The following is a 60,948-nucleotide window of genomic DNA, read 5'->3' on the forward strand; positions in this document are numbered from 1 at the left end:
GAACCCGTCCGTGCCCTCACGGGACCCCTTCACGGCACCCTTTCCGGACCCTGGCCCATCGGGGAAGGTACGTGGGCAGAGCCATGGTATTCAGGACTGGTCACGCGGCTCCTGACAGGCGACGGCACCACTCAGCTCACTTCTGTTCTTGTCTGGTTGTCTGTCTGAACTTCCCATTTTATCAAGGTAACACTTCCGCCTGATTTCAGTCTGCCAGACAGTTCTGAGTCCGACTTTTGGCATCAAAAAGAGTAGCTCCCCGCTTCGTGTTGTGTGCAGGCTGAATCAACATCGTCCACCTAGCAACCGATCGTTGAAACCAGCCAGAGAGGTCACGATGACCCCCATGAGAACATTCTTACAGGTCACTTCAAGGCACAGCTGAAAAAAATCAGTTAAAGAACTTACAAACTCCAAGAACCTCAACACTTCTGTGAAATGGTCTACTTCATTCTGAGGTTGCAGGACCAGCCATCATCTAATTCTTGGGAACCTAAAGGAGAAACCAAGAACAGCAAGTTGCATATGCCTTTGCAGAACCGCCTGATGCCTCCAGCTAGCGGCCAGGAGTGTGTCTTTAGAAATTTACCGAATACACCCAGGGCTCCACGGAACCCGGCCTCCGTGCATTACACCTGCCTGGCAGGGAGCTCTGGTGGGTCCCTCCCCGGGCACACCCAGCCGGTCACAGGGCTGACGGCAGTGACAGGGAGGATAGGTGCAGACCACACTACACACCACCGGGCAGAATTCCTTCCTCGGAAAGAAACCGGGGGCCGCTGGGAAGGGATGGACCTCAGCAGCCAAAAATCTGACACGTGCACGGGACAGCCACGCCGCTGACTTCCTTCAGAGAATGTCACACACACTAACATTCACTCCCCTACCTGCCGGTCCCGCTCTTCTAGAACACACAGGCTATAAGATCAGAGGCCTCGCAGGTCTATTCACCGCTGAGCTCATTACACGGCAGACACTTGGTAAATGTTTGCTGAAGGAATGAGTGAGTGACTGGGTCGCTGCTCATCTAAATGGCGATTATCAAGCTGATCAGTTTTAGTTCAGTTAAAAACGCTCTCACTTTCTCACTTTTGCAAACCTCCATGAAGCCGGTTTGGTACTTAGGTCACAGGTGTGTGCAATCGGGAGCTCTGTCCTTTCCCGTGATGCACAGGGATTCTTCGAGCCACTACTTAATATGAACGTCAGATACATGAAGCTTGTCTACCAACATTCAAAGGTTTTCCTTCACTGCTTTATCTAATCAGTCAAGTCTGTCCTCATAAATGAGAAATATTACATAAATGGCGGCTTTCACAAAGTCAAGAAGTGACTAGCAGAAATAACCCCTAACTTCTGTGAATAAGCTCGCCTTTAAGATCTAAAATAATAAACACCACTTATAGACCCAAGACCTCGTGTCGTCAGTTTACCCCAAAAAGTCCCCTGTTCAGTGTATCATTATCCCAGTGGGTCCTTGGCTCCACAAGGGCAAGCCAGCGGTCCAGGGCCTCCTGCTGCTGGCCAGGCAGGGATGTGCTCCCAGGGCTGGCTGAGCCCCAAGCTCGCACCTGCTTATTTTACTGTTACGTTCATACCAATGACTCCCCTCTGCCGTGAGCTTCTCTGAGCCCATCTCCTCGAACCTGAGACCCATCCATGCTGGCTGATGTCCGACTATATCATGACGCACGACACTGCCCATCACAGACACAGAACACCATCGACTGGAAGGTACAGCACCGTTTCAGAAACGTTCAAATGTGTGTCTCCACACACACGTGCACACACACGTACACATCTCCGACTCAATAAAATACAGTAATCCGCTAGCCTTGGAACAAATTATTCCTAGTAAATGTTATAAAATATGAGGGCCCACGTCCTCTACAAAATTAGTTTTACCATGAAGTACAGAAAAGACATAAATCCATAAATCTTAAGTATGAATCAACTTAGAGGAAACTACAAATATTTGCTAACACACACACCCTCTTTAAAAAGTGTTTCTTTTCATCTGTGGCATTAAATCATATTTTTTTTTACTTGTGTATATAATATTTATTTTTAAAAATGTAATTCCAGTATAGTTAACATACAGTATTTTATTAGTTTCAGATGTACAGTATAGTGATTCAGCAAGTCTGTACATTACTCAGTGCTCATCAAGATAAATATACACTTACTCCCCTTCACCTTTATCACCCATTCCCCACCCACCTCCCCTCTGGTAACCGTCTATAGTTAACAGTCTGTTTTTTGGTTGCTCTTTTTCTTGTCTTTATTTGTTTTGTCTCTTGAATTCCACATAGAAATTAAAATCATATTGTATTTGTCTTTCTCTGACTGATATATTTTGCTTAGCATTATACTCTCTAGATTCGTCCACATTGCTGCAAATGGCAAGATTTCATTTTTTTTTTTAATTTTATTTTTTATAAACATATATTTTTATCCCCAGGGGTACAGGTCTGTGAATCGCCAGGTTTACACACTTCACAGCACTCACCATAGCACATACCCTCCCCAATGTCCATAACCCCACCCCCCTCTCCCAACCCCCTCCCCCTATCAACCCTCAGTTTGTTTTGTGAGATTAAGAGTCACTTATGGTTTGTCTCTCTCCCAATCCCATCTTGTTTCATTTATTCTTCTCCTACCCCCTTAATCCCCCATGTTGCATCTCCTCTCTCTCATATCAGGGAGATCATATGATAGTTGTCTTTCTCCGATTGACTTATTTCGCTAAGCATGATACCCTCTAGTTCCATCCACGTCATCGCAAATGGCAAGATTTCATTTCTTTTGATGGCTGCATAGTATTCCATTGTGTATATATACCACATCTGCTTTATCCATTCGTCTGTAGATGGACATCTAGGTTCTTTCCATAGTTTGGCTATTGTAGACATTGCTGCTGTAAACATTCGGGTTCACGTGCCCCTTCGGATCACTTAAATCATATTTTTTATAATGGGAAGGGCTGTTCACACGTTCCTGCACATGAACGCGATAGTCACTCGTTCATGTTTTCATATGTCCGAGTGCCTGGAAGGGAAGGAGGCCACTTTTTTAAGTACAGCATGAAAACGGACTTTAAATCTACCTGCTGTTTTGACTTCTGTTTGTTTGGCAGAAGTTAAGGAAAGTAATAGTTTTTCATTTCATACTGAAGAAAAAATACACTCTTTGCTGAAGACACAGCTGGAAGTCTCTGTAAAATCAAAGACCACCAACACTCGGAAAATCGCGCTCAATAATGTCTACGTCTCCAGGATCGACTGGAAACGCACGGGTCTTCAGGGCCTCTTGCCTCTCACGGTGCTCACATCGTAGGCCCACACGGTGTCCACACCCTCCCCGGTGATGTGGTCTGGGGTCCAGCGAGGGAAAGGGAACCGGCAGGCAATGACTCTGGCGTCATCCTTAAGCTCCAGCGCAAGTTTCTCCTCCAGCTGCGGCATCTGGGCAGAATGACAGCTGTTACTTCAGTAAGCGGTGAAGCAGAGGGAAAGATTCCTAAAGGTTCTTTTGGATCTGAGTGCCTGGAAGTAGCTGTGCAAAAATTAGGAACTGTAGGGGCGCCTGGGTGCCTCAGTTGGTGAAGCATCTACCTTCGGCTCAGGTCATGACATCAGGGTCCTGGGATCCAGCCCTGTATCAGGCTCCTTGGTCAGCAGGGAGCCTGCTTCTCCCTCACCCTCTACCTCTGCCCCCCACTCGTGCTCTTTCAATCTCCCTCTCTCTCTCAAATAAAATCTTTAAAAAAAGATTATTAACTCCACATGAGATCCCTTCGGGGCATAAATACATTACCAAATGATCCATTAAAACACAGAAGTCATATTAACAACAGGGGCACAGGGGTGGCTCAGTCAGTGTCCAACTAGATTTCAGCTCAGGTCACAATCTCAGGGTCATGAGACTGAACCCCACCCTCAGCAGGGAGTCTGCTTGAGATTTTCTCTCTCCTTCTGCCCCATCTCCCCAGGAGATAAAATAAAATACCCTTATTTAAAAATAAATTAAAAAATAAAAAACAGCTTTAAATTATCGGCCCATCTAACATTTTAATCTACCCCATCTCAACTATTTAACACATTTTCCCACATGTTTTAACATCTTGGAAATCGGGATACCTCTTACAGCTGACATCGTCTTAGAATTACAACTGGCGGTATTTTTTTTTTCTTTTTCAATGGCAATGGTACATCCTAAAATTAACAGCCTCTAGACTCAGTGAAATATGGTTCTGCTAAATTAGACCATGAAACAATATGCTCATTCTACTAACTTGAAATACAATGAAGTATTTCATAATTCTTCAAAATTTATCTACAATGTAAAACTTCTTCATTGTCAACATAACATAAAAAGTATAGCATGGAAGACAAGGGGAGTTAGAGAGGAGAAGGGAGTTGAGGGAAATTGGAAGGGGAGGTGAACCATGAGAGACTATGGACTCTGAAAAACAATCTGAGGGGTTTGAAGGGGCAGGGGGTGGGAGGTTAGGGGAACCAGGTGGTGGGTATTGGAGACGGCACGGACTGCATGGAGCACTGGGTGTGGTGCAAAAACAATGAATACTGTTACGCTGAAAATAAATTTAAAAAAAAAAAGAATTAAAGCCTGAAAATTGTTAATATAAAAAAAAAAAGTAAAACCCCCTGATGTGCCACTTTTGTATCCTTTGATCACCAATCTACCTGCCACAAGTATTGACCCTGTAATTATATCAGCAAATTAATAACCGATTAAAAACTGATCTTCTGGGGCGCCTGGGTGGCTCAGTGGGTTAAGCCTCTGCCTTCGGCTCGGGTCATGATCTCAGGGTCCTGGGATCGAGCCCCGCATCGGGCTCTCTGCTCAGCGGGGAGCCTGCTTCCTCCTCTCTCTCTGCCTGCCGCTCTGCCTACTTGTGATCTCTGTCTGTCAAATAAATAAATAAAATCTTAACCAACTGAGCCACCCAGGTATCTAAATAAATAAAATCTTTAAAAAAAAACAAACTGATCTTCCAATCCTACCACCTTTACCTCCTAAGACTATTTTGTCACTTCTTCTGTGATTGTGAAAGAATTTCAAATGCACAGAAAAGTCGCAAGACTAGAACAAAGGATTCCCGTCTGTCTTGACCCGGGCTCACCGGTTTTAAACAGCTCATGAGATTCGCCCCCGTCCTCTGTGGATATTTTTCCTAAACCACTTGGGAAGAGGCTGCATACAACATGCCCCTCGACTCCTCAGAACATCCGTATTCCTAAGACGCCGCCCCGGCTCAGTTACCAAATTCGGAAAATTTAAGGTTGTATTCCAGTAATAATGGCGATAGCCTTCCTATTTTGCCAAACGTCCCGATAACGTCCTCTGTGACACTTTCCCCCCGAGGTCACGCTGCGTTTAGCTATCACGCGTCCTTAGTCTACTTTCACCTGGAACAATTCCCCTATCTTCCTTTGACTCTGATGACATCTTTAGGAAGACGGGCCAGTGAGTCACCGGTGGTCCTCACCTCGGTTCTCCTGTTGTCTCCTCACCTCCGGCTCATGACTGGGCACATGCATCTTGGGCAATGCCCCACAAGTGGGGCTGGGAGCTTCTCAGGGCCCTGTTGTCGGGTGCCCATGGGGACCTTCTGCTTTGAGAGTGATGGTCACCACCCAGTTAGGGTGATAAGTGCTATCTCCACAGTGGGGTTACCAATTTCCCCTTATAACGAATAATATTTCGTAAGTAGCTCGAGATGATGTAAATATCCTGCTTCTCACTGAACTGTCCCTCAATAGATGTAGCCCTCGTCATGATTCTGGCCCACGTTAATTTTCACTAGATGGTGGCAAAGTGGCAATTTGCTGATTCCGTCATTCCTTCTAGACTGACAGTCAGCATTCTACTACAAGGAAGAGCTCTCCCTCCTCTCTACCTGTGTGCCTACTGCCGTTACGTAGGAGCACCTCGATGACTGTTCTGTTTAATGGTTCTAATCTACCATCATTCTTGTTTCCTCCGATGCTCAGCCTGTCCCAGTCTGGCCCCGGGCAGCCACCTCAGGTTGGCCTCTCTCTTCCCTGGATGCGCCCCAACAAACACTCTGAACTCTTCCTCATATTGGGGCTCCACAAAATGCCCCAGGCTTCTGTATCAATCCCCCTCCTCAGCCCTCAGATCTGCCGCCTCTCAGACATCCCTGGCTCCTCTAAATGGGAAATGGTATCTTGAAACCAAGATCTGAGCAAAAATGAATCCCTTTAAAACTAACCAAATAAATCAAGACAAACAAATCAATAGTCCTTCTACAAAGACTTTATTCCTGACCCATATCTTTAAAAAGTGGCTTCGGGAAAGTCCTCCATGTGACCTCCGGCTAGAGTGAGCCAAAACTCCTGATTCTTCATGACAATTAATACCAAGATAACCAAGAATAAATTCCATTACGGACGGGATATTTCTACTCTTTTCACAGCCAATAAAAGATTTCTTAAAAAAAAAAAAAAAAAGTTTTGTTCCTCAAGGGAAAAATGAAATAAGCAAAGAATGAGACAATATGTGTTTTTCCAAAATATCAGAGGGGTTTCTTACAGTAATTTTGTTCATCAAAAGGATCATTGTAAACCTATTCATGTTATCGTTATTATTTTCTCTTTTACAGTTTCTTCTATTTCCCAGTGACTGTCATATGCTAAGTCAAGATAAACCTACAAGTGAAAGGAGCTATTTCAACAGTAAGAAATTAACTGAGTCAATCACACATAAATATGCAGTGAACCTGGGTTTTGATATCACCCACAAAGAGAGGCAGCAATGTATCATGTCTGTCTAATGGAATTCAAAATTATTCGTACAATTAGAGGCTTCAAAGCGACACGAACTCATCATATTCTAATTACAACTTCAAAACTTTAAATGTCAGTTGAAACCAGCTCAACGATGTAAGACCAAACAGCCATGCCCATGAGCAGCTCCCGAGCCAAGCGATAGCTCCCTCCTCCCTAAAACACTGGCTTGGCTTGGCCTCTAGGGTAACCCCCACCCCACCCCTGGGCCTTCCTCCTGCCCAACTCCTCCTCTGGAGTCTTTACGGAGCACCCCTCATGTGTCAGAGGCCGGAGCTCAGGCCTTGCCCGGGTCTGCCCTCTCCCCAGGGGAACCTCAGCCACTCCTGGCTTCAGCAATTTCTGGGAACTGAGGCCAGTCTCCAGCCCCTCCTTCCTGAGCCCCAGGCCCCCCTCTACCCACCACTGCCAGCCTCAGAGCTCCACACACATCTCAGGCTCCCCAGTCCTCCCTCTCCGGGATCTGCCTGCACCTTCCCTCGCTCAGCGACAACTGCCAACTTCCAGTTGCTCCGGCCCAAATCCTGGGCGAAGGGCTCCTCCAGCTCCCCCGCCCCACACTGGCCACGCCAATGCTTCCTCTTGGTTTCATCTTCCCAACGCACACAGAACCTGCCCGCCTGTATCAGCTTCTGCACACTGGCACGAGCCGACCACGCCAGCCACTGGGCTGCCCACAGGAGCTCCTAACCTGTCACCCGGCTCCCACCCACGTCCGTGTCCACACAGCAGCCTGGGACCCTTTGCCCCCAGGCAGGTCCTCCGCTCCTCCGCTCAAAGCCGCCAGGGCTCCTGCATCCCAACAGCACAGTGTCCTTCCCACCCCGGCCCCGAGCTCCTCTTTGACGCCACCTCTCCCTGCTCCTGCCACACCCACCGCCCTGCTGCTGCCGAAACCCAAGGGGCACCCAGTCCTGGGCGCCTCTGCGGGTGGCTCTGCCTGGCACGTTCCCCATACCTCCATGTGTCCCCTTTCCAGGGACACGATCTCTGTCCCTCCTTCTCCTGCTTTACTCCACCCACAGCACTTAGCCCTCCTCTTGGACACTTTTTTTTTTAAGTTGTTGTTGTTTTTTGGTTTTTTTTTTTAAATAAGCTCCATGCTCACTGCGGAGCTCAAACTTACAACCCTGAGACAAGAGTCGCGTGCTCTACTGACCGAGCCAGCCTGGCGCCCTCTACACAGGGACCTCATTTAATATCTGCTCTCCCCACGGGCATCTAGGCACCTCAGGGCAGGGATGTCCCTCTTGCTCACTCACTAAAGGATCCCAAGTCATCAGAGAACGGCTCTTTGTGGCACCGAATAAATACTTGTCGAATGAATGAACAAAGGACACATGATCCCGTCATGAATCATTTATCTTCATCAGAATACGATGATAACATTTATGCTCATCAGTTCACATCTTGATTCGTAACTAAAATTAGTCCTTGAGGTTATGAAATTCAATACCCCACCACCAAGTGTCCTTACTGGGTACGTTTACTCATGACAAGTATTTCCTGAGTCGCTGCTCTGTGCTGGTGAGGCCACGCTGGGGGTAAGCTCGCTCTTGAACTTACATTGCAGTGCCCGCGGCAAACCTGCCAAGGCTACCATGTAAAGAGATGTGTGATAACTCACCCCGGAGAAGGGAACAGGCAGCCAGTGGACAGAAAATGAGGGCACTGGGGTTTGTCTCACGAGGCAATCAGGGATGACTTCCTAGAGGAAAGGACAGCTGACATGTGAGCGGTCAGGAGGTGCTCACCAACTAGGGCCAGAGCTGGGGGGACTGAAGCCAGAGGGAAGAACACAACTCACACTGCAGATCCAGGGGCCAAGAGAAGGACAGAGCGCTGACGCGCAGAGAGCGGAGGGAGGCAGGGGAAGCCACTCCGCACCATGCCTCGGACTTGGTGGAGCCTCCATACCTTATCCTCGCTGCTTTTTTAAGCAGTTAAGACGTCCCAGGTGGGTTTCACCCAAGGACAAGACCTATTTCACATTTGAATAGAGGAGCAGGGCTAGAGTTACCTGTGGTCATCTACCACGCCCGGTGCATCTGCCAGGCCCAGATGAGAGTCCTCACCTCTGCCGGGTGGGAGCCACAAAAGCACAGAGCTGGTAGGAACCACTGGTGTGCTATCGGGAGCAGGGCAAGGACCGGTAACAGCAGGCTTCTACCCCTCCAGTTTCCTAAGCATCCTCTAGGCTCCCCCGTGGCCTACATGTGGCTTGGCTGCCACAGGGAACACAGGTGCCACACAGGATCCGCCGAGCCACGTCACCATGCTGACCAGCGCCCAGACAAGGGAAGTGCGCTTCCTTGAAGACGGCCCCATCAGGGCCCCCCAGACTCCGGAGAGCAGATCTGGCCCCCTGACCCCCCAGCTGGCACTTTCCCTCTTCCCCTCCACTGCGTCCACATAGGCAAGGCTCCGTGAGGGTTAAAAGCAGGGCCCTGCACCCATGAAAGAGTCCCCACGGGTCCTGTGAACACGCCCCCTGGTGGGAAACTGGCTGAGTCCCTCTCATCCCACAGTATGTGGCTGTCCCGTATTTTCCACTGCTCCCCTTTTTCTTAGGAACAGGGAGATGCCACAAGGTGTTTATTTAAGGTTTCCTCTGTGTACAGGAAAATGGACAGTAACTGCAAAAGCATTCATCAAAAACAGAGGCCTCTTATTTCCTGAGTGAACAGCTCCAAAAACTTACAACGCTCAAACATGGTAAAACGCACACGGAGCTGGAGCCTACATGCCACGTGGCGATGACGTGCCCACACCCCCAGGCCACTGCTGTCCACCCCACACCCCACCGCCCTGGGGCATAGCTGCTGTGGCCTCGTAAGCCCACACCTCAGGCCACCACCGGCTGGCCTCGCAGGATGGCATGAAGTCATGGTAAACATCACCTCTCCCTTTAAATAAAGCGTGCAACTCAAATTAAATCTGTTTGACCCAAAATGCTGCCCAAACACCATCAGGAGCAGGTAACCATCAAAGGCCAGGGCAATGCTAAGGTCCCAAACAGTTCCTTTAAAATGACAACGAATCACGCCCCTTTGCACTTCTGTAACAAGAGGGTGAACACCCACGTTTTGTCTTAATTTGAGGCTTACTGAGAATTCCAAACATTTAGAATCCTGCTACTTTCAAGCACATGTAACAACAGAACTTCCAAATTGACTTTAAAAAAAAACACAGAAGTGGCATTGTCCTGAAGTTCCTGATCGTTAGGATAACTCTCCCAAGCACAGCCATCTTCTACAAAAAGCTGTGACTAAGGAAAAAAAAAAAAAAACACAAAAAAGCTAAATTCCCCTTTTTTTTATATTACAAACTATACATAGCAGTCATATTGTGGCATTTCAGCAAACACCCAATTTTGCCACGATTATTATGGCGACAATTACAGAAAAATCAAATGGGATTTCTCTCTGTGGTCTGTGAACCAACAATTACAATAAGAGTGTCCTATCCTAGTCATCTTTCCAAAAGCTAAGTTTGGAGCCATTTACAACACGATGCCATGGCATCTCCACTTTGTAAAAGGTAATCTAAGTTCGCTACAAATCAGTCAGCTGAGGCCAACCGAAACGAGCTGCCGCTTGCTGGCTCTGGAAACAGCCTCCCTACAAAATCAGAGTAAGGATCAGCTCGAAGGAACATGCCATTAACTCTCCCAAGTGACTTCGGCTGGCTGTTAGGTGAGCAACCACGGAAATCAGCAACCACATTAGACACCGGGAGCTCATAAAGTAGTTTCCAGATTGGAGTTTTTAGGGCTTAGGGAGATCATTGAGAATTTCATCCGAGGCCAAAGTTTTAACAACATGACTGACTCTTCTACAATTAAACTTTTTAAGGCCCCGAGGTACTTCGTCAAGCCCGTCAAGTGAAATCCAACGTCCCCCACCCCGAAAGTCTGGGGTGCCGCCGTCGGGCCCCCCGGGGTGGGCCGGCAGCCACACGGAAGTGTCCTGTCAGCGCTGGCCAGTCTGCTCAAGACCTAAAGCCAACCAACCAGGGGCAGGGGCCACACACTCACCATCTGAGGTACTCCGAAAATAATGACGTTCGAGTACTGTGAGAAAGTAACCTAGAGGAGAGGGGGAGCGAAGCGCAGGTTAGTTTTAAAAGGCCAACATCAAGCTGAACGTTTGTTTCTAAAGGACCAATTCCCCATTTCGTCCAACGGCAGGTTTCCACAGAGTGGCTCCATGTGAGATCTCACGAGGAGAAGCCACGTTCATGCTCCTGTTAATCTGACCCACTGCCGCTGTCCAAACACCTCCCTAAGTCACTGCTGTCACCCTCGAGGATGCTCCTGGCAGGGCCTACCAGGGGTCATCCATCCGAAACGCCAGTGACTCATCCAGTGACCAGCTGGTGGCCGTGCGGTTGGCCTCGGCCACCTGGGCCCTGATGTACACTTCTTACCCTGCTCCACCATATGCCAAACGGGCTCAGCAGGAACGTGTGATGCTAGACACACACCTGTCTGTGACGCTGAGCCATCTTAAGATTCTAGGCCCCCTCCTCTTCTCTAAAAGACTAAGTAAAAAATGGTATAAAATGATCTTTAGTTGAAAAACTGAGAGAAAAGTGCTTTGCCAGTCAAAATTCTTATTACCCAATAAAAGTCTTATCTACTCTATAGAGGGATCGTTTATGCATAGATAGTCTAAAAAACAATGCAAGCAAAACTCAAGTGAATTTTTATAAGCTACTGATGACAATATTACAATGGGAAATTCTTATTTAAGAAAAAGCATTTCATGGAGCAATTCTAAAGCAAAATTACAGGACATTCTTTTTTAGAGTACAAATAAACTTGAAGTATCTTATACATTATGAAGACCAGAAAGAACCATGACAATGTAATCAGGGGATTCTTTTTGGGTGGGGACGGGATTCTCTCTTTTGCACTCATCTCTCTCTGTAGACACACATGTACACACACAGCCACACACAAAAACACACCTCTGTGTACGCGCACACTTGCACACATGCACACAGGGTCTACCATCTACCAAGAAGGCCATTAACAAGTTAATTCCTGGATGATAATTTATAAGATTTCCAAATGAAATAAGTATCTCATCATTTTGTAACGAACAGAAAGGAAAACTTTTTAATTGAGCAAATTCTTAGAATTCACATGACCTATTGGGTCTAAGACCTTAAGCTTCTACTCTAAAAGTGTTAACGTATAAATCTATCAATTTAAAAAGTGTTCACATTTCATGATGCTGAGATATACACTTGTATCTTAACTGTTTTTCTTTTAATCATACTAATTGTTTTTAATCATACTAATTGCGAATTACAAAGTTTTGGTCGGCATTTCCTAGGAGCGTCTTCTGCCTTACATACCTTCCACAAGTCTGAAATATAAAACTTGGCGGAGTCCTGCACCCCTTCTCGCCAAGCACGGTATCTGGAGTACCAAACCAGCCATGGGTTTAATTCATAGCCAACGGCTCTGAATCCTGCTTTTGCAGCTGCTATCACCTGCAAAAAGAGGCCAGTGTTTATTCAAGGTAAGAAGAAAAACATCAACCTACGGAATGGAAGATCTCTGCAAATGACATCCAATAAGGGGTTAGTATCCACAATATGTAAAGAACTTAGACAACTCAACACCAAAAACAACAAATAATCCAATTAAAAAGGGGCAGAAGACGTGAAGAGACATTTCTCCAAAGAAACGTGCAGAGTGGCCAACAGACACATGAAAGGATGTTCAGCATCACTCACCGTCACGGAAATGCAAATCCTGACGACAATGAGATACCACCTCACACTCGCGAGAGTGGATCCAGTCAAATACATAAGAAACAAGTGTCGGTGACAACGTGGAGAAGAACCCTCACGTACTATGCATGGGAATGTGAATTTGGTGCAGCCTCTGTGGAACAGTATGGAGGGTCCCCCAAAAATTAAAAACAGAAATACCATATGATCCAGTAGTTCCACTGCTGGGTATCTACCCAAAGACCATGAAAACACTAATTTGAAAAAATACATGTACATCTATGTTTACCGCAGCATTATTTACAATTGCCAAATTATGGAAGCAGCCCCAGTGTCCAGTGATAGATGAAGGGATAAAGACGATGTGGTGTATGTACATATACACAATGGAATATTACTCAGCCATAAAAAAAGAATGAAATCTTGCCATTTGCAACAAATGGATGGATCTAGAATGGTATGATACTAAGTGAAATTAGTCAGAGAAAGACAAATACCCTATGATTTTACTCATATGTGGAATTTAAGAAACAAAACAAATGAACAAATATAGAAACAAAGAAAAAAACCAGACACTTAAATACAGAGAATAAACTACTGGTCCCCAGAGGAGAGACAGGCAGGGGGGTGGGTGAACTAGGTGACAGGGATTAATGGTGCACTATCATGATGAGCACGGAGTCATGCGAACAATTGCTGAATCACTGTATTGTACACCTAAGACTAATGTAACACTGTATATTAACTATACTGCAATTTAAAAAATAAACTTAAAAGAGTTTTTTAATTAATTTAATTAAAAAAAAAAAAAGAAAAACAGCAACTTAACGTGCCCCACTGATAGGACTACTTCCTATTTATGGTCTATAATCACAAAATGTCCAATCAAAAGGCACTTCTTTTGTTAAAAAAGCCATTTAAAGATAGAACTCTGAAACTATGTAGCTTTGCAGACAAGACAATGCTGACTTAAACTCAGTTTTCATGTTTTTGTTGAAGATTTCACCTGGAGCACCACCACTGTCAGGTTTGCTCTGGACAGAACATTTTTGGATTGGCCAACCCCTGGCTCCGCCCAACGAGCAGTCCCTGAAAGCCCAGCACCCCTCTCCATCAGTGACAGCAGAGCAGCGGACAAAACGAATCAGCTGGGAGAATGTTTTGTGAACTAGCTCTAATCTTCGATCAAAATGACCTGTCAGGGGCACCTGGGTGGCTCAGTGGTTAAAGCCTCTGCCTTCGGCTCAGGTCATAATCTCAGGGTCCTGAGATCGAGCCCCGCATTGGACTCTCTGCTCAGTGGGGAGCCTGCTTCCCCCTCTCTCTCTGCCTGCCTCTCTGCCTATTTGTGATCTCTTTCTGTCAAATAAATAAATAAAATCTTAAAAAGAAAAAAAAATGACCTGTCAATGAGAACCTGCAACTACTTACACACTTCCTTAGTACTTAAAGACTGTTCACCCCAAGTTGAAAACAGGTTAAAAGTAAAAGGGAAGGAGTCACAATACAGTCGACTGCAGAAGGCTACAGGCCTCTGTAAGCTGAGGACAGTGGGCTGGTCCTGCAGTCCCTGCTCATTCTGTCTTCCCATCACTCCTCAAGGGAGCATCCTGAAGGAGCAGTCCACCCACAGTAATTTCCCTCGTTAACTATAGTGTTACCCCCTTAAGGAGAAAAGGAAACCACAAAGATACTACTCAGATGGGTAAAGCATTCGTAACTGGGTTGGGTTTTTTTTTTAAGATTTAAGATGTGGGGCTCGATCCCAGACCCTGGGATCATGACCTGAGCTGAAGGCAGAGGCTTTAACCCACTAAGCCACCCAGGCGCCCCCATAATTGGGTTTTAAAACTTCCTCCTGGTTCACAGATATACCTCTTGATTTCCTAAAAACAAACAAGTTTTTTATGTTCTAAATATGCTTATGTTTTAACCTCATCCTGGCTATCTGGGTCATCAGGACAGCACGGCTCCAGCGGGTGGTAAAAGGAGTCAAGCCCCTGCTGGTCTCCACCCAAATGTTTCCAGAACAGGAGCCCTGCTACTGCTATCCTCACTTTCCGAGTCATCCCTGGATGGGGTCCTAAGGATGGTGCCACCATGCCCATGGAGGGACATGCTGGGGACACCCGCTGGCCAGTGGCCTTGAATCTTACTTCTAGGTTCTCCGCTGGAGTCAGGGAGCTGAGATCACTCAAAGTCTCATCTCTGGATAAGTGAGGGTTAATGCACTGGCTCTTTCCCATTTTAACTCTACATGACCCCACAGAAATCATTACAATGTATAAATAAAGACAAGTATAGAAGCAAATGTCTATGTTAAACTACAGGGTTCCATGTTTCCTCTAATTAACACCACTTCTCCTGGCCCGGGTTTTTTTATTGGAAAATTTCGTAATTACTAATTAATTGCTCCTTTTTACCTGGCAAATCTACAGAGCACTTCCACCTTTCAGAAAAATTAAATCTGAGAAAAATAAATTCCAGTTCATGCTGGAGGGTTTGAGAGTTCAGCCAAACACACAAAATAAATGACTTTACTAAACCGTCCGATTTAGCAGGTCTTGGCATAAACCTCATAAATGAGGTGAAGCTGGGATGGGCTAGATGGGTGATGGGGATTGTGGAGGGCACGTGTGATGAGTACTGGGTATGAATCGCTAAATTCTACCCCTGCAACCAATACTACAATCTATGTTAACTAACTAGAATTTAAATAAAAACTAGATACAAGAAAGAAAGAGAGAGAGAGAAACGAAGCAGGAATTTTAAAACCTCTAGTTCAAAACCTTCAAGCGTCTTAGCATAACTCACAATACGCCCGTCGCCACTGCCAATGTCGACCAGGGATCCTGTTCTGCAATGCAACATTTTCACAACATTTTCAATCTGCTTCGTAGTTGCAGGTACAAAAGGCAGACAAATTTTTCGGAGGGCTGGCGTTAGAAATGGTGTGGCCACGGCATACACGGCCACCAGCGTCCCGCCAACAATCCCGGTAAATAAGAACCCCCAACTGCTTTTCTTTGAACCATTGGCTCCGCGACTTTCAGGTGGGACGCATCCTGACTCGTTTTCTTCAAGGACTTCTGGGGGTGCACCTAGATGGAAAGCAAGCAGGAAACAGGTACATCACACCAATCTGAAATCCAAGGTAGTTTTTTTTTCTATAATTCTTCCTGACAAACTCATACTGTTTAAAGGATGATTTAGCTAAACACAACCTAATTACAGAGGTAGGATTCCATGAGTTCTAAATTCCATCAACTAAATTGAAGCGTTTCTGAGAAAACGATTCAGTTCTAATGGGAGACTAACTAAAATCTTTTCTTTCCAACTTACTAATTTTTTTTTTTGAGTCATTCTTTGAAAAAAAATGTATTCGGGCATCTGGGTGGCTCAGTCGTTTAAGCAGCTGTCTTTGGCTTAGGTCATGATCTCAGGGTCCTGGGTTCAAGTTCCGCATCAGGCTCCCTGCTCAGCCTCTCCCCCTCCCCCTAAAGTATGTATGCACACACACTTTCTCTCAAATAAATAAATAAAATCTAAAAGAAAAAAAGAAAACAATGTATTCATTCCTCTCTGGCATATTATGAATTTAATAAAAACACACATTAATACAGATGTGAACCATGAACTCCGTATTTTCATAGTTTAGAACAAAACTTCACAAGTATTAAAATGTCTAATTACCACCCTGTTTCCAATAAGATACACAGATTCCACATCCAACTTGGTTAGGTGTCTACAGTCCAGATGCACTAATACCAGTGTCAAATAATAGGAGACCAAAATCTGGTTTCACAAAAAAAAAAAAAAAGGTATGGTAATAAAAAGATTTTTGAAGAAGATCCAAAAAGAAGAAATGATAAAATCATTTCAATCCACCAGTGTGGAATAAAGCAAGCTCCATCCAGTCACTTGAACACAGAAATGAATGAAACCTGAAACATACTTCTCCTGAGTTTTACCCTTTAAAATACAGTCTTAAGAGGAACTCAAGTTCCCAGGACTGAAACTGATTTGAAAGTGATTTTGAAATTGATTACAGTGGCCCAGCATAGCAAGTAAGAGCATGACCCCCAGGTGAGGATCTGGGCTCTGCACCTGACTACTGGTATGACCCTTCATCTCTGGGAACTCTGCATTTCTCATCTGTAACATGGGGATTACAGGGTCACTGCAAATTAAGCGAATGGATGCAAGGGACACACTTAGAACATGGCTTGGCACATGCTGACCGTGTCCACCGCTGGCTATGTGCTGAACCCTACAAGGAACAAAGCCGCCCAGAAGCAGCTCCCAGTCTAGTAGAGAAGAGAGGGCCCAAAACACAGGAATCATAAGAAACAGAAGACAGTAAGGGGGGGGAGAACAAGAGATTCTTGTCATTTGAAGACGTTAACATCCATGGTTTCAGGAATTAGTAAGCGATTCTAAAGGCCCATTGGATTAGTTTCCCAAAGCTGCAGTGAGAAATCTTAAAGTAACCCGCACTTACTATCATACAGGTCAGGAGGTCGGACATCTGAAATGCATTGGCAGCACTAGGCTCCTTCTAGAGGCTCTAGGGTGGGATGGATTTGGTTGCCTTTTCCAGCATCTAAAAGCCACCCACACTCCCTAGCCAGTGGCCCCACATCACCCCAACCTCTGCATCTATAGGATACCTCTGACTCCCCCACCTACCTTTTCTTCATAGGGATCATTGTGAGGACACCAGGTCCACCCAGACAAGCCAGAATGAATCTCCCCATCTCAAGCCCTAACAACATCCCATTTATAAATTCTCTTGTGTACTATATTCACAGGTTCCAAAGATTAGGACATGGACCTGGGTGGGGCGGGGGGAGCCTCTGCCTACCATACCTGTGAAATATGGTGATCTGTTACAACTTGTGAGGTACAGGGGTGAACACATGACACACGAAAAGCTGGCCTGCTGCAGTGAGTCACTGCTCGAGGCCACTGACCAAGCACCGGCATCTCAAACAGAGAGGAGCTTTGCTCTTGACACCTGAGGTCCCCTGAAGTGAGTTTTAAAACTGGTTTCACAATGGAAACAAGAACAAGAGTCTCCTGCTGGTGCTGGAGATAAAATAAAATTAAGATAAGGAAGGTGACGGTGTTTACCAGAAAGCAAGAGTTTGAAGTACATTTGCAGTTAGACTTTTCAGTATCATAAGGAGGACTTTACATGCCATAGTAAATAGTCATGCATTTGACTGTTTCTTAAAAAAGTCAAAGTACCACCTGTCAGACCTCTGCAAAATTATACTGTCGGTATTCCGATTATACAGCACAGTGGTTAAAAGGGTTTGAGTCATAAAGTTCTGGAGTCACAGAACTTAACTAGTGTGTAATATTGGATAAGTTTTGGCCAAGGCTCGGGCTCTTCGCCTGTAAAATTCAGAAATAAGAGTGTCCTAATGGGATTATTGGAAATAGATAAATAATAATGCATATAAGACAATGCTCTAAGTAAGAGAGTAAGTGATGACTGTTAGCTACTGTTACTGTTAGTGTCAGTACTATGGGTGCAGGGGGAGCTCCGTAATTTTTAACAGCTTCATATACCATACAATGTGCCCATTTAACATACATACTCCAAAGGTTTTCAGTATATTCATAGATATGTGTAACCATCACCAAAGTCAATTCTAGGACATTCTCATCACCTCAAGAAGAAACCCCTTAAATTTTAACTATCACCATCCCCGCCCCCTTCACAACTTAGCCCTAAACAACCACTAATCTACTTTCTGACTCTACAGAGTTTCTGGAATTTCACGGGAGTGGAATCATATAGCATGTGCTCTTTTGTGACTGGCTACTTTCACTTAGCGTGTTTTCAGGATCCATGGATTAGTACAGCAGACCCTTGAAAAACACCGGTTTAAGCTGCACAGATCCTCATAAGCATGTATTTTTTTGGATACACTATTGTAAACATTTTCTCTTGTGACTTTAACAACATCTTTTCTCTAGGTTACTTTATTGTAGGCATACAGTATGTAATACCTATAACATACAAAATACGGAAACTGGCTTCCCATCAACGTATCAGCAAAGTTTTGGGGGAATCAAAAGTTGTACATGCATTTTCTGCACTTGGGGTCTGACTCTACAGGTTTAGACCGCACGGGTGCCCCTAACCAGCGCAACTGTTCAAGGGTCACTGTACTTTATCACTTTTTATGCCCGAACCTAACCCTATAAAGTACGAGGTCATGACCAGGACCCTGAAGCGGCAGAAGGGATTTCGAGGACAGAGTACTATCAAGACAGAATCAAGATTGGGAACTTAGCTCTGGGCTGTGCAAACTTGCTTCCTACCGGCTGTCTCACGTTGCCCGAGTTACTCTTTGTGCAAAAAGGGAATTTATTCAACAAACACTTAAACAGAACGTGCTAAGGGCCAGGCACTGTTCTCCCTGAACCCTTTCTGGAGCTGTGCCGGGCAGATGCTCTTGTCACTACTGCCTTTTTTGCAGGCAAGGGAACGGAGACACAAAGCGGTTGTCACCCCGAAGCCCCAGCTAGCAGTCAGCGGCCGCGCTGCAGGATTCGCACCCAGCGTGACTCCGGTGCACAACTCAGAACACCGTGGGGCACAGCCCGCGAGCGGCTCGTCCCAAGGCGCTCCGGACAGCTCCCGGCAGCGGCACGCGGGTACCAGCGAGCGCCCCGCGCCCCGTGCACCCCCGGCTCCCACTCCCGCCCGGCCCGCCCCGGCCCGCGGGGTGCTCTGCAGCCCGCCAGCCCCACGTGGGGCCCGCAGCCGCCACCCCTGCAGCCCGCCGCCCCAGCCGGCTCACCGCCTCCGCCCTCCATCGCGAGACTTCCTGCGTGTCCGGGAGGGGGGCGGAGACGGAGGCCGGGAGTAGGGGGAAGAGAATGGGAATCCGGGTGGGCTCTACCATCGTCCCGGAGCCGGGGTGGGACGGAGGGAGAAAGTAACGCTATAAGGAAAGGAGTCCTCGTTGGGGACCCACTACCCAGAAACTCTCCATTGTACAGCTCTGGCAAATGAGTTTCATCTACTCCCGGCTTGTGGGTTTTAATTTCCCGCCCGTGTCTTCGAACCCCCCCACGCTTCCTGGATGATTGAAGTTTCCTAAGGCCTCTGATTCCAGAAGGTACTGTCTGGCGTCAAAGTGGTCTCGGGTGAAAAAGAAGTCTCAGGCGGCCCGGATTGCGCATGCGCGCATCGTTAGCGCCCTCCCGCGAGCGGAAGGCGTGTGCTCAGTTCCGGAGCGGTCGCCGCCGGTTGGGGGAAGCTAACCACCTCTGCTGCACCATGGCGTCGGTCGGGACCCTCGCCTTCGATGAATATGGGCGCCCTTTCCTCATCATCAAGGATCAGGATCGCAAGTCTCGTCTTATGGGACTTGAGGCTCTCAAGGTAGCGGGACGGACGCGGGCGGTGTCTTAAGGGGAGGCGGCCTGAGCCGGTGGCTCTGCGCCAGCCCAGGAGCGGTTCCGCCATGTGCTCCCGGGGAGGGTTGGGGAACTCGGTCTCCGCTCCGGCCCTGCACCCCGCTCCTTGAGCTGGGGCGAGGCCAGCGTAGAAGCCTTTAATCCCAGTTTGGGGGTTGGGGCGGAGCCGCTGGCGCCCTTCTGCGTTGGGTGGGGCAGCTCGGTGCCTGGACTGAGCGCGCCTCGGTCGACTGTCCGGTCTGGACCTTCGCATCGCGTTTTCGTCGGGAAGGCGCAGGGAGGGTGTTCTCTGCTCACCTGGCCAGGGGAGAAGCAACAGCCCCCAAAGGATGGGGCTCCCTTTTTGTCACTTCTTAGAGGCGTCGTCGTCTACAAAGTATTTTATTTCTCAGCGCCTTTCTGCATGGCGTGATGCTGGATGTGGTGTCGTAAAAACGAAACGCGTGTGCCCTTAAGTAAGAAAATACCACGCCGGGTGGAAGATGCACCCCCGTGACCATCGTGCAAGGAATACGAGGCAGCGTGTGACTAGCATCACCCTTGTGGATGTGGATGAAAGGCGGAGGGTGGGTGGGCCACTGTTTTGAATGGGACAGAGGTAGCATTTGGGGGAGAGGGGACAGCAAAGGCAAAAGGCTGGACAGGAAAGCGCGACGCATTGTAGAGGGACAGAGCAGCGTGGTTTCGGTGGAGCCCAGTCTCGTGTAAGTTGACAGCATTTCCCCCAACGTGGAAGCCTGAATGCCTCACAGTTGAGATGTTAATCCTCGAAGGGAGGGGAGCCAGTAAGGGGGTTTTCCACAGAACCACAGTTCAGGTAGAACTGTACTGTAGGAAGTGGGGTCTGGTGGAGGAAAGGGAACAGGAAGGACCAGAGGAATTAAACCAAGGGCAGGAGTGCAGGTGAGAAAGTCGTCTGAACGCAGACGTTGACAAAAAATGCAGCGGAAGCTTTGAGAGGACGCAGACTTCTTTAGGGGTTATTAAAGTGAGATCGCGTCACCCGGTCTGAGGTGTCTCTGTTCACGTGGTGTCTTTGTATCTTAAACAAGTGAAGAAGCCGTACAGTTCTCACGGACTGGTGCACAATGTCTCGGAACCTCGTTTCTCAGTGGGGGTAGTACACCTCCCTCAGGTTGAGGATGAGGGTTACATGGGGTCACTTCAGAAGGGGCCATGGTTCAGGGAGGTGGTGCAGCTTAGCATTGAAGAATGGGGCTATGATTCAAGCTCACCTCTGGCTGACGCCAAAGCCAGTGGTCTAAAGCCAGAGTTGTCAGCATTGGCATTGTTAATATTTGGGCGGCCGGATCCTTCTTTCTTGAGCGGCACTCAGTCCATGCCAGTAGCAGCCCCCACCCCATTTGTTACGACTCAGGGTGTCTGCAGGCATTGCCAGATGTCTGCCCAGGGACAAAACCATCCCCGCTTACGAACTGCTTACCTGGGGTGCCTGGGTGGCTCAGTGTGTTAAGCCTCCGCCTTCGGCTCAGGTCGTGATCCCAAGGTACTGGGATCGAGCCTCTCATTGCTCTGCTCAGCGGGAAACTAGCTTCCCCCTGTCTCTGCCTACTTGTGATCTCTCTCTCTCTCTGCTCCATCCCAGGACTCTGAGACCATGACCTGAGCCAAAGGCAGAGGCTTAACCCCCTGAGCCACCCAAGTGCCCCTGTCAATGTGTATTTTAATGACGACCTGGATTTTCACAGATCTGTGAAGTTTGACTTTTCTTACCTGTCTGATGGAGTGAGCCAGGAGGGCTTCACAGAACGTGTGCGTTTGAACTTCTTTGAAAGTTGGTCAGAGTTTTGATGCGCAGAGTGCCTTCTATGCACTGTACAGTTTCAAGGGTCAGAGGGCATATGTGGGGAATAAGAGTGGACCATTGTCACCAGAAGAGGAACTAGCTCTCAGGTTGTGAAGGGCATTGGAGGAAACGGTGAAGCTTTCAGACTTCAGTGTTGAAGTACTAGGACGTCATTTAAGGTTTGCAGACTAGCAAATAACATGTTTGAGAAAGATGGATGGGTTGGCTGGATGTTGGATGACTAAAGGATCGGAAGTAAGATGAGAGACCCTGGACTTCTGTAGGGTCCTCTGGATCCAGAGGCGACAGCAAGACTGGGAGCAAAGGAAACATTATGTGTGCAAACAGGAAAGGGATAATCTTGGCGCATGACAAGGGTGGCTTTTCACATGGGCCATGTACTGGCTCAGCCGTGGAAGAGAATGGTACGGTTCTGCAGTACTCCGTAATGTGATAGTTCAAGGTGCTGCACAGGGACATCTGGACTCTCTGTGTGAGGTTAGCATGGCAGAATGGTCTCGCAAGGCCTGTCCGGTCGGACTGCCTAGGCTCTCGGCTGTGAAATGGGGCAGGTAGGAGAACCTGCCTCCTAGACGTGCTGAGTTAAAGCACTAGCTTCCAGTTCTTCTACGTAAGAATGGTCTACTCAAGCTGGTGTTGGTGAAGGTTACCACACTTACACCTGTGTGTTGACTTTTAAATGCAGAAGCTTCTAGAGAGTAGAAACTATGTATAATTAGATTTTATAATCATTAGTTGTATGCTTTTAACTTAAAATTGTAGTTAACTTGAACATTTGTTTTTTCTGTTTATTTCATTTTTTTAGTCTCATATCATGGCGGCAAAGGCTGTAGCAAATACCATGAGAACATCACTTGGACCAAATGGTAAGAGACTATCATTCCGTGTTTTTTGACAAATACTATCAATTACAGACAGTTGATAGAATCCTTTTATAAAGTTGGGACGTGGAGCAGGGGGCATCCTGGGTCCCCAACGCTAACACACTTGTTCTGTGTGCTCCGGGCTTTCAACGTATTTATAAACGTAGGTGCATATGGTTTCACATCAGGGTTTTTTTTCTCCCTTTTCACATCATTTCATTAGCATTTTCCAAATTGTAGTTGTCCCTTTTGATGATTAATGCTACACTTAGTGACGCTTCCTTATTTCCCCCATTTCTCTGGCTTTAGCCCTTTAGATTGCTTCCCGTGTCCTGCTTTGTGTTTGCTAACCTAAGACTGTCTGCATGTAGATACTCTTTCATGTATGTTAAATTTTTAGAATGAGTTCTGTAAATAGGGATTGAGTCAAGAAGCCTAACTTTATAATTTTCATACAGATTTTGTTTTTGTTCTTTTCCCTAATGCCATTATAAACATTGCCATCTTTCTAGGACTTGATAAAATGATGGTGGACAAGGATGGCGACGTGACGGTCACAAATGATGGCGCCACCATTCTGAGCATGATGGATGTCGATCACCAGATTGCCAAGCTGATGGTGGAGCTGTCCAAATCCCAGGATGATGAAATCGGAGATGGGACCACGGGGGTGGTTGGTAAGAAAGCACCATAGCCTTTCTAACACCCCATTTCAGACATATTAGTTAAAATCGCACATACCTGCCAAAAATACCTACTGTGAATCAGATGTGAGGAGACAGTTGTGCAAATCCAAGTTGAAGGACATGCTCAAATCCAAGGCCCAAGAGTCCTTTTCCTGGAAAAACAAGAAGGGGTTGGCGCAGCATTAAACAGCTGTTCTAAATCAAGGGAGCCAGAGAGAAATGGCACCCAGATGAATGCGTAACATGTGATTGGCTGTGGGTGCTTTGTTGTTCTCTTTGTTTTTGTTTTGTTTAACTGTGAGGGATGTTTGGGATTTATGTGGGGCTTGTGGAATGCACATTTAGAATAGTACCCCGTTAACTTTCCTGAGCGTGGCAGTTGCATTATAGTGCTGTGGGAGAATGCCCTTATACCCGGAGTCGATGCTCAAGTACTTAGGGGTGACACGTTGTGATGTTCCCAACTAACGGTCACAGAGTTGAACAGAATTACTTGTGTATATCCGTAGAGAGATGGGGCAGAATGGTGTTAGTGAGTAAACTATTCATTTTCCTATTCTTGCATTTTCTCCTGATGGTCTGAAATACTTAAAAAGTTGGGGAAGGTGAAGAGGGAAATAGCTGTAATGTTACCTTTTCTGCAGATGAGATTTGAATTCATTTATTCAACAAATATTTTTTGGGTACGAAGCACTATTATGGATGTACTTGGAGCGTTAATGTTGGAGTAGTAAAACAAACAGTGTTCTTCCTCTTTGTGACCATAAAACAAGGGGGAGGGAAGGTGGTGGGGAGGATAAAGCATAAATTTTTAGATCGTCTTATCACTAACAAATTCTACAGAATAGAAATCCCTGGCCTGGGAGGGGTGCTTGGCTGGCTCACTTGGTAGAGTGTTGATCTTGATCTCGGGGTTGTAAGTTAGCCGCCCGTGTTGGGTGCGAGGATTGCTTTAAAAATCCAGGGGCACCTGGGTGGCTCAGTCAGTTACGTGTCTGCCTTCGGCTCGGGTCATGATCCCAGGGTCCTGAGATTGAGCCCCGCATCGGGCTCCCTGCTCGGTGGGGAGTTCACTTCTCCTTCTACTCCTCCCCGCTACTCATGATTTCTTTCTCTCTCTCAAATAAAATCTTTAAATAAATAAATCCTAAAAAAAGAAATTCTTGACCCAGGAAATACAGGAGGTTTTTGTCCTTACAAAAATGTTTTTAGGTTGTGTTTCTCAGTTACATTCTGTCCATCACCGAGAGCTCAACGCCCATTTATAAGGGGAGAGCTGTAGATCTTTCCTAAAATCAAAACCAGAATCTCTCTTAAAATACCTCTGTCCCCAAGGTACTTTTACTTTAATTCCAGAGCCTTCCTACTTGTAGGGTTAGCAGCTAATCGGTATCGATCCTAGAAGCTTTGGCGTTTTCCTGACTGGTCGTGCACTGTCCCGTCCGCAGTCCTGGCCGGCGCCCTGCTGGAGGAGGCTGAGCAGCTGCTGGACCGCGGCATTCACCCGATCAGGATCGCCGACGGCTACGAGCAGGCCGCCCGCATTGCTATCGAGCACCTGGACAAGATCAGCGATAGTGTCCTCGTGGACATGAAGGATACTGAGCCCCTGATCCAGACCGCCAAGACCACGCTGGGCTCCAAAGTGTACGTTTACAGTAGAGCGCTGCCGTTGGCACTTGTAGCGGAAGCCAAACGTGTGGGCTTATTGCTAAAGACGTCCTTCTGAGGTCGCTGGTAGCCTCGTACTCGTTCCGTGTCCTGCGTTCTGTTTCTGTTACTTTGGTTTGCTTCGTTTGTGATACAGGTACAGTCACATGCGTCTGTTGTAGCTGGAAAGTGGAGTTCCAGGCTTGGGTGGTAAATCCTGTCTGCAGTATTTGTGAGCAATGCTCTTTAATTAAGCAGGATAGGTCCTCCTTGGGCGGTGTTAGTTTTCAAAATACTCACCATTTCTTTGCTTTTAAAATGGCTTTTAAAAAGCCCTTTAGGGGGAGGGGCTCCTCTTCTCATTTATTCAACAAGCAAGTTACTGGTTCAGAATCTTAATGTAGTAAGAAGGGACAGTCTCGAAATTGACTCACTTTGGGTGTTTTCATTGTTTGCCGAATGCTTGCTGTTTGCCAGGCCTGCTGCTGTGTCTTGGGGGCTCAGAGACACAATTCCTGCTCCCGGAGACTCAAAACAGCCTCAGCTAAGGAACACACTCATTTAATCAATAATAGGGATTTACTGGTTCTTTCCATGACGTAGCATAACAGTCTGGCCTGAGTTACTTTATTACATTGGTTATTTTGAATCAAGATCAGAGTGAGAAATGTTTTAATTACTAATTTGTGTATGTGGTAGTTTCAGCGAAAAGGAAGTTATAGTCTTGACTCAGATATCAGGGCGAGTGCAACAGAAAGTGTTGTTGCTCCTTCTACCCCCCAGGGAAAGGCTTCTACCATAGTGCTGTGCTAGGTGCCTCTGTCGCGCCTGTGCCTCGGCCCCAAGCCTAGCACGGTCTTCCTCCCGGAAGGCAGGTGTTACCCTTACCCAGAATGCACGGATCTCGTGTTTACGGCTTTATAAGCCGGCCTGCCTCTATCTGCAGGGCTTCATAAAGTCCAGCACACATCAGTCTTTAGTACCAGAGATGTTCAAAACAACCAATAATGGCCAAATATATGCAGTATAACGCAAAATACTGTAGATCCCCCTAGTTAGGATACTAAAAACGCTTAAACGACTTCATGGTTCTGTTTCTCTCAAAATGACTCAAGATTTCAGGCTTTGTGTTCAGGTACTAAATTTCCATGCGGTTTTTCCAGAACCAAAAGTAAATTTATTGAGCATTCTGTTCTGATATTTTAAAGGTTTCAAAAAAGATACTGCTACTGCCCCACCCCGAGTCCATAACTGATGTTGGCGGAAGTTCCCGCAGGGGTAGCAGCTGGTGGGTCAGGCTCTGGCTTCTTACCAAGCGCAGCACCTCATTCAGACAGGATGTCGTGGCTTTCCCTGTCCCTATTACAGGTTTCTCTGGGGTCTGTGGGGTCTAGGGGAGGAAGCCCTGCCCCAGACTTCCGAAAGCACAGGTTCTGGTGGCACTGCTGGCTACAGCCTCTGAAACGTCACTAGTTTAATGAACTGTGCCTGAGAGACCACGTTGTGTCACGTGTCCGGCTTAGGTTACAGTCATTGCTGGCGAATGTGGACAGTTTCTTGGGCTCCCCCCCAGGGTGAACAGCTGTCACCGGCAGATGGCCGAGATCGCCGTGAACGCCGTCCTCACCGTGGCCGACATGCAGCGCCGGGACGTGGACTTCGAGCTCATCAAAGTGGAAGGCAAAGTGGGCGGCAGGCTGGAGGACACGAAACTGATCAAGGGCGTGATCGTGGACAAAGATTTCAGTCACCCGCAGATGCCCAAAGTAAGTCCGCACCCCTCGGCCCCCCGCGGCATTGTCACTCCCGCGCCTGCACCCTCAGGGCTTCTCTGTCCCCGCAGCAAGTGGAGAACGCCAAGATCGCCATCCTCACATGTCCGTTCGAGCCGCCAAAGCCGAAGACCAAGCACAAGCTGGACGTGACGTCTGTGGAGGACTACAAAGCCCTCCAGAAGTACGAGAAGGAGAAGTTCGAGGAGATGATTCAGCAGGTGGGTCTGGCCGTGGCCGTCAGTAGCATTCAGGCCCCCGTGGGCCATGCTGGGCGAGCTGTGGGTGGTCCACGGTGGAGGCCACAGGGCGCTTGCCTACACAGCCTGGGTCCCTCGCCGTGTGGCCACAGCCTGCATGTTGGCAGCGGGAGCCCCCCCCTCCTTCGGTTCTGAATCAGAAAAGTAACGAACGTCCACCCTGAGAGGAAATCCGAGGGCACCGGGCACGGAAAGGCTCACGGAGGCGAGTGAACCGATCGTGTCTTAGCACTGTAGCGCGGGCAGTGCCTGGAAGAGCTGCCGGCCGGCTCGGAGCCGCATTCTTCATGTCCTCTGCCGGCCTTCCCGGACGCCTTTGCTGGTCCGTGCACGGTCCGGACGACTTCAGTACAGCTTAGCACGCGTCCAAGGCACCTGACCCTGACTGGGAGGGAGGAGAGTTACTGAGGAAAAGGAGTTACATTGGAGCGTAGTGAGTAACGATTCCTGCTCTTCGCTGACATGAGTCTGAGTACTATAAACACCTTAACCAGCCCTTCTGTGGCTGTTAGTGTCTTACGTGTGCATGACCCTGACACTGGCTCCTCTTCAGAATCCTGTCCTTGGGAGTGTACAGCATCCGCACCCCATGAACGTTACTTACCATGACAGACATCCTAGAAGCTATCATGATATCTTTCTTCATGGAAGTAGCTGGATTCATCTGCTCTTACGTGATCTTTGCCTACCATATGCCAGGCGCTGTTGTAGGTGCCTGAGATATATCAGGGAATAAAGCAGAGTTCTGGCTCTCGAGGCACAGAAGGGGAAGGTGAGTAGGGGCTCTACGAAGGACACTGGTCAGAGAAAGCCTCTCTCAGGAGGTGACATGTGGCCAGAGACCAAAGTGAGAGCGCTATATATCTGGGAGGAAAGCATTCCAGGCTGAGGTAAAGTGGGCGTGGGTAGCATGTGCAGAGGTCCTGAGGTAGGAACATGGTTGGCATGTACAGGGAACAGCAAGGCTGAGAGGTGGAAGAATGCTGTCAGGAGTTTGTAAATTAAGACCCATTATCTGGGCTACAGGACTGCCGTGGAAAGGCCAGCCAAGGTGCACTGGGCACAAAGGTGGCAGGAACTAGGACCAGGGGAGTTGGACGGATCATGTTGGTACATGTGCGGGTTTCCAGGAATGTGACAGGACTAGAGGTTAACGTTCTAAAGAGAGTTGGTCACAGAGGAATGTTGTCGTTAGTTGTGGGGACCAAGAACGACCCCCTTCTATTTTGAGCACATGGGAGGGAAAACCAGCCATTTGAGGAGCGATACTGAGGCCGATGGATCTCAGGGGACAGCCAGGGTTTGTTCGCAGCAGGAATATGGCAGAAGCAGTACAAGAACGAGGGGGCTATTAACAGACTGAGTTCTCGAGAGTCAGGGACTAGAAGCAGAGAGCTGGTGATGGAAGATTCAGGAGGCTTGGGTGCTGTGAGCGTGGCCTAGCCCTAACCACAGGTGACCACCAAGGGCAGGATACACAGACGGTTCTGGTCACTGCTGCCTTCCCAGGACAAATGGCTTAGCCATCTGCAGGGGTGGGAGGCAGGATCACCTCTGTGCGCCCCTGAAGTAGTATGTTAATCCGCAGAGGGTGGTGCACTCGAGTGAGAAAAGCACAGGGGGAGAAGGTGTCTCGAAGATGCTGTTTCTCTTACATACACAGCGAGTGAACTTGCCTTACGAAACTTGGCGAAAGACAGCTGTCACCCGGGTCGGGGGCAGTGCTCACAAACCTTGTTGACACGTCTTTGTTTTATTTCCCTGTAGCCATAGGTTTCAGCATGAATTCCTGATTCTTAAAGCATCGTTTACAAACTAAGGTGATTCCAGGGGCGCCTGGAGGGCTCAGTCAGTTGAGTACTCAACTCTTGATTTGGCCCAGGTCGTGATCTCAGGGTCGTGGGATCGAGCCCCGTGTCGGGCTCTGCACTCCGCTCAGAGTCCACTTGGGATCCTCCCCTCCCCCACACGTGCACTTGTACACTCTCCGTCTCTCGAATAAATCTTTAAAAAAAAAAAAAACTGCAGTGATTCCCATTGATAACCTGGTCATCATTTGGAATTTGGGCCTGACAGAAGGTAGATGCTTGGGTGTTCCTTCTCTTTTCTGTGCTTTGTTTTAGTGCACACCCCACTGTGTATCCCATCTTTTTTCAAGCACAGGGAACACTTCTACTGACATGACTGTGGCATTTTTTTCCCTCAGATTAAAGAAACGGGAGCTAACCTAGCTATTTGCCAGTGGGGCTTCGATGACGAAGCGAATCATCTACTTCTTCAGAATAACCTGCCTGCAGTTCGCTGGGTGGGAGGACCCGAAATAGAGGTAGGACATGCCATGTGCAGACTCCTATGGACGCAGGGACTGAGCTCATGGTCCCCAGTGTCTTGGGCTGCCCTTTTTTTTTTTTTTTTTTTTTTTAAGTAAACATATTATAATGTATTATTAGCCCCAGGGGTACAGGTCTGTGAATCGCCAGGTTTACACACTTCACAGCACTCACCATAGCACATACCCTCCCCAGTGTCCATAACCCAGCCACCCTCTCCCTACCCCACTACCCCCAGCAACCCTCAGTTTGTTTTGTGAGATTAAGAGTCTCTTATGGCTTGTCTGTCTCCCTTCCTACCCCCAAAACCCCCCACGTTGCATCTCCACTTTCTCATATCAGGGAGATCATATGACAGTTGTCTTTCTCCGATTGACTTATTTCACTAAGCATGATACTCTCTAGTTCCATCCACGTCGTCGCAAATACGGGATTTCATTACTTTTGATGGCTGCATAGTATTCCATTGTGTATATATACCATATCTTCTTTATCCATTCGTCTGTAGATGGACATCTAGGTTCTTTCCATAGTTTGGCTATTGTAGACATTGCTGCTATAAACATTCAGGTGCACGTGCCCCTTCGGATCACTACGTTTGTATCTTTAGGGTAAATACCCAGTAGTGCAGTTGCTGGGTCATACGGTAGCTCTATTTTCAACTTTTTGAGGCACCTCCACGCTGTTTTCCAGAGTGGCTGCACCAGCCTGCATGCCCACCGACAGTGGAGGAGGGTTCTTGGGGCTGCTTTGATAGCACTTGTGCCAAGGCTCTGTAGATTAGGGAGGGGAGCTTGGGGGGTAGAAAAGTGCCGGAATCTTTTTTTATTTGTAAAAACATAAATTGTTACGAGAGTAGCAGAGCTGGGTAGTTCTGGTGTCCTTGGTTTTCAGAAATGCTCACCATTTGTCATCCCACTTGGCTCTCTGAGGCAGGAAGCCCTGTCTTAGCCACTTCTGTGTCAGCCGCGCGCCGACGGCCGCCCCACAAGTGGTCTGTGCCCGGACGCACACGGCCTCTGGCCTTCACCGTGGCCAGGAGCTCTGGGGAGTATGTGCAGGGTGATGGGGCCCGACCAAGACATCAGCCCTTCAAACCACGCTCATTGACACGGTTTTTTGGGTTGACCTTGACTTTCTGGGCGAGTGTGGGTTAGTACTTGGATGCATGATATAGCCTAGATAGAGCTTGGCTCACGTGTGGTCTGATTGGAGAAGTTCAGTGCTCACCAGGTCATCTCTCTCCTCCTCCTGGCCCGCCCCGCCTAGCTGATCGCCATCGCGACGGGAGGCCGCATCGTGCCGCGGTTCTCGGAGCTCACCTCGGAGAAGCTGGGCTTTGCCGGGCTTGTGAAAGAGATCTCCTTTGGGACCACTAAGGACAAAATGCTGGTCATCGAGCAGTGTAAGAACTCCAGGGCGGTGACCATTTTCATCAGAGGAGGAAATAAGATGGTGAGGCTCCAGTTCTTTGTCTTGCATTTCATCCGCTTCTGGTATACGGTTTGGCTTTGCCTATCTGGTGTTTAACTGAGATACAATTGCATACCAGGATATAAAATCATCAGGACTTAGCAGGATATGAAATTATCAAAGACCTTGTTCCATTGTTAATCTATAAGGCACACTGAGTCGCTTAAGTGAAAGAAGGGGACCCAACTAAACCCCGGTAATGTCTCCCTTCTCCGAAAAGGGGTATTTATTGCATTGTGATTATTTAGACGGTGAAGCTTTTCTTGGTCAGTTTTGGATTTTCTGACCCTTCCCTCGGTCATGGGTCTCAGAATGAGTCTATGGCTGCCTCTGTGTGGTTTTAGCTACATTACGGAGAGGAAAGGGAGGGTAGAGGTAGAAACCATCCGGTAACGAACATTCTAGCGTGTTCTCTCCATTTGTTCTTAACCTGGACTGTTTTAATGGGGTGGTAGGACTTCCAGTACCCAGCAAACACGGCCGGGTGGCTGGCTCTAGACACATTGTGGTAGCAGTAACTGAGGCAAAACTTCTTCTCTAGATCATTGAGGAAGCCAAGCGATCCCTTCACGACGCTCTGTGTGTCATCCGAAATCTCATCCGCGACAACCGCGTGGTGTACGGCGGGGGCGCTGCCGAGATCGCATGTGCACTGGCAGTGAGCCAGGAGGCTGACAAGGTAGAGCCCGAGCAGGGCTTCTGGACTCGGGCGGGGACAGTTGCGGTGCCGCGAACAGAGCGTCGTAGCCGTGGGTGACCAGTGTCTGGTCTGTGATTCTTGCTGTGTTCGTGTCCAAAACTCACTATTCTCCGCCTCCTGCGGCCATTCCGGCCTTGACAGTCGCTCTCTAGTCTTGTAATGTTATCAAAGCTCCAGGTTAATTGACCAGCGTAACTAAAAATAAAGTAGGGAGAACTGATGTGAGACTTCTCTCGCGTGTATCCCTTTTCTCCCTCCATAGTGACAGCTACGTATTCTGGTAGATTAAAATAGGAGTGCCTGTTCGTAGAGCTCTGCGTGAGTTAGGTTTTCAAAGTATGCGGTTTAATTACATTTCCAAATTGTTGGCCCCTTTGTTCTTATTGCCAAGCTTGCTCACTGCATCCTCGTCCCTTCCAGTGCCCGACGCTGGAGCAGTACGCCATGCGGGCGTTCGCCGACGCGCTGGAGGTCATCCCCATGGCCCTTTCTGAAAACAGCGGCATGAATCCCATCCAGACGATGACTGAAGTCCGGGCCAGACAAGTGAAGGAGATGAACCCCGCTCTGGGGATCGACTGTTTGCACAAGGGCACAAACGGTGAGGAGCCCGCCCGACCCGGAGGGGCTGCGTTGGGTTGAAATCGAGTGACTCATGCTGACTGCGTGGCATGTGGTGCACAGCGTGAGCTTACCCTGTCTTCTCAAGTACTTAGAGGCGCAGTAGGTCCCGAGTTTCAGAAAGTTTTATTCGATCACTTAGGAGTTGGTTAGACTGCTGGTCCTGGCAACAGAGGACTGATTTTAATAACCAGAGTATAATGTGCTGTTTTTATACCAAAGGTGGTTCCCATTTCCGTCTCTGGTTTCACAAAAACCATTCCCAGCTTTCTCTTTTACTCAGGTGTGTGTCAGGTAGGTTCTGGGTGTCCTGGGAAGCAGCTCTGCAGTGGACTTGGTGTTCTCCGAGTATCCTGGGGATGTGTCCACACATTCCAGGGTGTTTTCCTGTGACGTGTGGTCGCTGCTGAGGCTTCAAGCATGAGCTAGTGGAAGCTTGTTAGAATGGTGGTGCTCATAGTTCTGGGGCTAGCGGGGCCGTGTCCAGAGTTCCACGTTTTCCCAAGCCTGGAATCCGAGGATTTGTGCTTTTACTTGGAACGACAGCTGTGCTGTGGTTTTCATGTCCACAGCCAGCAGGTTTTAATAACTGTAGCGACTCTTTGTCAGACAGATAATTAAATTTGTTTTTAATTTGCATGCCTGGTTCTGTTGACTTTTTAATTTTTAGGCCTTTCTTGTAATTATTTTACATTTCAGGTATAGTCTGATTTTTCACTTACTTCAGGCTTGTTAATTTATGTTAGCAGTGACTACTTTGTGGGGTGAGACGTGTCTGCAAAGTTTTATGTGGGCGCCCAGCACTTGGGCTTGTCATTGGAGAGAGGTTCCCCCCCCCCACCCGCAGCTTTCTGGCACCCAGGTTCAAGTTCCACAGGGTCCTTGGGACTAACGAGATCTTGTTCCTCTGACAATGTAACTAGAACTGGGGGCTTCTTCCAGATTTGTACTTTTTTAAGTTTTATTATGAGTCTGTAAATGAGAACAAGTTATTAATGTAAAATAGATTTGGGATAATGTGTGTGTATTTGCAGATATGAAGCAGCAGCATGTTATAGAAACGTTGATTGGCAAAAAGCAACAGATCTCTCTCGCGACGCAAATGGTGAGAATGATTTTGAAGATCGATGACATCCGGAAGCCTGGAGAGTCTGAAGAATGAGGGGAAAATGGAAACTACAATGCAGTGAGGCCCCCCGCCGTGGCGGAATAAAGGGGTGTCTCGTGGCGCATCTGCAGTTATTACTGTGTCCTTCCCAGACACTGCGGATGCTACTGTAATAAATAGAAAGCTGTTCGGTACCTGCAGTTTTCCTTGTTCAGAGACTCATGCGAGCGGATGTGCTGTTTCACGGGCTTCTGTGTTCATCCCATTAAAGCGGGCTCTCCAGCCCAGCGCTGTCTCCTTCCTCCGCAGGAAACTCCAGACTGTCATTCAGATGCTGCTTGGATGAGGGGGTTCGAGTGGGTCTTTTTTTTCAATCTGTAGGTACAATGAACAGCTTAAATGTTGAGCCTGTGCCACAGGTGTTGTGGACTGTGGGCTCGATCCTGTGAAATGTTTTAGTGTCTCAACAGTTGTAGAGACCCGTGGGAGAGGACCGTGGGAAACCACGAGATGGCAGGGTGGCCTGAGTGCTCTTAGCCCAGAGCCACACAGCGAGCGTAGGATGAGACTTCCTGTGGTCCCCAGGGAATCACATGACCCTGGTCTGGTGCCACCTGCAGGAACTCAGAAGAGCCATTCAGAGCCCCACCAGGGTCTCCAGTGGGACAGAACTCGGGGAGGTTAGAGTGGGTTGAGTGGAAGGAAGGACATCATGGTTCCCATTCCCGGGTAGACCAGTGTCTCTACCTAAAGTGTCAGTGGCTGATGTGACCTAGGCCATAGCACAGGCCAGTCCTTTTTCTGAGAGTCGGGGCTAGCCTTGTGCTGCTCTCATCTCCTGGCTGGGGAGCAGTAGAGCTGGGTCGAACCCGGGTGGCCTGACCCCGGGGGCCCCTCCTCCCCTATGCCATTTTGCCTCGCGTATGGTTCTCTAGATTCCGTTTTTCTGGAGAATCATCATCAAATTTACTTACGAGCCACCAGGGGGAGAGGAATCCTGATGGGACCAGTCAGATAAACAGAATCACAAGTCACTTGTCTACGCTGACTTCAGTGAAGGTTCAGAGGTGCCTCTCAGCCTGGAAGCTGTTGGGTTATTTCTTCTCTGTGCCTGCGCTGGTGGTTTGGCAAAGCAAGTAGCCTACAGGCTTGGGAGTGAGTGCTGGTATCCTAGCAGCAGGTTGTGGGGGACAGTCTGGTTCTGAAAGCTGAACACGGGCACCTGGGTGGCTCAGTCGGGTAAATTAAGCGTCTGTCTTGGGCTCCGGTCATGATCCCAGGTCACAGGACATTTATTTACATGCTGTAATGAGAATCCCGGGCCAGAGAAGCCAGTCTCTGTGAGATGGAGAGGATCCAGAGTCTGGAATAGCCGAGATTGGGACCCAGGCCCCAAGGGTGCGGGGGCACTGGCTGGGGCTGCCTTCAGCTGTGAAGTCACCTGCTGCTCGAGCAGACTCTGAACGTGGGGCCTTCCTGCCGGGCCAGCATACCTAATCCTGACCACTGGAGAGCTGGCTCCCTGGTTCAGGGGGGAGGGTTTACCTCCCCCCCCCCCCCCCAGTACTCCAGCACCCACTGTCTATGCACGGCAAGAGTGACCCGGGGCAGGGGACACCCCCCCGGGCCAGACGCCCGCACCAGACCATAGCCGGCATGCGGGCCACCTCTGACGCTAGCGGGTTTATTCAGTGTTTGCGAGGTGGCCTGGTCTCATGACAAGCAACCGAAGTACCGCTGCTTCCAGGAGGTCCGAGAGGCCAGCGTGTCCGTGGACGGGTCCCGCCCGGGAAGGCCACTCTCCGAAGGGGGGACCTTGCCCAAGCTACACGGATGCTCCCAGCCTGGAGCGCAGCCACCCGGCGTCCCCTGCCACAGCGGGTGGTGCGCCTGCTCGCAGCTCACGTGACGTCCCCATACTTGAAAGGACGCCGACCTGCTTCCGCTTCCCCAGAGGGATGCAGTGAGCCTGGACCTGTGGCAGATCGTCGTCGTTCAGGCTTCTACAAAGCAGTGCCGCAGGCGGTGGCCTGAACGTTGCTCTCACAGCTCTGAAGGCTGGGAGTCCCAGTCGGAGGGATGGGGCCTTGGGAAAGAATAACCCCTCCCTAACAAAAGCAGAGCCCCTGGCCCCCCTCACCCTTGGCCGGTGTTCAGTGAGGGCGACGCCTGCCGCTGTGCCCGTGAGGAGAGTGCCCAGATTGGTGGGCACCCACCCGTGTCCTGACTTTCCCAGGGCCCGAAACTGCTCCGGGACCCAGTTAGGAGTATCGTGGGAGAGACTTCAGTGTTACTCTCTCAGCCACTGTTAGTCGAGCCACTGTGAGTCGGGGTATTTGCAGCCCAGGAAAACCCTATCTTCCAGCCTGGACCCAAACCAAACTTTCCCACAGCCCTGCTTCTCTCCCTAACCTGCAGGCCTCAGACAGTTCACAAGGACTCTTCCAGATGCTCTGGAATCCCTCCTCTCCATTTCCCTGCCTGGGTGAGGCCCACATCGCTGCTTCCTTTTCCTCTCCCTCTCCAGAGGGACCCATCTTGTCACTAAAACCATCGGTCACATGGGACTCTGCAAGCCCAGCTGTGGAAGAAACGAAGGGGTGGGTGTGGATCCTTGACATCGCAGGGACCCTTCTCGTTCCTGTCTTCCAGAAAGGAAGCGTGTGGGCTTCCCTCCCGGAGGCCCAAGATCAACGGGAAATGGCTCCAGGTTGGCCATGGTGCACGGGGGTGAACAAGGTCCCACCCTGAGCCCAGGAGCCAAGTGGAAAGGCCCTCCCCAGGGTCCCACCTGATGGAGGGGACATCCTGGAGGGCCTAAGCTGGGGTGGGAGGGGAACGAGGTGGCCTTTCTGGATCTGCAGTCTCAGAGGGGCCAATGGGGGTGTTCAGCCTAGGGTTCATGGAAAGTCGGCAGGCCGCAGCAAGAAGGAAGAGCCTTTCCTGGTGCAGACCGGCTCTGTCCCAAACGGCTCCTCCCAGCCACATGTGGCCGCTGAGCGCCTGGCATGGGGGCCCAGCCTCCCAAGGAGCTGAGCTGGTTCGTGGGATTTAATCTAAAGTAACTCAAATCTAAACACTGAAACTTGACCCTGTACCCCTTCCAAGTGATGCAGCTCCAGGCCCTTGGCCTGGAAAATGCCCTGTTTTAGAAAACCACTTCCTAGGAGACAGTCACTATAATCCATCATTCTTTATTAGCTTTTAGAAAAAGCCACACATTCAAAAAGTAAGTTTATTGGCTTGATGTAATTAGGTCAATGAAACCCTATTTCAACTTCAGGATTTCTCACAGTGCGATGTATGAACGTGACAGACCGATTCGTATTAGGACAGACAAATGCCCCATGAAGCTGGGCTTTGAATCTGAGTTTATAGTTCACGTTCTTCATGGCTATGCCGTGCTCATCATCATAAAGGATGTACTTAATTAAAACACAAGCAGTCCACATCTGAGCTGTCAGCGGGTCCATAAACAGCCCTAAAGATTTTATTTATTTGACAGAGACAGACACAGCGAGAGAGGGAACGCGAGCAGGGGGGAGTCGGAGATGGAGAAGCAGGCTTCCCACTGACCAGGGAGCCCCAGGCAGGGCTCGATCCCAAGACCCCGGGATCATGACCCGAGCTGAAGACTGAGCCCCCCCAGGCGCCCAGCAGCCCTAGGTTCTTACAGTTAGGATATTACCCTATCATTCAAATTCTTTGTTTAGGGGCTTTTTAACATGTTAAAAGTTAAATTATATCATGCATTAACAGAGGAAATGATGAGTTTCAGGATTCCCTGGGTCATATAAAGTGAAAATTAAACGATCCAAATACCCCAAAGCATGCTTCTGGGTGCAGGCAAGCTGTTTTAAGGAAGTTGCGCTTGGCCGCGGCTAAACATACTTGTGCAGCCACTCCAGTAAATTTCTTCTTGCTTCGTCAATATAGGGCTTGTCTTCCGCTGAACAATCTTCTCTCTTTCGATGCACGAAGCCATGGGTTTGCCCAGAAAATGTTTTAATTTGATATTCCACTTTGCAGTGTTTTTTCAACTTCTGGGTCAGCAAAGAGACCTGACAGACAAAAGGATTTCATGATAGTATGATTTTTTTTTAAGATTTTATTTATTTATTTGACAGAGAGAGATCACAAGTAGACAGAGAGGCAGGCAGAGAGAGTGAGAGAGAGAGAGAGGGAAGCAGGCTTCCTGCTGAGCAGAGAGCCAGATGCGGGGCTCGATCCCAGGACCCCAAGATCATGACCTGAGCCGAAGGCAGAGGCTTAACCCACTGAGCCACCCAGGCGCCCCATCACCTTTATAACTTAACATTGAAAATAATTTGGAGCAACAAATGAACCTTTGGGACATTTTCCCTGAAAAGTCAAGTCATATTATTAAATATAGAAATGAGAAGAGGGGCACCTGGGTGGCTCAGTCAGTTAAGCATCAGACTCCTGATTTCGGTTCAGGTCATGATCTCAGGGTCATGAGATCAAGCCCCGGGTCCCGCCTATGCTCAGCAGGGAACCTGCTCGAGGATTCTCTCTCCCTCTCCCTCTGCCCCTCCACCCACTCACGAGCACGCACTCTCTCTAAATAAATAAACCTTCAAAAAAAATGAAAAGAGGAAATGATGCCAACTTACTTGCTCAAGGGGAATCACAGCATCATTTTCAGCAAAAATGAACAACGTGGGGTTCTTTAAACTGTGCACGTCTTCAGAGTCCTTGATGATGCCTGGAAGATGGGGACAGACACGTGGGGTAGGATTTCCAAACATGGGCCTCAGAAACCTCTGTGGGTTTGGTTTGATTTTTCAAAGTAAAATATGTGCTTTGGGGGTTCAGTTTATTTCCTTTTCAGTAATTCTACAGAAGTGACCTGGCCTACAAAATCAGTCTCAAAGAGAAACTTACCTAGCTAGACCTTCCTGCTCTCTACTTCATGAGAAGTCAGGCCAGAAATAGTGGAATTAGACCTTGCTGTCTGCTTGGCCTGCCCAGAGACAGGAGCAGCCTGAAAAACACTCCCTTGTGTGACGATGCCTTCCTTTACAAACGGGGGACAAACTCTCAAATCTGGACCATCCGGCCCCTCCTGTTCTAGAAGTCTCTCACAATCCACAGAAGCCCCACAGCATCCGACCTCAGTTTGCCAAGTGGCTTCATACATAAGGTGAGGGAGCTGTTTCCCAGGATATTGGTGCTCCGACCAGACCACGGTTGTGACATCACAGGTATGACATCACAGGTGTGGTACCCGGTCCTCACAGGACATCTGTAAAAGTTACCTTTCATCCTTGTTTCAGAATTTTAGCGTGCATTTGGCCTAAAGCCTGTTCTGCCCCGGGCATTCAGACCACAGCCGGGCATCTGCCCATGACCTGTGATCCGAAGCCATCTTAAGGGAACTAGTGTTCAAGGAAATTATTCTGACATTGTGAAGGAAGTTTTATTCAAGAAGGACCACCAGAATGAGGTCTGGCTATAGGAGAAAGAGATCGCTCAACCCGAATACCAGGACAAGTGGGGATTTAGCGCCGAGGAGGAGGGCGCGGGGGCAGCGGGTGGAAAATAACTAAGGGCAAACATCAGAGTGAGATGGATTCTGGCCAGAGGACGTGACAGAATTCCGGCTCACGCGATCCAGAGGGTGGGGGGTGAGGAATGTGGTCAGACATCCAAAGTTGGGGGATTCTCACTAGGCTGCCCCAATGGGCCAAGGACAGAGCCCAGTCGGGGCCCCCCCAGAAAGAGGACTCACAGAGGAGCCTGGCTCAGGTGTGGTCGGGACAGGGTCCAAGTCAGTAGGAAGAAGAAAACAACGGGCATCTCCTGCTTCCATGTCTGGGCAGCACAGCAAAGGCAAGCAGCCCAGAGGGCCTCCCCTTCCCTGTAGCCCCTCTCTAGGAGGCAGGGAGCCACAGGAGGGCTGGCCACGCTCCCTGACCCCCTCTGTTAAGGCCACCATGCATCGCTGGACAGCAAAGGTTCCATGCCCCCAGGCGTCTCGAGTCCTGCCAAGCAATGCGCAACAGCGGCCAGAAGGGGGAGCCGGCGAGGCGTCCACGCAGGAGAGCCTTCGTTTCACACAAGGGGACGGTCATCCCCGTTGTGCCCAAAGCCAACTGACAACGTATTCTCTTTGGTGTAAGTTAGTATATTTAAAGGATTTTTTTTTTTAATGCTAAAGTAAGCAAAATCACCACAGCGAACAACCACTGATCCAGATAGGAATCCTCGGTCTGTAACTGTAGGACATACGATCATGAAAGAAAACCGAATTCCCTTCTGTCTTTTTTTTCTTTCTTTCTTTCTTTTTTTTTTTTTTACATGTTTATGGTCCGCTCCTCCAGTATGGACCTAGTACGCACGTCCCCGCGCACACGCGCTCTTGCTTCGTTGCCATGACAGCGGCGGTGTGTCCTGCTGGAGCGTTACGCGCCGCTACCAGGCTCTTCCCTTCCTTCCCTCCCCTCCCCGCCCCCTCCCCTCCTTCCTTAGCCCGCACCCAGTAGCCGGACCCTCCCGTGTCGGGACGGCGGTTCACGGTGTCCCCTCAGAAGGAACGCGGCCGGAGAGTCACCACGATCCCCGGAGATACACGTTACCCCCTTCGCCCTTGGGCTCGGGGACGGTCCCGACCGCACAGCGCGGGGACCGGGGCTCCGGGTCCAAGCTCGCCTCCGGCACCACCCACCCGGCCCTCCCCTCTCAGGGCTGCCGAGCCGAGCCCCTGCGGACGGGCTGTCCCCCCCAGGCCTCCCGCTTCCACCGAGTCCGACGCGCGAGGCGGATTTAACCGTAGACGGACACCCCCGCCCGGAGCCCGGGGTACGTCATCATCAACGTGGGTGGACGGCCACGCCCCCCCAGCAGAATCCCACGACGCCGATGCGCTGCGCGCCGCACTGCCGCTGCAGGTACGTCAGCACGGCGTCCACCTCCCTGGAACAGAAAGTTCGGCAATCAGGGGCGCCGGGGTGGCTCCGTCGGTGGGGCCACCGCCTCCGGCTCAGGTCGCGATCCTGGAGGCCGGGATGGAGCCCCGCATCGGCTCCCCCTCGGCGGGGAGCCCGCTCCTCCCTCTGCCCCTCCCCTCCCGGCTCGCCCTCTCGAAGAAAATCCTACAAAAAGCGAAAAAGGCGGCTAGAGGCCCCTTGTAGGTGGACTCTGAAGAGCCAGCCTCGGAGACGCAGACGCGGAGCGGTCGCCGGTGCGGGGATGCGGGGGCGGGAAACACCGGACGAGGGGCGCGGACTCCGGTCCGGAGACTGGCGAGCCCCGGCCTGTAGCGTGCTGCGGGGCAGAGTTAGTGACGCAGTCGATGCCGCTGCTTACCGTGCGCGCAGGTCGCGGAGAGCGCCGGCCGCGCGTGTTCCCGCCACCGAAAAGAAGGTAACCCTGGGACAGGACAGCGGTGCTGCCAAAGGCTAGGGTGGCAGTCATTTTGCAATATATAAACGTGTTGAATCAACACTGTACACCTTACACTTACACATTATGGGTCAATTATATCTCAATTAGGCGGGGGCAGGGGGCGGGCAAAAAGACAATCGAGAGGCATTTTGTGAGCACCCCGTCTCTCGCCCCCTCTCGCCCCCCCCGCAGGGGGCGAGCGCGTGACAGCAGTGCTCGGACATGGCAGTCACGGGGCTTCCGCAGCAGCTCTGCCCTCCCCCGCGGCTGCCGCAGTGATGCACATCGCCCCACGGGTCTCCCCACACGTCTCTCCACCAAGCACAGCCTCCTCCAACCACCTGACAGAGCGGCGGGCGGGCTCTTTGCAAACCACAAATCACACCAGCCCACAACCCAGATGAAAGCTGCGCCCTGGCCTTCCACAGCCTCCCAGTAAAGGCCAGAGGCCAAAGCACAGCGTCCTAAGACCTGATCCCAAGATCCACCCCCGCACGGAGCAGCCCAGCCTGCTCGCCTCTGACAGACACGAGCCCCAGCCGGGCAGCTCCCGAAACTTCACTCCCGCAGCTAACACCCTGACTCGGGACCGCTGGTCTCCTTCCGTGCCCAAAGAGCAGAGCGGGACTTGGAAAGTTGTCAGCACGATGTAAGCCAGAAGAACACCAGAAGTGGCCCTGTCTTTGCAAATGGTTTATTTGCAAATTGCTTGTTGGGAACTCGGTGTATTTCCAGCTAGAAGCAATACACCCAAACGGAGGTAGGGAAGCAAGACCAGGCAGAAAGTTCTGGTTTGATCGAATAAGGAAGAAATGCTACAGCTTAAAAAAGAGAAAGCAAGCCATTCTCTTGCACTTCCTCTCCCTTTTGATCATAGCATATCCTGGAGCACCTTATATGGATTCTACTGCTAAGTACAGGGCACTTACAGTCCTCATGTGAGTGGTAATTAAGTAATTCCGCAAAACATGGAAAGAGCAACAGTTCTTCACATGTGGGGTTTTAATTTTTCCTCGGATGCTTTGATCTCAAAAGTAACGGCCTTAATTGGAGGAGACGAGGAGGAAGAGGTCACTTCTATAAAAACACTTGAGCTCGTGTGAACATGTCTTTGCTGGTGCTGCTCTACATGTGTTCCCTACTTTTCTGGAAGCACCAGGGTTCAGCTTTGGATGAAGCTCTCCTCCCACCCACCAGTGCTTGGTTCGTATACCTTGGGGGATTCTGCACTAGGTTCCAGTTGTGAAGTGTGTGGTGCAGGCTGACCAGCAGAAAGCAGAGCCATTTCCTGGCCACAATGACTGATTCCAGGACAGACCTATGACTGAACCATAGCCATGAGGGCAAAATCTGAATTTTGCTGAGTTGCTGGAAAAGGGACCAATGGAAGGCTGGAGCTGCTGCAGCCATCTTGTCACCCAGCAGCAAGAGCTGCCTCAGAATGGAGCCAGTGTACAGGCAACCTAGTAGAGAAATGTGGAAGGCAAGTCCCAGAGATAGTTTCTGTACTGGGAACCAACCCCTGCTTCAAGCCAGAAACTACCTCTTTTAGCATTCAAGATGGGTTTTGTGTTACTTAGGAACACACTTGACCAGATACAAGGATTTCAGTCTCCTTTCAAAGTGAGTGTTTCTCTCTCTCCCCGCCCCCCCACCTTTTGTTTTGTTTTGTTTTGTTTTGCTTTGTCGTGGGCAGGGAGAGGGGTGGGACAGAGGAAGAGGGAGAGAGAGAATCTCAAGCAAGCACGGAGCCCAACATGGGGCCTGATCTCACGATCCTGAGATCATGACCTGAGCTGAAATCAAGAGTCACACGTTTAACCGACTGAGCCTCCCAGATGCCCCAGTGTTTCTCTGTCTCATTTTTGTTTAAAATGCATGGCTCTCCTTTCCCCTGTGGAACAGTACCGCTGGGCTGCTCCAGCATCTGCCAGCAGCGATCACTCTGCTTTGTGCTCACAAATGGCAGGCAGCCCCCCCCCCCCGAGTTTTTCCTCAGAAAGTCGCAAAAGGTCCTAACTATTCTCCCCCGACCCCAGCCCCCCATGGAAAGATGAATTCCACAGTTGCATCCCGGTTTCTGTGGTTCTCTTGTGTTTCTACTTCTAATTTTTCTCTCCACATCTGGCTTCATTTTGGTTTTCTTGGGGTTGTAGGTTAGGGGTGCAGGTCTCCTGGGAGGGACTAGGAAGAGGTTAAGTGTGCAGGAGGCTTATCCCCAAGAATCTCGGGGCCAACACTGAGGACAGGGAGGGAAGGACACAGAGCCAGGCAGGGGGACCAGCCGGCTGTGACAGTCTCCACACAAGCCCCAACCAGCTCCTCAGGGAGGCTTGGAGCCAGGGTGGCCGCCGAGGGTCCCCCTGACTTGAGGTGAATGAGCCAGGCCTACACAGCCCTGCAGGAAGACTGCTCAGGATGGGGCAGAGGAAGACAAGGCAGCTGATGTCCCAGAGACAGTCCCCCGGACCACTGCTGGGCTGGTCTCCCGCCCACAAGTTTGGCCATGCCGGGAGCTCCCAGCGCAGCCCGCAGCACAGGCCCTGCGAGAAGGGGTTCCCAGTGAGTGTGGGGCATGAAAATGGGGTTGAGAAGCCAGGTGGGGGGCACTCAGCAGGGCCCCAGGCCCCTTTGGGCTAGGGGCAGAGGTCCGCCTGAGGTCCACCAGCCCTGGGTGCAGCTCTTGAAGGGCATTCTGGTGGGAGAAGGAACAGAAAGTTCCAGGGACCGCATGCCCATGGGCAGGGCCCCACATTCTTAGCAGTTTCCCCAACCTCAGCTGGGGGAGCAGCTTATCAAATCCAAGGCTCACGTCCGGTGACCGGAAGGAGAGGGTTCAGAAGGACAGATGGCAAGGTGATTCGGGCTGGTGTTGGGGGAACCTCCTTTGCCCTGGGCTCACACTGACTTGTTCAGGAGAAGCTTGGCATCAGAGAACCTTCCTGGCCCTTTCCCCCTGCACCCTTAGCCCAGACAGAAAGAGCTGTCTGGCGGCAGCTAAGCACTCTATTCCTTGCTTCTGGGCCACGGGAGCTAATTCAATAAAAAGCTGAATCCTGGGGGGATCCCCCCTCTTGTACTTCTCACTGCCTCCCTCGACCCTGACAAGATGGCAGTCCTGGTCTAATGGGCCTGGTGTCAAGACCTGAAGTCTCTCAGAGGGGGAGGTGGGGGGTCAGGTCTAGGCTCGGGGAGGGGACAGCCCTTTGGGTTTCCTGTCAGTTGAGCCCTAATGGGGCAAGCCCCTGACCCAGCTTCTTTTCTCCGCCCACTGCCTCGACTGGTTCTGGAGCCTGGACAGGAAGGAAGGAGTGTTGACCCTATGCACCTCGAAAGCACCCTTGTCAAGGGAAATCGGGCCACCACAAAGTGGTCCTTCCCCAACGTTCCCTTGGCAGGAGCGCCACAAAGTTGCTCAGAGAGGGAAGCAGAGAGCCTGCTGGCGTCCCACCTTCCAGGCCACACACAGGCTCCATGAAAGCCGGTTTCCTTAGGCATTAGCCATGGCCCTGGAAGTCCCACACGAGGGAGGGTGCAGGGTGTCTGAATAGTGAAGCCATACCCACTTCTCCCTGCAGCCTCCACTCTCCCGGGGGTCCTGGGATGGGAGCGGGGGGGTGTGTGGAGGGGTGGCACAAACATGGATGATAACTTACTTATCAATCTTCCTGGCATCTCTTGTTTTCAACCACTCCGGGAAGGTGGACCAGTCCCCAGACGGGTGCCATGGCTCCTGACCTACGAAGAAGTCCGGGACGATGGTCCTGTCAAACAGGGACATTCATTGCTCTTCATTCGGAGCTGCTGGGCTTTGCTGACATTCATGAAGAAGCCTGTTACGTTGGGTGATTCTGATTCACAGTGGGACCACGAAAGCCAAGTGTGATCGCATCAGAGAGGCCAGCCGGCGCCAGGCCAGACCACTGGGGATTTCACAACCATAGGTGCGAGGCCTCTGCCAGCCCTCCTTGGAGCCCAGCCCATCTGAAATGACAAGGGAGCCCACGGGCACAGTCCCCATGGGACGGATGACCCAGGAAGGAGCCCCAGAGCCCCCTCCCCCACCCCGGGAGGAGCCACCTGGCTCAGCTGGGCCTTCTGCGTTAGTCCCAGGTCAGAGGGTACACCTGGGTCGCACATCCAGTCACGATGACCAAGCAATTTTCCCCCAGCCTCCGCCCAGGATGCCGACAGGGCACAACCTCCTGCTCAGAGGGAAAGGTCTCCTGCAGGTTCTAAAACAGGCGGCAGAGAGAAAACAAGCCAGTTCCCCTGAGTCCGTGTCCCTCCTCCATGCGTGTCAACCCCCTGCCCCCCATCCCAAGGCTGGGTCCACACAGCACCAGCCCGAGACTCGCTTCCTAGAATAAAGGCTGTGGCCACAGATGGAGGAACCCGGCTCTTCCTGCCAGGGTGGAAGGAACCCTGGAATCTGGGTCAGAAGAACCCAAGTTCAAGCCCCAGTACGGCGCCCGCCCACGCCGTGACCTTAACAAGTCACTTTTAGCCTCATTTTCTCGGTCTGATGAACAGACGGCCCTGGCCAACCTCGGCGGGTTATTCTGACAGAAAAGGGAGTTGGATAAGTGGGAGAGCTCTGTAAGTCACGGTGCCTTTGCTCATTGTTTGTGTTCCGTCTCCAGCTAAGGACCCACCGTAGGACAATGGAAGCCACCACGCCAGGGCCCAGCCTGCGGGGTCACTGGGAGATAAAGGACACATTCCTGCAATGCCCTCTGCACGGGGTCCATCCAGCTCAGCCTCGGGACAACCGGGGTTGGCTACGGTGCTTCTCACTGGGTTTGCCCCTAGTAAGTCACGTGGCCTCCTGTTCCAGACATCTGGGGGCATGAAAAAGTGAAAACTCAAGCGCAAACCCTCTTTGCCATCTGCACTAACGCTGAGTCACACAACAGTGGGCGTGTGACCTTCAAATCGATTTCTCTGGTAGGAAAACAAGGTCAGTGCACACTGGATTTGCAGCTTTTTGAGAAAACAAAGGAAATCGCCGTGTGCCCCACTCGGGGCTGGTGGGTCGTAGGCTGTCTGAGGCTAGAGGGAAGGACCGGCCCCTCTCCTCCATGTTTACGGACACTGTGCCAGGACCTGGCGTGATGGGAAGCGGACAGGTGTGTTCTCAATACTTAATCCGGCAAAGGCCTAACCTTCAGGAGAGGAGTGAGGTCTCACAGCACGGTTCTGGAACTCGGACAGGACCCTGATCGCTTGTGTTTAGCATGTGTTTCGCCCAGGCTTAATCATGGGTCTTCTGCTTGTAAAATCTGACCCGGCTGAGACGTGTCCAAGGCCAAGGAGCAGATCCATTACAGAGCCGGCAAGGGAGGCCGGCCCTAGGCACCCTGCACCCTGCCCAGGCAGGCCCCGCATCCAGCAGTAACTCCCTCTGAGTCAAGGGGTCTACAGGCCCAAGCAGGGCAAGGAGGAGCCGAAGCCCCTGGTGGGGGGGTGCGGGGCAAGGGGGGGGCCCACCAGGGGGTCTGGGTGCAATGGCAGCCTCTGGACGCCAGGTGGTGTTCAGCTCACGTGACATTCCCCATTTTCGGGGGGGGGGGGGGGGGGGGGCGGGGATGTGGTGCTGGCAACAAGAGATGAGGAAGTAGTAACCTAACTTAGAATGCAGGTGGGGCTTTTGGCTTTGGTTTTGTTTTCCCTGAAGGGACCGTAACAGATCACAGAATCTCCAGGAATTAAGGAAAAGAACAGAACTTCCTACGTACGTGTATCCATTTCCTGCGATCAGGTCAGCCATGTATCTGGTGTTGGGCAACTGCCAGCCAAATATATCTTGAATGACGATCACAGCCTTGCCCGTGTGGAAGGGGGGCTTGGTCACGTAAGCCTTGATGTGCTCGACTTGAACTTCCTGTCCCATCCCTCCATACTCTAGCCTGTGCCCAATGTCACACGGACAAGGGTGAGCCTCATTAGCCATTGCAGAGATTGAAGGTGGGCTACAGAGAGAGAGAGAAACATGCATTATGTTCTGAATGGTGCAAATCCGAAGATGATAAACAGTAAGTAAACTAAAATCAAGAGTGTAGAAAAGAATTCATTTTAACTATTTGCATCGTGTATTTCATGGAGGAAATCGCTGGTAACTTGTGATTCTGAGTGGGGCTAACAGGAATCCATTCCCATTACAAACACTAGAAATACCAGAGGGAATGTAACCAACAGTTAAAATTAAAATGGTGGAGCCCAAAAGGGAACAATCCCCAGCCAGGATTGGACAGGAGACTTGAAGCCAGGGTCATGGTGGCAACGAGCAGATACTGAGTGAGCCCAGGAACAAGCACTAATACCCCCTGAGATGGGGATTTGTGACAGACTCCATGCAGTGTCAGAGCCCCCAAGGTTTATATTTGGGGGGGGGGGGAGAGAAAATAAATAAATAAAACTCTACCAACAAGGACTAGGACAAAGGTTAGAAAGCCCAGGGAGGGAAAAAAGAAACCAATCCCCTGAAATTTCCCCTCTCCCTTCAAAGTAGGAATTTGTAGGCAGTGAAATGAACCAAACAAGTGACCCGGGGCAGCGAGATCCCTGGGCACCCGGCGAGGCAAATGCAAACCTCCTTAGAGCAAGACTTCCACAATCCAAGACAAAAGACGCTACCCCTGAAGAGGGTCGGCAAAGGGGACAGCCTGAGGGTGGCGGGGGTCTGGACACCATGTGCCGGGAGAGCCAACTGGTTTTGCTGGTAGACGGCATGGCGGGGGAGGAGGGTCAGACAAAGAGGAGTTGGTGACGATGAGGGTTTTTTGCACCGAGCAACCTGGAAAGGGGTAGCGTGTCTTTCAACAAGAAGTGGGAGACTCAGGAAGAGCAGGTTTGAGGAGATCGGGTCTTAAAAGTGGGGTGGTAAGTTGGAAACGTCTGTCGGACAAGCTGAGCGGCAGCTCCTAACAAGATCAGGGCAGGGGTCCAAGCGGGAAACGACAAGCTTGAAAGACTCAGCAATCCCCAGCCCAGCCGTTTTTTTTTTTTTTTTTTTTTTTTTTGGGCGGATTCCATACACATGAATTTGCCTCGTTGCAAAATTTACTGCAACTCCAAAATCAGTATTTGTCATGCTTTCGCCATCATCCACGGACTTCCGTAGAGCAGTGGCAGATCTGAGTCACTGACACACGCGGTCCCTGCCAAGGTCGAACAAGGCAACGCTCTCCCTCCTCATTGAGCCCCCACCGCACACAAGGATCCGCTCGCTATTTCTGTCGGGTCCCACAGCTTCCGCATTTTGCACTTTCGATGGCGACTTCATTGTTTATGAACAGACTCCAGGCGTAGTGCTGAAGAGCCGTCTCGTGATCCTAAGGGCTGCCATGTGCCCCCAAAGATAATGCGGACGGTAGACAAACCCGCTGATGGCAGGTTCATGTCAATGAATCAACTCTATTATTAAGTAAGGCGTCTCTACTGAGAAACACACATAAAACGGGGTGACCCACTGACCAATGCACAGAAATGGGACCAGAGGCTCAGAGCGGTGGTTCGGGACCTTGCTAGTCTGCTATCCACCTGACTTTATCGACCCATGACTACGTTTGGCCCTTAATGCGGGTTTTAACTGCACGGGTCCACGTACACGTCGCTTTTTTTCCATAAATACACTCTAGGACCGTAATGTATTTTCTCTTTTTATAACTTTCTCAACATTTCTTTTCTCTAGCTTACTTCATGGCAGGAATACAGTATTTAACCCATATTAACATGCAAACTATGTGTCAATCATCTGTCTATGGTACCGGCAAGGCTTCCGGTCAACAGTAGGCTACTAGGATTACATTTTGAGGAGTCAAAGTTCTAGGCAGATCCCTGACTGCACAGTGGTCAGCGCTCCCAGCCCTGGTGTTGTCCAACTGTAGTGTAAATAATGAGAATCAGCTGCACATCGTATTTAAAACCTTGAGAGTGAATGACATCAGGAAGGGAACGACAGTAGATAAAGAAGAGAAGGATCTAGAAGTTCCAGCCCTAGGACCCTCACCATTAAAGGCTTTGGGGAGTAAGAAGGAACAAGCGAGCGAGTCTGAGAAGAAACAGCGAGTGAGGGGGGAGGAACCCCAAGTCATGGGCCTGAAGCCACATGAAGACACAGTTTCTAGGAGGCAGAGTATAGACCGAGACCTTCTGCAAGAAACCCTGAGAGGGAGACAGGGCTAAGCAAGGTGGATGTCAGGGTGACCTCCACGAAAACAGGTCTGGAGGACCGGGGTGGGCAAGACAGCAGCAGGCTCTCTGATTGACGTATTTCACTTAGCATAATACACTCTAGCTCCTTCCACATCATTGCAAATGGCAAGATTTCATTCTTTTTGATGGCTGAGTAGTAGTCCATTGTGTGTGTGTGTGTGTGTGTGCGCATGCACACACACACATACATACATACCACTTCTTTATCCGTTCATCAGTCGATGGACACTTGAACTATTTCCATAGTTTGGCGATTGCTGGTAATGCTTCCATAAACAACAGGGGGTACATACTCCTTCGAATGTGTATTTTAAAATCCTTTGGCTAAATCCCTGTAGTGCAATTGCTGGGTCGTAGGGTAGCTCTATTTTTAACTTTTTGAGGAACTGCCGTACTGTTTCCAGAGTGGCTGCCCCAGTTTGCATTCCCACCAACAGTGTGGAAGGGTTTCCCTTTCTCTGCATCCTCGCCAACACCTGTTGTCCCCTGTGTTGTTAGTTTTAGCTGTTCTGACAGGTGTGAGGTGGTATCTCATGGTGGTTTTGATTTGTATTTCCCTGATGATGGGTGATGTTGAGCATCTTTTCATGTGTCTGTTAGCCATCTGGATGTCCTCTTTGGAAAAATGTCTATTTATGTCTTCTGCCCATTTCTTAAGTGGATTATTTGTTTTCAGTGTGTTGAGTTTAATAAGTTCTTTATAGATTTTGGATACTAACCATTTATCGGATATGTCATTTGCAAATATCTTCTCCCATTCTATAGGCTGCCTTTGGTTTTGTTGACAGTTTCCTTGCTGCGCAGAAGCTTTTTATCTTGATGAAGTCCCCATAGTTCCTTTTTGCTTTTGTGTCCCTTGCCCCTGTAGACATGTCTAGGAAGAAACTGCTACAGCCAAGGTCACAGAGGTTGTTGCCTGTGTTCTCCTCTAGGATTTTGATGGTTTCCTGTCTCACATTTAGGTCTTTCATCCATTTCGAATTTATTTTGTGTGTGGTGTAAGAAAATGGTCCAGTTTTATTCTTCTGCATGTGGCTGTCCAATTTTCCCAACACCATTTATTGAAGAGGCTGTCTTTGTTCCATTGGACATTCTTTCCTGCTTTGTTGAAGATTAGTTGACCATAGAGTTGAGGGTCCATTTCTGGGCTCTCTATTCTGTTCCATTGATCTATGTGTCTGTTTTTGTGCCAGTACCATGCTGTCTTGATGATTACAGGTATGTAATAGAGCTTGAAGTCCAGAATCATGATGCACCCAGTTCTGCTTTTCTTTCTCAGGATTGCTTTGGCTATCTGGGGTCTTTTTTGGTTCCATACAAATTTTGGGATTGCTTATCCTAGCTCTATAAAAAATTCTGGTGGTATTTTGTTAAGGATTGTATTAAAAGTATAAATTGCTTTGGGTAATATAGACATTTTAATAACATTTGCTCTTCCGATCCAAGAGCATGGAAATGTTTTTTCCATTTCTTTAAGTCCTCTTCCATTTGTTTTCTAAGTTGTTGGGGTTTTTTTGTTTTTTGTTTTTTTTTTTTAAGATCTGATTTATTTGACAGAGATCACAAGTAGGCAGAGAGAGTGGGGAAACAGGCTCCCTGCCGAGCAGAGAGCCCCGCCCAATGCAGAGCTCCATCCCAGAACCCTGAGATCATGACCTGAGCCAGAGGCAGAGGCTTAACCCACTGAGCCACCCAGGTGCCCCAATTTCCTTAGTATTTTATGATTTTCAGAGTATAGATCTTTTACCTCTTTGGTTAAGTTTATTCCTAGGTATCTTATGGGTTTGGTGCAGTTGTGAATGGGATTGATTCCTTGATTTCAGTTTCTGTGGCTTCATTATTGGTGTCCAGGAATGCAACAGATTTCTGTTCATCGATTTTATATCCTGCAATTTGCTGAATTCATGTATCAGTTCTAGCAATGTTTTGGTGGAGTCTTTTGGGTTTTCTACAGAGTATCATGTCATGTACAAATCGTGAAAGTTTGACTTCTTCCTTGACAATTTGCATGTCCTTAGGCTGATTTCTTTTTTTTTTTTTAAGATTTTATTTATTTATTTGACAGAGAGAGATCACAAGTAGATGGAGAGGCAGGCAGAGAGAGAGAGAGAGAGAGAGGGAAGCAGGCTCCCCGCTGAGCAGAGAGCCCAATGAGGGACTCGATCCCAGGACCCTGAGATCATGACCCGAGCCGAAGGCAGCGGCTTAACCCAATGAGCCACCCAGGCGCCCCCTTAGGCTGATTTCTTACCTGACTTGTCCTATGGGGCTGCGGAGAGAGACCCCAAAAAATCGTGGCCATTTCAAAGTGCCCTTGAGCCTGGTTCTTTTTTCTTTATCTTCAACTGATACCCACTTTCTAGAAGGGAAGTTTATGGCCAGGAGAGCCACCATCTGGACTGATCTGCACAAAGGGGCAGTGCCCAGGACAGCCTGGGTATGGAAGGCTGGACTCCAGCCAGACCCATCAATGGCACAACACTGGTCTGTGTTCTAGGTCAAGCAGATTTTCCAAGGACCTCTCTCCGCTGTGGCTCCCAGGGAAAGAACCTCAGGGCAGTTCTACTGACTGGAGGACACACACAATGTCTGGACATCCCTTTCAGGATTTTGGCTTTGCCCCGCCCCTCCCCAAATGATACATTTGTTAAAGGAGACTTTTCAGAAAAAAATAAAAAGATGACTCTCATAAGATTTTTTTTTTAATGAACACATTAAGGATTTTATTGTACTCATATAATAGGAGGGAATGAGGCAGCTGTGACAGCTCGTTGGAAGGGAGAAGGAAAGAGCACAAACGTATGCGGAGTAAAGGCATCAGGAAAGGAGAGAAACCTGAGATCTCGAAAGGAGAGAAAACAGATTTTTCCACAGGTGGGAGGAAGCCAACTGATCCTCCACCAGAGGGGACAGAAGTTACTAACTCACTGGTTACCAGCGACTTACAAAGAGTCATGGTGGCACCAAGGGGCCAGAATCAGACGACCCAGAAGGGTGTGCCACCGATGACAGAGGCTGTCCCCCAAAAACACAAAGTTTCTTCTGTGTGACATTCATCATGAGGTCACTCACGGTGAGCAAAAGGTTTCCTCCTATTAGGGGAAACCCACACGGATGGGACAGTGGGTCTGACACAGACGGTGGGAGCCTCATAAAATGTGTCAAGGAGGGCTTTTCTGGAGCACCTGGCTGGCTTGGTCCGTACAGCATGCAACTCTTGATCTCGGGGCTTGAGTTTGAGCCCCATGTCATGTGCAGAAATTACTTAAAATATTAAAAATAAATAAATAAATAAACAGAAGAAGAAGGGCTCTTCTGTTTCCTAGCAGGTGGGCTTGGCAGTACTCACTGGCCACCTCGAGATTGGATCTGTGTCTCCACTAGTGAAGCCTCTGGAAGTCAGAACGCTCCTCATGGCGCGGCCCTGCAGAGGAAACCCCGACTGGCACCTTTAGGAGGCCACACTGGCTAGCAGCGCTAACATCTCACCATCCACCCGTGACCTTCATGCAAGATACAAGAAGACTGTGAATGACCTCAAGGCCCACTCTCCCAAAGTGACTTACAGTCCCTTCACCAAGCTCCTCTGAACTCTCTTCTCAAATAGACCCTGATTTGGGGGTTTCCGATGATGTCTCTGCCACGTTCCATTCTAGTAAGAATCCCTCTAAGTCAGCTTCACAGAATCCCTGACTCTTCAAATCTAATCTGGTTCCTCATCCTCCACTGCCAACACCCACACCCCACCCCTGGGGTGAGGTCTGATCATGCTGGCTTGTCTTCTGTAAGAACCCGTGCAGTCAGTTTTCCAGAACTCCCATCCCCTGTGATGCTTCCTTCCTCTTAGCCATTTTCCATCCACTGACCCCCGCTCCACTCTTTGGCTCTAAATTCCCACTTTTTTTTGTTATTTCCGGAGTTGAGCCCAATCTCTCTCCCCCACTGTAAAACCCCACTTTACTGGTCCCTACCCCTATCCCGATGGTCCTGAGTAAGGTCCATTCTTTAGCAAATGCCATGAGTGAATAATTTGTTCTCCCACACCCTACAGTCCTGCTTCACATACCAAGGGTTTCTACAATATCACAAGTCAAGACCCATGGGGATCACTGGTGCCTGTCTGATCTGCCAATTCCCAGGGGCTAACAGTCCTGTCCCCTCTCCTAACTGGAACCTTTCTGAGGCATTCCTTTGCCCCATATATCTCCATGCTTCCTGACTCCTCTCTTGAACCAGTTATAACACCTGCCTGGTTCCCTTTTTCATGAATGAAACAGAATTTTTTAAAACGTGCTCACTAAAAAAAAAAAAAAATTGGGGGGGCGCCTGGGTGGCTCAGTGGGTTAAAGCCTCTGCCTTCGGCTCAGGTCATGATCCCAGCATCCTGGGATCGAGCCCCGCATCGGGCTCTCTGCTCAGCAGGGAGCCTGCTTCCTCCTCTCTTTCTGCCTGCCTCTCTGCCTACTTGTGATCTTTCAAATAAATAAAATCTTTAAAAAAAAAAATTTTTTTTTAAGTAATCTCTACACCCAACATGGGGCTCGAACTCACAACCCCGAGATCAAGAGTCACATGCTCTACCAATGGAGGCATCCGGGTGTCCCAACACGGGCTCATTTTTATATCTGTATGAGAGTTAAGATTTTACCTCTCGCTGATGGAACAACATTCCCTTTTTCTCACTGGAAGTCGAAAAGCAAGAAACGGGTGGTAAAGCATGGTCCAGTGAGTCTGGCTTTCCTGCTCTCATACCCTCAAGGATTTCAATAATTCATAAGTCAGACTTCTCTATGCAATGACGTTCTCCAACAGAAACAGAGAAAACAGATTTCGACGAGCAAAGGGAACCAGCATCAATGGGACTGTAACCAGCAACGGTATCAAGGAATAAATCGCTAGAAGCTTCAGAGATTTGGAAACCATCAGCAAGCCAAACACAGGCTAAAAGGAACCAGGAAGGCAGTGGCTGAGAGGGAAGGCTCGGTGTTTTCCCCGTACTGGGTAAACAAAGCAGAAACTTGCCTGGCCACTGATTCCCGATCTTGAAACTGGGAAGGCTCAGCCATCGCCCTACTCATCCGTCTACCCCACAATGATCCTCCACACGCCAACTCCAGATATTTATTTGTCAGCAATCCTGCCTGTATTTTCCGGAGGGTACAGGTCTAGGCAGCATGCATTAGAAAGGCAGACCGATCAGCCTGCTGGCCTGCAAGCATGCCAGTCACGTGGCCGCCTTTGGCCTTCTCTCAAGTTTTCCTGAGGCCTGGAGAGCCCTTGCCCCACACACCTGCGGGACTCACTTCTGACCACCTTATTTTCCGTGGGCTTTGAAAACAACAGGTTGTATTTGCCCCAGGCACAGCCAGCCCAGTCAAGGGACACGCAGCCCTAGGGTCAAGGGTAAGAATGCTTGCTTAAATTACTAAGGAATACAGATATTTTGCAGATTCCAAACCTCCTGAGGTGGAAAAGACCTCCAGGCCACAGACAAAGTGGTCACCTGCTAGTATGACCTCATGGGCCTCCAATCAGCAGTGTCCACCTTCTCAGGAGATCCCCTCCCCGAATTCTGCCCCTAAAAGCCCTCATTTGCAAGCCATCGGGGATTCTGGACTTCTGAGCATTGGCTGCCTGCTCTCCCGGGTAGCGCCACTGTAATAAACGAGCTGGCTCTCTCCTCTGCAAAAGCTCGGTGTCCATTTTTACCGGCTTACTGCTTATCTGGTGGGCAAACTCTCCCTTGGTTCCGCTACATTTTGATGCAGATGTGCTCATTCTCCCCGCAGGCTTATGCTGGTAAGAACCAGACAACCAAAGGTCCAACTGTAGGTCAGTAATTCCAGAGCATTCAGTGGCTATGAAAGAAAGGCACCAGATAAATGGAAAAACTTAACACGAGTTTCCGTATTGGCTAAACTATGCAGGACAACACACCAAGGCGGGCTGGCCAGGGCTGCTTTTCCGCGGTGACAAAGTACAGTACCGCTTTGGTACACAGTCAGGTTGTGAACAAGGGCTTTGATCGTCTCGTGACCTGCGCGCACCACGGACTCGCTCTACCTCCTGCAACGCGCGCGCGCGAGAGCGGAGCGGGCTGCGCGCGTTCCTGGGCCCGCGCAGTGCACGTACCTGTCCGCCGCCCGGAGCCTGCGTTCTCCCCGCGCGCAGACTGCCCGCCGTGCCCGGGGACTGTCGGGGCGGGCGGGGCGGAGGCGCCTCCCGCCGGGACGGAAGTGGACGCGCTGAGGGAGGGCGGCGGATCCCTGCGGGCCAGTGCCTGCCCCGGATTCCCAGCCGCCCGCGAAGGCCGGGCGGGAGGGAGGGAGGGGGAGGGACGGGGAGGGGAGGCCTGGAGGGCACGGGGCGGGTGGGGGAGGGGAGAAGGCGGGGCGGGGAGAGGAGGGGGCAGGGAGGCGGGAGGAAGGCCCGAAGCAGGAAGACGCGCGGCCCGTGAAATTTGCATGAGCGCCGGCCTCCTAGGACCTGGGGCTTCCCTGTGGTAAATCTGGACTAGGCCATTTTTTAAAAATAAATTGTTACATAGTTCCATATTCATTGTTGTCCCCCACTTCATGCTTTGGTCCCCGAAAGTTGTCATAACCAATTCCGTCGGCTGCAAATGTTAAGAAAAGAGGAAGAAACGCGGATGAGGAAAATCAGTGACAGTGGAGAAAAGAGGGGGACAGCTTTCTGAGGCCACAAGAAGTTAATCCCAGGTTTTAGGACCCCAGAAGGAACCTTGCTAATGTAGTTGCTTCTAATCGGAAAATGCGTGAGTCCAGACTGAGGATGACTTTTTCCTTCAGGGATCTTTCGTGCAGAGAGAGGGCAAATCTTCAGATAGAAAGACCGCGGGAGGAAGGTTTGTGAGGGAGACAGCTGGACGGTTCAAGGGTAATCTTACAGCAAAGGTAGAATCACGATGCTCGCAAACGTATGAAAATGACCCGTGTTAAAGATTTTACGCTCCTCATTCATTAATGAGGGATCCAGGCAGTTGGTAGAACGCGTTCAGAGGCGCAGGGGTGGCTCCGTTAAACATGCGGCTCTTGATTTCAGCTCAGGTTGTGATCTCAGGGCTTGTAAGATCAAGCCCCCCACCAGTTCCACAAGCCTGGAGCCTGCTTGAGATTCTCTCTCCCTCTTCCCCTCCCCGGGCTCACATGCACTCTCTTTCTCTCAGATAAATAAATAAATAAAATCTTCAAAAAAGAAAAAAAAAACAAAAAAAGAAAGAAATATTTTAAAAGAACAGCTCAAAAGAAAAACCCCCCAAGATCACATATTTGCATTTATAAAGAGTAAAAAATTGTTGAAAGTGTAGAAGGAGGCAAACTGGCTTTCTTCCAGGGGATGGGAAAGGAGGGTGGGTGACACAGGACAGTCTCAGTGTCTACCATTTACGTGCAACTTACACAATTGTCAGGCATCTCCAAGACATTGAAAGATGAGAATCAGCCTGGAAGACATCCTCTAGACAAGCCTAGTTTTCCATCTATACACAAAATTGTTTCTATAAGACTGTTTTGAAGCACCTTCCAGCATCTTGGAAGTACCATTGACATAAAGACTAGATACGACTAATGACACGACATTTTTCTCTATTTGCTAATTTGGCTCCCTAAGCATCATTACTAACTTCTGATTTAATAACACAGTGGTTGACGCGCGATAGTTCATAATCTCAAGACTCTATGCCTTGCTGCAGTTTGCCAGCTCAGTGTTAAATTTACTTAAAAAAAAAAAAAAAAGTTGCCTCCCCATCAGTCTCAATTAGCAAAATGTGCTGTAGATTCAAATGTTATGAGGCAGCCCTTTATTACAAAATACGCCTCTGCCACAGTATTCAAAAGCAATTAATTCCTACCATTTTCCCACCTTGTTTCCTAAAAAGATCTAGCAGATCCTTTGTACGGTTTTACTCATCATTTAACTTGTACCTTTCACTAGAACCCAGCTGGACTCCTTCCTGCCCTGCCCTTTCCTTCCTGCGGCTTTCCCACCTCGGGGAGAAGGCGGCCCTCTCCTACTATTTATACAAATCATCTTCAGCTTTTAGAATTCTTCTCCATGAAGCTTGCTTGAGTGCTACAACTCTTCTTTTTTTTTAAAGATTTTATTTATTTATTTGAAGGCGAGAGTGAGCAAGAGAGAACACGACCAGGGAGGAGCCGCAGGGGGAGAGGCAGAGGGAGAAGCAGACTTCCCTCCTGAGCGGGGAGCTTGAGGTGGGCTCCGTCCCAGGACCATGGGATCATGATCTGAGCCAAAGGCAGAGCTTAACCCACTGAGCCACCCCGGCTACAACTCTTTTGCAATCCCCTCATCTACATTCCTAAAGAACTATTCCTTTGGCATTTTGTACTATAAACACAGTCACTGGGTAAGTATCATGTTCTCATGGAAGAAAGCCTTGTTTACACAAATGTAGTGACCTGAGGTTTCTCGGAGCAGACGCTATGAGTATTCTGCTCTTAAAACACCAGAGCTCAATGAAGAATGCTTCCCATTCCTGTCAATTTTCCTTAACCCACAGACTTGTTCCTTCTCTTTGGATTTGGTTTCCTTAACTATAAAATGAGGGATGACACCAGATATGATTCTCAAATTTTAGCCTCCAAATCCCCTGGAGGGCTTGGGAAACCAAAAGGCAGGGCCCCAAACAGAGCCTCTGATCCAGAGGGGTCCAGGATGGACCTTGGGAATTTGCCCGTCCAACAAGATTTTGGGTGATGATGCTGACGTTCCTGGTCCGAAGACCACACTCTGACAACCAAGACCAGAATTAGGGACTAGCGAACCCACTTAACTGATCATCAAAACCACTTAGGAAACTTGCAAAGGAAATTCGGATGTCCTGGGCTCAGACCTCCTGAGCCAGAATCTTCATAATTGACACAGGGAGAATTCGTTATTTCAAAAAAGCTTCCCTGAAAACCCTTATAGTGGACAGAATTTAGGACCTGATTGAACTAGATAATCTGTACAAGTCATGTCCCTGTCGACCCTTCCATGGTTTTATATCCTGAGTTCAGCAAGAAAAGCCCAGCTGAAGGACGACAGGTGCAACTCCCAGGCTAGAATATCCCCTGTAACTCAATCAAACTGGAAACATACAAGAAAGGGGATTTCTGGGGAAAATGGCTGAGTTTAGCCAAGAGGACACACTGCCAGCCCATCTCACCATAGTGGGCAATGTTCCCGTCCTCCCCATTGTTATCTGCTGGCGATACACTTATTTATCATCAAACAGATTCCTTTATATCCCAGTCCGAAATGTCTGTAATCAAATTATTTTACTGCCTTGGAATTTCTCCAAAATAATGGGTAGGTGTTTAGGGTTGGTTTTTTTTTTCCACATCTGAATAATTATTCAATTATCACCAAGAAGCCACCAAAGTGTTATCACCAAGAACACACTGAGGGGCAGCCTTACACATAAATTCTTGTTTCTATCCTGAAATGCACAAATTTCTCACAACACCCAAGATGGCAGTTTTTCAGATTCCCCAATTTTAGTTCCAAATTGCTCTGGAAAATTCATCACACAAGTTAACATTTAACCCAGGCTCTTAAAAAAGTGTTTAAAGTTACATTCTTACAGAAATACTTGGTGTCAGCGGACACTAGGATTTCACCGAGTTCCTTAATAGGCGGAAGAACTATGACTCAGCAGACACAGCAGGTTATCTTTCCAAAGTTGTTTTAGTTTTCCTTATGAAATGGGGAACTAAAGTCCAGGGACTGAATGAGCCCAAGCTGAATTAACAAACGGGGTAAAGGCAAAGCTCAGGAAGACTGATGACTCTGCTAAAACCCCATGATTAACACTGACCTTGAAGGCAAGGTCACGAAAAGTATTCCGTGGAACTGTTCCTCCCAAGAAATCTTGGAACACCATCAGAAAAAGTGCTGGTGTGTTTCAGAACATCTCGAAATAATACCTGAGGGAGAACATATTCCAGCTCATCTGTTACCACTTATGGGGCCACGCTGCTGACTCAGTTCCCACCCCCGACCTCGCAGCCTCCGATGCAGCTGGAGGTAGCCAGCTGGGAGATCGTCGTGTCTTGTGTGCTAGGCAGGCACTGCCAGTGAAGACAGGTCAGAAAGCTGAGTGGAGAAGAAAGCAACTGGCTTCTAGAGGATTCTTCGGCCAGTCAGCCATCTTGTCACTTTCATCAATCTCTTTTTTTTTTTTTGTCCAAGTATGTAAGTTACGGACAACATGACATTTGCCCCTCAAAAAAATGTGTGGTAGGGGCACCCGGGTGGCTCAGTGGGTTAAAGCCTCTGCCTTCGGCTCAGGTCACGATCCCAGGGTCCTGGGATCAAGCCCTGTATTGGGCTTTCTGCTCAGCAGAGAGCCTGCTTCCCTTCCTCTCTCTCTGCCTGTCTCTCTGCCTACTTGTGATCTCTGTCAAATAAATAAATAATCTTTAAAAAAAAAAAACGTGTGGTAGTCAGCCTCCAAGATGACCCATAATGTGCTCCTTCTTCTGGGAATTCACACCCTCGTGCAGGCTCCTCCCACAAATGGCAGGGCAGAGAACACAGAAGCAGTGTGTCTCTTCCGGTTTTGGGTTGTAAAAGATGGCTTCCATCTTGCATTCTCTCTAATGCACTTTCAGATCACTTTCTCTGGGGGAAGTCAGCAGCCATGTCATGAGTAGTACTGTGGAGAGGCCCATAGAGCAAAGATGGTCCCTGATCGATAGCCACGTGCCTGGACCATTGCAAACTTGGGTCCCCCAGCTCCTGTCCAGTTTCAGGTGACCACAACACCAGCCAGCATCTTGATGGTGACCTCCCGAGAGACCATGCACCAGAGTCAGCTGGCTGAGCCACTCCCGGGCTCCTGACCCTCACACACAGCAGAATAGTAATTTCTAGTGTTTCAAGTTGATAAGCTTGAGGCTAAATTGTTACATAGTGGTAAATAGTTAATACATACCTTTTTACACTATTGCCCCACATTTGTTTTGGGGGCTTCCGTCGTTTTTTGTTCTGTGTACCCATATCACGTTCTTTAGTTATCATGGTTTTTTGGTGGATACTCAAGTTCTTCTCTCCATCTTCAACATCATCTTGGCTCTTTCTGACCCTTTACTCTGCTGTATTAATTCTGGGATCTTAGTGTCAGCTTCCGTGAAAAATACCTAACAGGGGGCGCCTGGGTGGCTCAGTGGGTTAAGCTGCTGCCTTCAGCTCAGGTCATGATCTTAAGGTCCGGGGATCAAGCCCCAGCCTCAGTGGGGAGCCTGCTTCTCTCTCTGCCTCTGTCTGCCTCTCTGCCTGCTTGTGATCTCTGTCTCTCTCTCTCTGTCAAATAAATAAATAAAATCTTAAAAAAAAAATACCTAACAGGATTTTAATTAACTTTTTCGTTCAAATGGCACTGATATGTTAATAAGTGATTTGCATGATTCCTGAGTGCTTTCCCGTGTACAGAGCAGACCCTTGTCCTGGGTCAGAGCCTCGGTTGAGCCTCAATGAAAGGGCCGTTCGGGGGTAGTTGCCCCCAGAGAAGAGAAACTCTGCCGGACAGGGCCGGAGATGAAATCAAGCCTATTTTTCTTTCCCCGTCTAATGGGTTAGTTGCAATTTTTTCTTAAGGATTTTATTTATTTATTTGACAGAGAGAGATCACGAGTAGGCAGAGAGGCAGGCAGAGAGAGGGGGGAAGCAGGCTCCCTGCTGAGCAGAGAGCCCAATGCAGGACTCAATCCCAGGACCCTGGGATCATGACCTGAGCTGAAGGCAGAGGCTTTAACCCACTGAGCCACTCAGGCCCTTCTGCAATTCTTAAAACTCTTTCTTTGAAATGGCCTCTTCTCAACCTTTAGTTGTGGGGTTTGTTCTGCCCGTTTTCAAGTTGATTTCTGGGGTATTTGGGATGATTTCAGAGTGATCTAGTTGTAGTGTGAAGCAGCGAGCCCGGGGGCCTCCTGCTCTGCCACCACCTTGCCCGCACACTCCCTGCATTGTATCGGTACACCTGCAAGGAGGAAG

The 60,948-nt window shown here is 49.3% G+C and overlaps 3 protein-coding genes across 5 annotated transcripts; 1 reads left to right on the forward strand and 2 right to left on the reverse strand.

Moving 5' to 3' along the window:
- Positions 1–2,851: 2,851 nt before the first annotated feature.
- ATPSCKMT (ATP synthase c subunit lysine N-methyltransferase) lies at positions 2,852–19,507 on the reverse strand. 3 transcript variants are annotated; one of them, XM_047729013.1, is made up of 5 exons: positions 19,397–19,507; positions 15,393–15,679; positions 12,198–12,335; positions 10,870–10,920; positions 2,852–3,464 (listed from the first exon to the last, which is right to left on the reverse strand). In XM_047729013.1, exons 1-5 carry the CDS (start codon positions 19,410–19,412, stop codon positions 3,300–3,302), a joined length of 657 nt encoding a protein of 218 aa, XP_047584969.1. In that variant the 5' UTR covers positions 19,413–19,507; the 3' UTR covers positions 2,852–3,299. The 3 variants fall into 3 exon arrangements, with proteins under 3 accessions (XP_047584969.1, XP_047584968.1, XP_047584970.1); XM_047729012.1 differs by lacking the exon at positions 19,397–19,507 and adding an exon at positions 17,712–18,534; XM_047729014.1 differs by lacking the exons at positions 2,852–3,464; positions 19,397–19,507 and adding exons at positions 8,841–10,453; positions 17,712–18,880.
- Positions 19,508–19,813: 306 nt separating this feature from the next.
- CCT5 (chaperonin containing TCP1 subunit 5) lies at positions 19,814–33,503 on the forward strand. Its single transcript, XM_047729010.1, has 11 exons — positions 19,814–19,983; positions 22,652–22,712; positions 23,222–23,386; positions 24,844–25,042; positions 26,619–26,811; positions 26,889–27,038; positions 29,284–29,403; positions 30,677–30,862; positions 31,422–31,559; positions 32,001–32,181; positions 33,236–33,503. The coding sequence occupies exons 1-11, from the start codon at positions 19,879–19,881 to the stop codon at positions 33,361–33,363; spliced, it is 1,626 nt and encodes a 541-aa protein (XP_047584966.1). The 5' UTR covers positions 19,814–19,878; the 3' UTR covers positions 33,364–33,503.
- Positions 33,504–36,489: 2,986 nt separating this feature from the next.
- Positions 36,490–55,267, reverse strand: CMBL (carboxymethylenebutenolidase homolog). Its single transcript, XM_047729011.1, is given in 7 exon segments — positions 36,490–37,370; positions 37,944–38,035; positions 40,101–40,149; positions 40,152–40,245; positions 44,373–44,480; positions 46,455–46,688; positions 55,066–55,267. Coding segments are annotated over 6 exon segments (738 nt in total). The 5' UTR covers positions 46,670–46,688; positions 55,066–55,267; the 3' UTR covers positions 36,490–37,190.
- Positions 55,268–60,948: the final 5,681 nt, after the last annotated feature.

This window comes from Lutra lutra, chromosome 5, assembly GCF_902655055.1.
Source record: "Lutra lutra chromosome 5, mLutLut1.2, whole genome shotgun sequence".
Lineage (NCBI taxonomy): Eukaryota > Metazoa > Chordata > Mammalia > Carnivora > Mustelidae > Lutra > Lutra lutra.

What these genes read in the sequence shown, in the direction of transcription:
- ATPSCKMT (XM_047729012.1), bottom strand. Translation starts at nt 17,736, where the DNA reads ATGTACTTCAAACTCTTGCTTTCTG. An exon ending in CTTCAAACTCTTGCTTTCTG is followed by an intron (nt 15,680 to 17,711) that starts GTAAACACCGTC and finishes CTTTCCATCTAG; the next exon opens with GTGCACCCCCAGAAGTCCTT. An exon ending in GCAGTGGCGACGGGCGTATT is followed by an intron (nt 12,336 to 15,392) that starts GTGAGTTATGCT and finishes CTCTTTTTGCAG; the next exon opens with GTGATAGCAGCTGCAAAAGC.
- CCT5 (XM_047729010.1), top strand. Translation starts at nt 19,879, where the DNA reads ATGGCGTCGGTCGGGACCCTCGCCTTCGATGAATATGGGCGCCCTTTC. An exon ending in ACCACGCTGGGCTCCAAAGT is followed by an intron (nt 25,043 to 26,618) that starts GTACGTTTACAG and finishes GCTCCCCCCCAG; the next exon opens with GGTGAACAGCTGTCACCGGC. An exon ending in TCAGAGGAGGAAATAAGATG is followed by an intron (nt 30,863 to 31,421) that starts GTGAGGCTCCAG and finishes CTTCTTCTCTAG; the next exon opens with ATCATTGAGGAAGCCAAGCG.